Raw genomic sequence first — 71,624 nt, forward strand, 5'->3', positions numbered from 1 at the left:
GCTTATCAGTTAATTTTGGAAGCAAATTTTGCCTAGAAAATTCATTGCCACTTAATTAATTTAGATGTTTAATTTTTGGTTATCAAATGGTTTGAATATATTAAGATCTAATTCTATTAAGTTTAAGTGTTGAATTACGTTATTAAACAGGACTTAAGTAATGATGATAACCAAATGACACACCTCTTCTATGCTTTTGAAATATCCAAGATTGAGAGATGAATTGTACTAAAATTTCTAGTTCATGATAAATTGCACAAAAGAACATTTAGCGTATGAAATTAGCAGTGCGTTTGATAAAATTGAAATTTGAAAACTGAATTCTGAAATCTATAATATGAAATCGTAATTCATTAAGTTACTGAATCTCTAAATACTAAATCTGATACATTTGAATGTATATCACATTAAGTAATAAGTGAATAGTTTATCATTTATTTTTTTTGGCAAGTTTTACCTAAGAAATTTAGTACCACTTAATTAATTCAAATGTTTTATTTTATTGTTATCAAATACGTTTAAATATATTACGATCTAAATCCATTAAATTTTAGTGTTGAATTGGGTTATTAAATAGAATCTAAGTGAATACGAGTCCAACTAATACAAATTTTGCACAATTAAAAGAACCTCACTAGCATTCTATGCACAAAATGCTGCCATACTTTTGATCCCTTGTTCACAAGCACACAGTTTCATAAGACTGGAATAAACATGTTTGAATTCTGGTGTTCCACACAAAACACATGCATACATACATAAATAAAGTAACGCAATAAAGCCTATGATCCTCTCGTAGTGGTTCTTTGACCTACTAATGCTGCCGAATGCCATAGGATGGTAATAATTACATTAGAAAAATTAAAGAGTGGTTTCTTAGGACAATTATATAAGTACAATTAATAGTTCAGATGAAACAAAGTTGACAAAACTCATATTTGGGCCATCAACTTTAGAAGTAAAATTTAAAAAAAAAAAAAATTAGATGACTCAAATCACCTGTGTTAACATGATGCAAAGCTGGGTCATGAATTGTAACTTTTGATTGCTTGACAATTACGAAGGCTTTTGATCTAGAAAGATGTGAGCGATTGGATTAATTATTAATAAGCAGCACGAATTAAGAACCAAACATTTCGTATTTTAAATTATGGACAAATCCAAGCCCTCAAACATGAATTTTGGACTACTTACATTTTATCTAAGCATTTTTTTGTTATCAATAGAGAATGTAAATTATTCATATTACTCAATCATTTTATATTGGTTATTTAATTTTTAGTTAAAATTCATTTGATTGAAATAGTTTTGGCCATCTTGGGGTCAAGATGGACCGGCCCATGCTCTACTAAATAACTAATCCAACTCTATTAAACACTAAGGCCTAAGGCCCTACTCGGCCAACTCTCTTGGAGGTCCACTTGTCTCTTCATGGGCTTGGATCATGGTGTAGATAACTTGATTGTCTCCTTCTAAGCCTTCAATATCTCTATGGACTCCATGTTGGTCTTGGACAATTCGGATAAGGCCTTGGAGGGATTCTTTGAAGAGCTTGACTTGTGCACGTGTGACTGGGCCCAATGGAACTCGAACTGGGTCATTGCGTGGGCCGAGATCCATGCACACATCATGTGGAATCTATGAATAGATCTGGGGGCATGGCTTTGATGTGGAAAGAGGAAGTTAAAATTAAGCAGGTAATTAAAGCTGCCTTTACTATAGAAGCTCATGTGGAAGATAGGGAGACAAAGACAACATTATGGTTCATTGGTATATACGCAAGCTGTGACAATCTAATCAGGAAGAGTCAATGGAAGGTTGTGAAAGATAGGAAAAAGTTGTGGGGAGAAAAATGGATAATAGCTGGGGATTTTAATGACATACTTTCAAATGAGGAGAAGTGGGAAGGCAGATGGAGAGAAGAGAATAGTTTCACAGACTTCAACAATTTCATCAATGATAACCAATTGGTTGATATTGGTTTTGAGGGGAACCCCTGGACTTGGAGTAACAATTGGGAGGATGTAGGGGAAGTCAAAGAAAGACTAAATAGAGGCCTGTGTTGCATAGACTGGTCACTTGTTTTTGATAAAGCCAACTGCAAACATATTGACACATTTGCATCTGACCACAGCATATTAATGATAGATACTAATCCAGAGACTAGGAAGAGGAAAAAAAGGTTCTATTTTGACAAGAGATGGCTAAAGAGAGAAGGGATCCAGGATGTGATCAGAAATGCATGGGAAAAGATTGTGAGGGATCAAGAATGTTTAGGGTCAAATGCAAAATCAGAAATTGCAGAATTGAATTATTAAAGTGAAAAAATAACTCCAATTACAATGCTAAAAAGAAGATCAATCAGCTCAAAAGTCAGTTGGAGAAGCTTCAGTCTAGCACTCAGACTGGCACCAGAAGAGAGATAATGGATCTGAAAGAGCAGTTGAAAAAGGCTTACAAGGAGGAGGAACTGTATTGGCACCAAAAAGCTAGACTTAACTGGATAAAGGAGGGGGATAAGAATACTAAATTCTTTCATGCTCATGTCAAGGGAAGGAGCAGGAGAAACAGAATGTTGAATCTACAAAGGGAAGATGGATCTTGGACCGAGAATGAGCAAGAGTTAGGGGAGGAAGTGGCAGATTACTACAGGCAGCTCTTCACTAGTAATTGGAATGGTAGAGCAGAGGAGATCCTTAGAGGTATTCCATCCACCATTACGGCTAGCATGAATGATCAACTGGCTAGAGGTTTTGATGAAGAAGAAATCAAAGCAACCATTTTCTCTATGTCTCCTGATACAACTCCTAGGATGGATGGTATGACCCCTATTTTTTTCCAGAAATTCTAGTTTATTATCAAACATGAGGTAGTCCAGGCTATCCAGAGCTTTTTTCATTCCAATTCCATGCCTAGAGCCCTGAATCATACCTTAATCTCCCTCATCCCAAAAATTAAAGATCCTGTCAATCTGAAGCATTATAGGCCTATTAGCTTGTGTAATGTGCTTTATAAAGTGATTTCCAAAATACTAGCTAATAGGCTTAAAGCTGTGTTAAATATCTGTATTAGCAAAACCCAATCTGCTTTTATTCCTGGTAGGCAGATCCTAGACAATGTTATCATAACCCATGAATACATGCATTTTCTGAAAAATAAAAGGCAAGGGAAGGAGGGGTACATGGCTGTTAAGCTTGATATGTCTAAAGCTTACGATAGAGTGGAATGGCATTTTTTGAGGGCCATGATGCAAAAAAAGGGTTTCGGTAGCAGGTGGATTAGCTAGATTATGAAATGTGTTGAATCAGTCTCTTATTCTTTCAACATAAATGGTGAGGCTAAGGAATATATAGTTCCAGAGAGAGGAATAAGACAGGGTGATCCTCTCTCACCCTATCTCTTCCTACTGTGCTCAGAAGGCTTATCAAATCTGTTGAAAAGAGCTGAAGAGGACAAGAAGATTACTGGACTCAAAATCAGCAGAAATGGTCCTAGACTAACACATTTATTTTTTGCAGATGACTCCTTAATATATTGTAAAGCAGACACCAAACAAGCTGAGGAGCTGAGGAGGATCCTGGTGGGCATATGAAAAGAGCTTTGGACAGCTAATCAATCTGGAAAAGTCTTCTGTCTTCTTCAGCAAAAATATGGACCATGGGAAAAAGCTAGAAGTTTGCTGCAGACTGGGGAATATCCAGATGGTCAACCAAGCCAAATACCTAGGGCTACCAATGGTGATAACAAGGACAAAGGAACAAATCTTTGGATTCATCAGAGACAACATTAAAAAGAATTTTGGAAGCTGGAAGCAGAGATTGCTAAGTCAAGCAGGGAAGGAGGTCTTGTTAAAAGCAGTGACTTTATCAATGCCAACTTATGCTATGTTATGCTTTAAACTACCTTTGAAACTGTGCAAGGAGATCAGTGCTCTAATGGCAAGCTACTGGTGGGGAGACACTAATGGAAAGGATAAGATGCATCTATGCTCCTGGAAGCGAATGACCCAAAAGAAGAATCAAGGAGGACTTGGGTTCAAAGACTTGGTCAATTTTAACAGAGCCTTGCTTGGTAAGCAAATTTGGAGATTACTTGTAAACCCAAACTTGCTTATCTCCAAGGTACTGAAAGCAAAATACTACCCTACTGGCTCCATCTTCAAATGCAAGAGTCCACAAAATGCTTCATGGATCTGGCAGAGTCTAATGGGAGCTAAACAGCTTGTTGAGGATGGCACCTGGAGGAAAATTGGAAATGGTCTTAGGACAGATATCTGGGAGGACAAGTGGATAGTAGGAAACAAAGGAGGAAGGCCCTCAACTCCCAAACCTCCACAATGCAAAGTGCAGAAAGTTCAAGACTTAATCATTCAGAAAAGGTGGAATAGAGTGGAAGTGCTAAGAAGGTTTAATAGTGTGGATGCAGAAAGGATCCTAAGCATTCCTATCAGCTTAGCAGGAAAGGAGGACAATAATTTCTGGATGCATTCTCCTACGGGGCAGTACACAGTGAGCACTGGATACAAGGCACTCATGAAAGAGAAGGAAACCCAAGAAAGGGATGGCTATAAGGAGGCTGGTACTAGTACACACAATTCAGTAAAACAGATGTGGTCTTGCCTATGGAAACTAAACATCAAACATAAACTAAAGACCTTCATGTGGAAATGCATCAATAATGCTCTCCTAGTCAATGAAGTAATCTTTGGTAGGACTAAGAAAGGAGATCCCATCTGTAAAGCATGTGGTGAAGGGGTAGAGACTGTGGAACATGTGCTACTGAACTGCAGACAGGCCAAGCAGGTATGGCATATAGCACCAGTGCAATGGGAAGGTGCTAAGGATAAACAAGGCTGTTTTAAGGCTTGGTGGGCTGAAATTACAGGAGCTAAATCTAGGCAGAATGGTAATGAACACCTTGGTCTAATAGTTAACATCTTATGGCAACTATGGAAAAGCATAAATGAGTTGGCATTCAACAACAAACAAAGGCATGCAATGACAACAATACTAAAAGCTCAAGAGGAATGGATGGAGTTCTGCGAAGCCTACAAAGATAAGGAGCAAGGGAGTACAACAGAAACTGCTGCTAACCAAATGCAAAGGATAGAAGAAGAGAATGCAGAGGTGATCGAAGATAAGATTGCTGCACTAAACAAACCGAGCAGTAAAGTGGTTGGTATAGGAGTGACTGTCATGACTGAAGGAAATGTTATTGTGGCAGCCTGGGCAATACATGAAAGAAGCTACAATTGTCCACAATTGGACGAGGCTGAGGCTATTAAGATAGCTTTGAGTAAATTAGTCGTCAAAGGCTAGAGAAAAGTCATCATTCAAAGCTGCAACAAACTCCTACATCAACAAATTTGTGCCGGAAGTGCACCAAATATCAAACTGCATACTTTAGTTGATGATATTCTTAGCTTGAAAGCCTTGTTTCAAATGTGCTCTTTTGGTGTTATATCTAAAAATGATAACCATGTTAGTATTAGAGTTGGTGAGTATGCCTTAGGCATCATACAGATGAGGAATTGATCAATCCTCTGTGCTATTGAGCACTTTTTGAATAGAAATGAGGGGCCTTTGCTCCAACTGTAAAGTTCAGTTGATGATCAATATATTACTAATATTGTTTCGAAAAAAAAATTGATTCTTACCAAATAATCGAGCAATTTTAGAATTCTAGTCCAAAAGAAAAATATAAACTATGCAATCATCCTTAAAGGTCAAGCTAATTAAAACACGAATTTTTTTTTTCGGTTTCTAAAACGGCAACAATTTCATATCACTTGGAATAACAATTACATGGTTTGGGCCACTGTCCTAACATCCATCACACTGGGATGCTTCTAGCAAACTACAATTAAAGGAGAAAACACTCTTTCCATCTAACAACATTACATAGTTTCATAGCAAACTTGGCTAGCAAATGACTCACATTGTTTCCTAATCTCTTAACATGAGTAAAAGAGATATATTGGAACCTGCTCTTCATAGCCATGATATCTTCGATGATTGGCCCCACTTGATAATCCATGATCTCATTTGAGTTAATCATATCAATTACCAGCTTGCACTCATCTTGAATCATTACCTTGTCCCATCTTTCTTCTATCCCATCTTTCTTCAACAGGAGCTAGACCTTTTCGCATTATTGCAAACATGATATTATTAAGTAAAACCAAACACAATTGTCAAATATAAGATAGAGAGCTTTTTTTTTTTTTTTGGGTTAATTCCACTTTGTCCCCTCAAACTATATCCGAAATCCCACTTAAGTTCCTAAACTTCAAAATGGGACACTTAAATCCTTAAACTACAAAATTCATTCCATCATAGTTCAATTTTTGACGGAATGCACAAAACCTAACAGAATGGTTCTCAATTCTGTTAGTTATTATTATAATTAAAGTTAACCAAATCTAGCAGGGATATAAATATAATTTCACGAGACGTAAGACAAAAAAAACCTTAGAAATTTGTAATTAAACAAAATTTTCTTTTCTTCGCCTTCTTCTTTCTATTTTTCCTGCGTCTTCTTCCTCCTTCGTTTTCCTTCTCCCCTGAAGCACATCATCAGAAATCAAAAGCCCATGTTCTTCCTTAGGAGCACAACAACAAATTTTTCAGATTTTTCTTCAAGGCCACCGTTCTAATGTGCGCGATTCTTTCTACCTTGGGTTTTCTCTTCATCCTTTATTCTTAAATTTTTTTTGGCCGGGTATTCCTCTGCTATTTCTGCTCCTAACGCCATACTAGTTTTTATGCTTTGCCAAATCCAACGCTCATTTGTTAGCTCATACAGACATATCTACTACACAAGCAGTTAAAAAGGTTTGGTGGCTGCGTACACTCGCCTAAGTGGGAGAGTAGAGACCTCAAAATGCCGCATCTCAGCTCTAACTTCTTAAACCCTCGGATGCCACAGAGCCACACACCCACCCCTACCCCTCCCCCGGGTCATCGTGTCATCAGATATTCTTCATGGCCATCGATGCTCTGCCCATCCACCACAACACCACCGCACCACCTCCTCCCCCACCGCCCCCCACCAACGTCCACCACCACCACCCATTCTCCTTATTCACCCATTTCTACTGGGGTAAAGATGCCGAAATACTCTTCTCCGGATGGCCCGCACACAACTCCGCCATGTATGCACTAGCCCTCCTGTTTGTATTTTTCTCAGCTATTCTCCAACATCAACGTTTTCAGACCCAGATCCAAACGCGTAGTCGCAATTCTTTTCCAGATGGGGATTTGCGCAATTCGGGCAAGGTTCGCGTATCTGGTGATGTTGTCCATGATTCTTATAATGGAGGAATTTTCATCGCTGTTGTGGTAAGCCATGCGATTGGATACGTGGTTTTCGGGAGTCTCGTATCCATCTTCAGAAAAGGTTCCGCTAATCCTGAAAATTAAGTTAAACACGATGGATCCTTTGTGAAGTGAAGTGAAGTGAACAGAAACTATGCCCTAATCTGTGTCAACAGATGTGGAGAAAGCTAAAGCTAAAGCTCAAATTGAGGTTGATGTTCACAACACTCGTAATGCTGCTTTTATGGGTTAAGGATTCCAAAGAGACCAGTCCGAATTACCTCTTCCTAGTTATGGGGATGTTGTGAAAGAGTACACTATATACTACTACCTATGTCAAATTTCTTCCTGGCACTGTTATTTTTCCTATATCTAAGAATTTGGGTCAGATCTATTTATTATAAATTTTGATATATAGATGGTCAATTGACATTACGATTTATGGCTTTGAAGATTTATTTTGCATTTGGGTTCTGGTTAGTTTCAGGATTTCTCATTAAAAATTAAAGATTAAAACAATAGGGAAGAAACAGAGGAAAGGAGAATGAGAAGAACAGAGGAAAAAAAGCGAATGAAGAAGAAGGAGAAAAGGGGGTAAAATTATCTTTATGTCCCTATCTTTTTGGTTTTTTTGTTTTGGGTCTTATTAAAATTACATTTATGTCCCTATTAGATTTGGTTAACTTTAATTATAATAATAACTAGCAGAATTGACAACCATTCTGTTAGGTTTTGTGCATTCCGTTAAAAATTGGACTATGGTGGGACGAATTTTGTAGTTTAAGGATTTAAGTGTCCCATTTTGAAGTTTAGGGACTTAAGTGGGATTTCGGATATAGTTTGAGGGGACAAAGTGGAATTAACCCTTTTTTTTTTAATAAATTGCCAATCGTATCTAATGAATGGGCTTAGCTATCCACAAGACAGAGTGAAATATTTGTCTAGCACATGTTAGACTGAAAGTTCTATACTAGGGGTGGCAATTCGGGTCCAAATCAGGTTGGCGGGTCGGGTCCGGGTCAACCCGGCAGAAAATCTGTTGACCCGAACCCGACCCGCCAACCCGTGACGGGTCAGGTATGCTGACCCGAACCCGAAAATTTCAGGTTTGCGGGTTGGCAGGTCGACCCGAAATGACCCGAAACTTAATTTTAATTTATTAATTTATCACTGTAATTTCTAATAAAATCAATTTCTCACAAAACTAATTACATAATCAAGTAATAAAAATTTAAATAAATAATTCCAAACCAAATCTAAAATAAATTAAACACCGTAAAAGTGTTTTATCCCAAACAAAATATAAAATAAATTAAAACAATATAAAAGTAAAAAATAATATAATATATTATTTGTCCAAATATAATAATTTCAACTTCACACAAATTAAATAAATTCATTTAGGATTAAGTAATTAATGCCTTTGAAAAAAAGAATAACTTAGTTTAGTTAGATAAAATTATTTTTATATTTATTAAATTATTTTTAATTCGTAAACGGGTCATATCGGGTCACCACGGGTTGACCCGAAATCGACCTGTTTTCTTTTCGGGTTCATCGGGTCCAACCCGATTCTGACCCGAATTCCCGAAACCTCAACCCAAACCCATTAATTTCGTGTTAGGTTCGTGTCGTGTTTTCAGGTCGTGTCGAAAATTGCCACCCCTATTCTATACCAATAGTCAAGTTATACGTACAACTAACTAATTTTTTTTCATCCTAGTGTCCATTTCAATGGTGTATTTTTTTTAATATTTGTGTATTTTTTGGGATATTTATATAAAACTTTATTCTAATTTACTGTAAAATTCGTAGAAAAATTTTTGTTGAGAAAGTGAACTTTTTTTATTTTTTATTTTCTTTTATTTTCCTTTTCTTTTTCCTTCTTCTCCCCCAATGAAAGGAAAGGAAAGATGTTTTGGGATGTATATTTTAAAAATTTTGGGATATTTCTGAGGTTACCGCGGACAAAGTTTACAAAAAGCTTGTGTAATATATTCCCAAAAAATACACTCCCCAGCAGACCCCTAATTTTGAAACAGATACTAATTAATCCATCCATTCCTCTAGCTCTTTATTTTTTGGCTCTCCATTTTACAACAATGTGATCAATCCTGCGGGCATTAAACAAAATTCTTCTAAACGATCAATATTCCCTGTAAAAAAAATAAATAAAAGGGTCTCCATACTACAGACTAATTGACACGTGATGTAGGGGAGTTTTACTTGACGATTGCATTGTGAGTTTTGCCCACTGTAAAATATAATTATCCCTCGGGATAATTTTGCATGCCACTCTTGAGGTTCATGATAATTGCAGGAAGCTCCTCAATTTTGACACATTATAACAAAGCATTAAATCCGCGGTTCTCTTTCCTTGACAATTTTGGCACTGAGTGCCAGAGAGAGCACTTTAAAATACTTTGGGGTTCTACCCTTTACATCCAGGTGCATCCTTTCCTTGAATTTACATGCAAACAAGAAGAAAACAGCTCAGAGCAGTGAAAAAAATCTGGTGAAGTTCATTCTAATACTGCAATGCTGAAGTATTCAAAATAGTGAAGCAAGAGGAAAGACAAGCATTCGACAACGGGAACTTCAAGAAGCAGATAGGAATTCTAGCTCCAAGTATGTAATATTCACCACTCCAACAACTCAGATGTTCAAAATTCTGACATCAATTGGGAGGATTAACACTCACATACCGAAACTTAAAGAATTAGCTTACACAAAACAAGAAAAAGTTTGTGCATGTTTCCTTTGCCTGCCAGCACCCAAGATTAAGTTAAATCATTGTGAAGCATCCTTGTCTTAGTGTAAGAATACATTAAAAGTCCTCCAATTACATGTCAGGACACCTTTTAGTCTAAAGAAATGCAAGTCCAAAGAAATCTCACAGGCTTTCTGTTAGAAAATCCAGTAGAACAGGTTTTATGATGATAATATGAAATACAGAACAAACAATGAAGAAAACCAGTAGATGAAAGGAATTTGGTATATTATGCTATTCTAAGTAGAGAGATGAAGCAGAGTTGGTAAGGAGACCATTAACCTATACCCATCGAGGTCAAGCTTGGGGTCTTGAGTGTAGCATATTGGTGTCACCAAGTTCAAGTTCATACGAGTACCTAGACAGCTATAAACATTATCATGAAGTGACTGAAGTTAATAGCAGAAGCTAGTAAGTTAAAAATGTCAACTATAATTTATAAATGTTGAATATAATTGCTGAGAAATAACTCACCATTCCTGCTCCATGGTCTAGTCTAGGAAGATATGTACCCCACTAACACCACAAATCATACTTACTATAGATTATGCAGTATATCCAAAAAGGAAGAACTGGAGAGTAGCATAGTGGGATCACCAACTTCAAGTTCATATGAGTACCTAGATGGCTATCAACATTATCATGACGTGTCCAAGGTTCATAGCAGAAACTAGTATGTTATAAATGTTGAATATAATTGCTGAGAAATAACTCACCATTCCCGCTCCATGGTCTAGTATAGGAAGAGATGTACCCAACCAATGCGACAAATCATACTTCCTACTTACCACAGATTGTGCAGTATACACAAAAAGGAAGAACTCGAATAGAAATCCACTTAATCAGTTAGATTGAAAGAAGTTCCTATTGGAAGGAGAAGGCTTAGCCAATACCAAGCTGCATTTACCTTTCCTGCACCAAAACTTCAAAAGTAATACAATTCATTGAGAATATGGAGGATGGAATACTCTTCCAAAACTGCAAAACATGCTTCTTCTTATCCTTCATATGGAATATGGCAGCACTTTATTACAGAACAGATCAGAATAGGAAAACAGAAAAAAAACCAATTTGCATCTAGAATTATGTGTTTCATCAAATTTTACTGCTCAGATTTTGAACAATTGAAAGTAGATTATTTAACCATATATCAAGTGAGAAATCAAAGCAGTTAATCGTGAACTCAATCATACATTCCCATCCATGATGAACCAGATTATAATAGAAAAGGAGATCAACACATTAGAGGCAGCAAAAAACTGATCACATAGATGTAGGAATAATTAGACATCTTGTTCCAGGGTTGAGTTTAATTTATTTATTTATTTTGGGTTTTTTGGGGTTCAAACAAGAACAAATGCCATTTTACCTGAATCTACAATATCCTTTTGCACAGCAACCAATTTAACATCAAAGTGGACCAATAAGCTCAGTTACAAATTTTAGTATCCATAAATTCCCAAAGAAGCCAGCAGTATCATTGATACCAAATTTTTTATTCCAATACTAACTTTAGTTCTCAGAGATAAAGCTAATTTAATTCAGTTTTATGATTGATCTATTCCCACAAGAAATCAGTGTACACAACAGAACAAATATTCTAAGCGTACAAAAAGAGAAAACCGTACAGCTAGATTGTATAGATTAGGAACACTTTAAAGGGATCAGGTGCTAAATATACCTGAAAAGAGAGGCCAGCCAACTGGAACAACACATTCACAACAACTAACAGCAGCAACAACTGCTGCTTTTGGGGAATTTGGTCACCGGTGGAAAAGAATAAAACCTGGGCCATCATTTTGTCTTGAGTCTAAGAACTTCAAGATTTCTTCCCATACCCATACAAAAATGTATTCACAAGAACAGAATAATTCTAAATTTGAAAATGCAAAACATTCAGCACATGCTTAATGTGCTTTCCCTCAGCTTAGAGGTAAAGAAATGCAGGCTGTCTTTCTATACATAAGTGCACCTATAGTGAAAATTTAACTAATCTGTGGCGGTCTCAAGAATTGCCAATAACCGATTAAGGGTATAAACAACACAAACAATTAGCTTTATAACTGGAAAGTGGACACAAATTGTATGCATGGAATAATATACCTATCCTTTGGGCAATAACAGTATCCCCAAGTTGCTCAAACAAAGGAAAGATATAGGCATATGCATAATAAAGTAAATTTTTGTTAAAGGATTTGCTTCATATATTGAACAAAAAGTTCACTTTCAATTATGTTTCTTCTAAACAACTTATTTTATTGCTGTTGCTGTTTCCTTAAACTTTTGCCTTATTTCTATATAGCAATTTGAAGCAACATTACTGATGACATTGTGTAAGTTGTCTCCCAAACCCACGGACATAAATAATAGACATCATAAACTGTTAGTACTAAATAAGCTACAAATTCTACAAGCAGCACCTACAACACCAGGCACCATGTACAACTACAGGACTCCATGCAAAACCAGGTTATCAAAATTTTTCTTAAGCATGCGGGTAATGCCACTAGAAGAATTCTGGAAACTGTTGAGCAAATATAAGTTTTCATATAACTGTGTCAAGGAAGTTGCATACTTGTGGAAACAAACACCCAAAATTTATGTAACATTCTGAAAATATTGGTGACTAACAACCAATAGTGTACATATGTAACATATCAATCCCTGAACTCTTACCCTTGGCAGTTGGATGCACAGAATGTTTGAGTAGGTAAGATAAGCCTGTCACTTCGCTCTCAGATTCGTTTTCAGACTGTTGAAAAGGGCACTAGTGAGTTATACAAGGATATCAATAGATTCATGAGTATACATTCGAAATCTGTATATGTATTATAGACAGTCAACTTCCTTAAACTAATTACCTTCCATTTGATTGGGCACTTTTATCAAAGAATCATCTCACTTCTATACATCTAGCAATACTAACCTTCACTTGGTATGTGAACAGCTACGACAACTCACATAATTAACAGTCCAGTCCACACACTTCATAACATGTAACAAATTACTACATGATAATAAACATCAATTTCAACCTATATGTAGAATCAAGTTACTTTTAGGCACATCAAATCAATCCATCGACAACCTGTTTGGTAGGTACTCCACCTCCCTTTCAAGGGCCCAACCCTGTACCAAATCAACTGAATAACTAGATTGTAATATTTCAACAGAAAATCTGATCTCCAATGTCCATCTATCCACCTTTGTAACAGCCATTTAAAACTGGACACAAGTTCATTCAAGCATAACTCATACTATAGGAAGCAGTGAAGTCCAACTTTAGAAGTATCAACCTGAAGTTGTGGAAAGCACTATCTGCTTTGCTCAATAGTCCTTTTACAATAAGCAGCATGACAGGTGCCGAACCTGTGCAATAATAATAAATAAAACCTAACTACCACATAAAGCAGTCAATAATCAATTCGAGTACTGGAGCAGGGACTCTAGGTGTGCAATAGGTTACTTGATTCACCCTGTTCCCGAAGAGTTTGCTTAATCCGATATACTTGAATTAATTATTTAACTGAATTTACTAACTTAGTAGACAGTGGTAAGCAGGGTCGTCTCCTCAGGGACTGGAGAGATATTTGTTTCTTTTCAAATCAGGATTAATGGGGGGGTTTTGGTATCAAAAGCCAACTGAACAAATTAAATGCAGAAAATAATTAATTAAAAGAAATAATTAAAAGAAACTCTAGCCAAGGGTATACTTCAGAAATGGTTCATGCACTGATCATTGATGCAAAAATAATTCCAACATCTATTAATAGATTGGTTCTAGTTGTCTCGCACGCGCTAAACAACCAACCCTTCCTTAATTTATCGATAGCTAAGGTACGACCGTTAACTATTTCTCTAACCCAAAAACAACCCTAGGTACGACCGTAGGATTTAATTTCCGGATTGCATTAATAATTAGAAAGGCCCAATCCTGACTAACAAACACGCTACGAGGGTTCATTCAAGCCAGATCAAATATTCCCCTGACACAAATCCAATTGTGCCAGTTGCTACTGGGATAGAGGTAACGAACGATTACGGATTCAATTACCCCTATATAGCAAAATAGCCTATATAAACAATTAATTATTGCGCACTAATCAATCATGCATAAGGCTATAACAATTAGAAACAGGAAATATGTAAATACCAATAAATGAGAAAAATAATAAAGAATGATCTAGATCTCACAGTAATCGATGAACCAATTCGTCAGTTGCCCCCTTGACTAGAATTAGAGAATTAGCCCTCCATTAATGGAGGACCAAGCGCGCGTGGAGAATTGGGATACGTCGCTGTATCGGACCCCTTCTTTTGGTCAAGAGCAGAAGACCAGAGCAAGAGATTTTGATTTCTTGCACTTGTCTCCGAAAACCCAAGCGTATGAAAGGCAGAGTGTTCAATGTAGTTGTCGTCAGCAAAAGTGAAAAACCAAAGCTTAGAAAAGTCAACAACGGCGGCTATTCTTTTTCTTCTCCCAATTGCTACCAAAACATCCGAGAGAAAAGTTTCTCACTTTTTTCCTTTTCAATTTGTCAAGTCAAAACATCAAGAGTTGGTTTCTCACAAGTCAACAATAATGGCTTCTGTCCGTTGCCTTTCTACCCCTCAGGCTGCGGCGCACCGTCTCCTCTTCAAAACAGAGAAAAACGAAGACTTCCCTCTAACCTAAGCCGCGCCAGAGATAAATTACAAATTGTTACTTCTCAAAATTGCAGCAAGACTCCCTAGAAATATATATTAAAATAAAATCTATTACAATTAGGTTTTTTTCCGCTTCTCAAACGGGCCCCACTCCGATGAATCTTCTAAAAGTTGAATTTAAGCGCTTTGCAGCAACCATTCCTGCAATTAGCACCAAAACAAAATATCAGTAGAATCCACCCAATTAACGAAAATATTTAGTCAATTAATTATGCAATAATGCCCAAAATACCCACTAAAATGCAACCTATCAATCTCCCCCACACCTGAACTATGCTTGCCCTCAAGCATAATTACTCAGAAATACAATCGAGATACGAAGCTAATCACAGCAGTTCATACCAAAAACGGCATCCCAATCTCCCCACTAACCTCATCGAAATCAGAATATACCAAATCAACAATGCTCACAGTTCCAAATGCACTCGTTCACTCCAAAGTGTATATGAAATGTATATAAGATGGCTCTCAAATCAACACAATAGAATGACACTACCATAAGCTTGCTCATATATCATATCTCCACCACCTACTCATGAATTTAAATGCAGCAATCAAGGGACTTTGCAAGGTTGTAGTGGGGCTAGGGTGAGAAGGTAGGATAAAAAGGAGTCAAAAGGGTGCAAAAGTATAAAGAAAGTGCCCAGAAATTCATTACATAGATTCTTGCACATTTGAAATTTAAAGGCACCTCAACCATCACACAAGTGAAGCGAACTAGCACTTGCCACAGCCTTCGCCTTTTCTCCTTTTTTTTTTTTTTTTTTTTTTTGTTTCCAATACTCCCAACCAGCACCCTAAAAGTCAACTTTACTTGCTGGTTTCCTGCACTTTGTCTTCTTTTCACATAAAAGTCAACTTTCTCTTTCTCTCTTTCTTTTTTTTCTCTTTTTTTTTTTGATACATAAATGGGTGTAATGCCCTTCGAATAACACTCCAAAAGTCTGTATAATGAAATCAAAGCACTTCTTCACACGAGGTTCAAAAAGAAAGTCTAAAAAGAGGTTTCACGGCTAAGAGCTGGGGTCTCAAGCAACGAATAGGGGTTAAGGCTCAACTTGGCTCCCTAATGATAATAAATAATCCAAGGGTTGGTTTTAAGAAAGTCCCAAAAATGGCTCATTCCTAGGTGCCCTATCATTTCAATGCATTAAATTCATTTAAATGTGATCTTGACATGCATAACCGAGCAAGTTCTAGAATGACAAACCATGTGCACTAACCACTCAACAAAACGAAAAATTAGGCCCAAAAAAATCGCACAAGTGATCAAATGGATGTCAAGTTCAGCATATTAATCAATCAATTCAGTATCAAGGAAAGTGGAACACCCCATGGCATGAACTTACTATGTACGCTTATATCCCAATTCGCATTCATCATCGTTCAAAGAAAAGACAACTACTAAGGCAAGGAAAAACTCAATCAGACAACGAAAAGCACAACCAAAGCATAGTTAACCCTCCCCCACACCTAAACCTTTCATTGTCCCCAATGGAAGCGGATAAAGAGGAAAATAAAGCGATAAAGGCACGACACTTCCCTTAATATGGCGGGGCAGAGGTGAACTAAGGTCGTGGAGGGCACGGTGGCCGGAAACCCACGTGGTGGAGGTACTGCGCTAAATTCTGGGCCATGCCGGCCATTTGGCCCTCCATTCGATCCATACGATTGTCCATGTGTTGCATCTGGAACCGAAGAGCTGCAAGCTGGCTATCGACGGAGGAAGATGGTGGGGGTGCCGAAGAGGAAGGTCCAGGTGTATCCGTAGAAGGACCACCAGCCGCCGGGGCAGTGGATTTGGAAGCGCTGCGCTTCGGAGGAACAGAGATTGGCCCCGGGGGAGCAAACTGGAAAACGCCATTAACCTGTCGCACAAGACCCATTCTCTCCAAACAAACCAAATCGAGAGGTTCCATAGTACAAGCACGATGCAAATTATGGTTATTTAAGTCCAAAACCCCAAGATTCACTGCCAACTGAGTGATAAATGAGCCTAAGATTAATGGCTTATTTTTCTTAGTTAGCACAGTTCGGAGCTGGAGGGCAAACCAGCCACCCACATTGACCTTAGTCCGAGTGACCATGCACCAAACGAAAAAGAACTCGGGCTTAGTCAGAGTACCCGAGCTATCCTTCCTACCTGAGAAACTATAGGCCATGAATCGATGTAAATAGCGGTAGGCGGCGCTCTTAAGATAAGAGGCCTTAGACTGACTGGGGTCATAGCACTGTCGGTCAACTGACAAACCACTCCAATAATCAAGGTAATGAGAGAAAAATGGCTCCGAGTACTCGCACACACTGTGCATGTACTCCTCACTCTGGGAGTAGGGAATATCAATAAACCCAAAAGCCAAATTAAACTCAGTTATAGATTGGATGAACTCTCTACCCATTAATCGAAACCTCACTACCCCAGGAGTGGTAACGGAAAATTCATCAGGAATATTAAGTTCAAAGGTAGCATAGAATTCCCACGTCAGTTCAGTGAAAGCAGGTAAAATGATAGAAGCATAGCGGGTCCAACCTACGTTAGTCAAGTGCTGCGTGACTTCATCCCTAAGGTTCAACGTATCAAGTGTAGGGCCATGGATGTATTTACAAGGAATTATCTTCCTTGTACAAGCCGAGGCATACCGCTCCTTGTCGGCAGCCCGGGTGAATGTCAAGTGACCGCCAAAATGGGCCGGAGTAGAGATATGAACCTCCCTATTCCGCCCAAGGCGAGTACGGGGCCCTCCAGGCCCAGTCGATGGGGCAGGTCCCCCTAAGGGGACCGTAGGCTGAGGGGTGGAAGTGGAGGGCTTGTTTTTGCCTTTGTTTTTGGGTTTGGTCATTTGAGATCAAAGGGCAGGGCAAAAGTTAAGGTGAAGTTGGGTAAACTGGAGCGGTAACTAGTCAACAAAGCAAGGGATTCCCAAACACAGCTCCAAACACCAACAATTGCACAAATAGAAACTAAACAACCCAAAAATCAATTAAGTTGCTAATTAATAAGATCTTCACCCAAAAATCAGTTAAACATGGAAACCACGAAGATTTCCCCAAATGCTACCAAATAACCCCAAAAATTACTTAATTAATTAAACTCAGCAAAATTCCCCCTAAAACTAATTAACCAAGCACCAGAGTAAAAACTTCTCCAACATTCAGCTACAACATATCACAGCACCCAAACGGCAAGAAATTAACAATCTGGCCTCAGCTAATCAAATTAAAAGAAACCTGGCCTCAGCTAACAAGTGACAGAAAAATAAAGAAAGAAATCACCTGGGCTGGACTAACTAGCTGGGCTGGTGCGCGATGGGCGTGGCGGCGGACTGCTGGGCTGAGTCGCGCGCTGGGGCGTACTGGAGTGGCGCGCGGGTTGTTGGGCGGTGCGCGCGTCTGGACAGAGCTCGCGTGCGTCTGGGCTGCCTGCGAGAGGAGCTCGCGCGAGGAGGCTGCTGCCCGCTGTTGCTGTGCGCGCGATGGCAGAGGGAACGGCGGAGCTCGCGTGCGGAGTGGCGTGGCGCTGCAAGTGGCGGCGCGCAGACGCTGTGCGCTGACTGCTTGGTTGCTGGGCTGCGCTGGAGTGGCGCGCTCTGTACGCGCGGAGGAGGCTGAAGGCTTCTGGTCTGCGCGCGCGGTCTGTGGTCCAGACTGCGGCTGTTGCTGGTTGGATCTGGACCAGCGCAGGAAGACGTGCGCGGTCTGATTCTGGCTGCGCGCTGACGCGCGGCAGGCGAGGCAGGCGGCGGCGCGATGGGCTGCGTCGCGCGGCGTGGGCTGGCGACAGGCGGTGCGGCGGCGGACCAAGCAAGAGAAGGAAAAGAAGAAAAGAAAGAAAAGGAAGAAGAAAGAAGAAAGAAAGAAAAAAAAAAAGAAGAAAAGGAGAAGTAGGGCTACGGAATTTTTTTTTTTTTTTTTTTTTTTTTTTAACGTCACCACCTAGCGTGGGCACGCCTAACTGCCATGTAGCCCGCAGATTCTGAACGAAAATTTCCTCCGTCAGGCGTGACCATCTGGCGTGGGCACGTCTAACTACCATGTAGCCCGCAGATTCTGAACGAAAATTTCCTCCGTCAGGCGTGACCATCTGGCGTGGGCACGTCTAACTACTATGGAGTTCGCAGAACCTGAGCGAAAATTCCTTTTCCTCAGGCGTGACCACCCGGCGTGGGCACGCCTAACCACTAATCTCCTGCCACAAAACATCAAACCATCAATCGACACTAATACATAACTAAAACTTCAAAAATGCATGAAAACTGCCACAAATAGTCTTGGGTTGCCTCCCAAGTAACGCCTTTCTTTAATGTCTTTGGCTAGACATGGCCAAAACCCTCAAGCATGAGAAAGTGGATCGTGGAGGTGTTCAACCTCTACTTCTTCAACATAGAAACCCTCATAATAAGGTTTGAGACGATGGCCATTCACCACGAACTTTTTCTCCGTGTTTAAACTCTGGATCTCCACTGCACCATAATGGAACACATTAGAAACGACAAATGGACCAATCCAACGAGAACGCAACTTACCGGGAAAAAGTTTAAGCCTTGAGTGATACAAGAGGACTTTTTGCCCCACTACAAAAGTTTTCCTAGAAACCTGTTGATCATGAAAGATTTTACTCTTTTCCTTATAGATCGTGGCATTCTCATAAGCTTCATTTCTTATCTCCTCTAACTCCTGTAGTTGCAATTTCCTTTGGACCCCTGCTTCGTCAAATCCCATGTTACACTGCTTCACTGCCCAAAACGCCTTGTGTTCGAACTCCACGGGGAGATGGCAAGCCTTACCGAAAACAAGTCTATAGGGAGACATCCCAATTGGCGTCTTATACGCGGTTCTGTACGCCCATAGTGCGTCCTCTAACTTTAAACTCCAATCCTTCCTGTCCGGGCGCACCATCTTCTCCAAGATCGACTTGACTTCCCTGTTCGACACTTCGGCCTGACCGTTCGCCTGCGGGTGATACGGTGTGGATACCTTGTGCAGTACACCGTATTTTCGAAACAAGGCCGTGATAGTCTTGTTGCAGAAATGTGTCCCTCTATCACTAACCACAGCTCTTGGCATCCCAAAACGGACAAAGATATTAGACTTTAAGAACTCTGCAACCACTCTAGCATCATTAGTACGGGTGGCTTTGGCTTCCACCCATTTAGAGACATAATCCACAGCAAGTAAAATGTATAGGAAACCAAAAGATGAGGGAAAAGGACCCATAAAATCTATCCCCCAAACATCAAAAATTTCAACAAACAACATGGGGGTTTGAAGCATTTGGTCCCTGCGAAAAATATTCCCCACCCTTTGACACCTATCACAGGATTTACAGAATAAATAAGCATCTTTGAACAGGGTGGGCCAGTAAAAACCACTCTCCAACACCTTTCGAGCTGTTCGTTTGGGCCCAAAGTGCCCTCCACATGCAAACGAATGACAGAAGATTAAAATGGAGTGAAATTCACCTGCACTTACACACCTCCTGAGCACTTGATCCGAACATTGTCTCCAAAGGTACGGGTCGTCCCAAATGTAATATTTGGCATCACTTTTCAACTTGTCTCTCTTAGCCTTGGGCCACCCTGCAGGCAATTGATTAGTCACCAAGAAATTTACTATATCAGCATACCAGGGTGTAGACGAGTTAATGGCAAGTAGTTGCTCCTCTGGAAATGCCTCCCTCAATGGTAGCTCTTCCTTATGAGCAAGCAAGCGGCTCAAATGATCAGCGACTAGGTTTTCTGCCCCACTCTTATCTTTAATCTCCAGATTGAACTCTTGGAGGAGCAGGATCCATCTGATAAGCCTTGGTTTAGCATCTTTCTTCGTCATCAGATATCTCAAGGCTGCATGGTCAGAAAAAACTATTACTTTTGCACCTAGCAAGTATGGTCTAAATTTTTCTAGTGCAAAAATCACAGCAAGTAATTCTTTCTCTGTTGTAGAATAATTGAGTTGAGCTCCATTCAACGCCTTTGATGCATAATAGATTGCATGAGCCGCCCTACCAATCCGTTGCCCCAACACTGCTCCCACTGCATAATCACTCGCGTCACACATTATCTCAAATGGGAGGCTCCAGTCTGGAGGTTGGATAACAGGTGGTGATGTCAATGACTCCCTCAATCTGTCAAATGCCACCTTGCACTCCTCGGTGAAGTCATATGCTACATCTTTTTGCAACAGCTTGAACAGGGGCGCTCCAATTTTCGAGAAGTCTTTTATGAATCTCCTGTAGAACCCTGCATGACCCAAAAAAGAGCGCACCTCCCGCACACTTGCGGGGTAAGGTAAAGCGGAAATAATATCGACTTTTGCCTTGTCTACCTCTATACCTCTGGACGACACTACATGCCCTAAAACAATACCATGGTCCACCATGAAATGACATTTTTCCCAATTTAGAACCAAATTTGTCTCAATGCATCTTTTCAAAATTAAAGCTAAATTATCAAGGCATTCATCAAAACTATCTCCATACACACTAAAATCATCCATAAACACCTCAATAATTTTTTCTACATATTCAGAAAATATACTTACCATACACCGCTGAAAAGTTGCTGGGGCGTTGCAGAGGCCGAAAGGCATCCTCCGGTAGGCAAATGTACCAAAGGGGCAGGTGAAGGTAGTCTTCTCCTGATCCTCTGGTGCTATTACGATCTGAAAATAACCAGAGAAACCATCAAGAAAACAGTAATAGACACGGCCAGCTAACCTTTCTATCATCTGATCAATAAAAGGTAGAGGGAAGTGGTCCTTCTTTGTCACAGCATTCAGACGCCGATAGTCAATGCACTGACGCCATCCTGTGGGTTTCCTCACCGGGACCATCTCACCCTCTTGGTTCTCCTCAACTGTTACTCCCGCCTTTTTCGGGACTACTTGCACGGGACTCACCCAGGGACTATCTGAGATGGCGAAAATTATTCCAACTTCTAGGAGTTTAAGTATCTCCTTCTTGACCACTTCCATCATTAGTGGGTTCAATCTCCGTTGCCCTTGTCTAACTGGCTTTGCATCATCCTCAAGCCGGATTCGATGCATGCATAAGGAGGGGCTAATTCCTTTGATATCTGCTACACTCCACCCAATCGCCTCCTTATGATCTCGGAGAAGACGAATTAGTCTATCTTCTTGCCTTGGTGACAGGTGTGCCGATATGATGACTGGCAGTGTCTCATTGTCCCCGAGAAAAGCATACTTCAAATGCTTTGGGAGAGGTTTGAGCTCCAACTCAGGCGCCTGCACAATAGAAGGCAACAATTTTGCCTGAGTTTCTGGTACAAAAACAGAAGTAAGCTCATACCTTGGGGAAATTGGTGGGAGCGAATGCAGTGCTCCAACAGCGTGGTATAGCTCATCATTTATTTCTACATCAAGAGTTGCTCCCAACTCAAGATGTTTGGTCAATGCCACTGCCAGTGCATCAACCCCATCCAATTCAAATATTTCCTGTACAAGGGGCTCAACAACACTTAAAGCATAAACAGAGTTAGTCTCATCTGGGTACTTCATCGCCTCAAAAATATTAAAATTTACAATTTTCCCATCAAACTCCATCGACAAGGTACCCTCATTTACATCTATTTTAGTCCTAGCAGTGCTTAAAAATGGCCTACCTAACAGAATAGGAGACGGATTTAGTGCCCTTTCATCCCCCATGTCTAGGACATAGAAATCTGCAGGAAAAACTAACTCATTGACCTGTACCAAAACATCTTCAACTAACCCTTCCGGGTAAGCATTGGTACGGTCTGCAAGTTGGATTATAATGCCTGTGCCTTTTAACGGGCCAAGATTTAGAGATGCATAGATTGTCTTGGGCATAACATTAATTGACGCCCCCAAATCCAACATTGCTTTCCTAATTGGAGTACCTCCTATCTTGCAGGGAATGGTGAACATACCTGGGTCTCCACATTTTGGTGGGAGCTTCCTCTGGAGTATAGCTGACACGTTTTCTCCCACCGCCACTCGTTCATCTCCCCTTAGCTTCCTCTTGTGGGTGCACAGGTCCTTCAGAAATTTGGCATATTTCGGTATTTGCTTGATTGCATCCAGTAGGGGGATGTTAATCTCTACTTTTCTGAATACATCCAAAAGTTCCTTTTCCCTCTCTACTTTCCTTGTCTTTTCCAACCTGCAAGGAAAAGGGGGTAAGTTAGAGCTGATAGTGAGTGGAGAGGTGGAGGATACCTTAGGATCTTCACGAACACGTCCTTCCTCCTCAATTTCCTTTTCTATCTCCTCCTCGCTTTTGCTTTTTGAATTTTTCACTTTTGGTTCTTCCAGCTCCTTGCCACTCCTCAGCGTCATGGCACTTACATTCCTGGGATTTACCTCGGGTTGCGATGGCAGTTTCCCATAAACGTGAGATTCCAAGCGGTTGATGGCAGTTGCCAGTTGACTTATTCGAACATCTTGGTCTTTCTTGTCAGCTTTGGTGTCCTGCTGGAGCTGCTCGATTTTCGCGGCCAAGGATCTGATCTCCTGTTGAAGCTGTGTAGTAGTCGTGGCCAGGTTGGTAGTAGTCGTGGCCAGGTTCTTGACTAGGTCCTCCAAAGAGCTTCCTGTATTGGAGGATGAGGGTTGAGATTTTGGTTGCCAAGGCTGGTGGAATCCTGGTGGACGATTCGGGAATGAACCTTGTTGCCTGTTCCCGTAACTGAGATTGGGGTGGTCTCTCCAACCGGGGTTGTATGTGTTGGAATACGGGTCATATTGCCTGCGGGGCGCGGGCACGCCTCCGGCCATGTTTACCTGTTCCGCCCCGTCCTCTTGCAGAATGGGGCACGAATCCGTGCAGTGGTCCATGCTAGTACAGATTCCACACACCTTTGCTCGCGGTGTGTCTCTCATGGCCAACTGCCTGACTGCAGACGTCAACTCTGACAGTTGCTGCTGGATGGATGACGTCTCTGCCTCATTTACCCTACGGGTAGGATTGCTCTCACGGAAGCCGAACTGCTGAGAGTTTTCTGCCATGGCTTCAATAAGGTCCCATGCTTCCCTCGGTGTTTTGTTCGCCAGGGCTCCTCCACTCGCAGCGTCAATAATACCCCTGTCAGTTGACTGGAGCCCTTCATAGAAGTACTGGATCAACAGTTGTTCGCTAATCTGATGCTGTGGGCATCCCTTGCACAACTTGTTGAACCTTTCCCAATAATCGTACAATGATTCCCCGGAGTACTGCTTGATACTGCATATTTCCTTTCTCAAACTCGCAACCCGGGATGCGGGAAAAAATTTTTCCAGAAATTTCTTTTTCAACTGTGCCCACGTGGTGATACTACCTGCAGGTAGGTAGTATAGCCAATCCTTCGCTGCATCCTTGAGAGAGAAAGGGAAAGCCCTGAGTCGTATTTGCTCTTCGGTGACCGCAGGGGGTTTCATGCTAGAGCAAACCACTTCGAATTCCTTGATATGTTTGTGGGGTTCCTCACCAGAAAGGCCATGGAACGAAGGTAGGAGTTGAATCAACCCCGATTTCAACTCGAATGAGGTATTCTCAGCCAGAGTTGGGAACGTGATGCACAAGGGCTGATGAGTCAGTTCTGGGGTAGCCAGCTCCCGTAATGTCTGGGTGTTGGCCATGCTCAATTCGTCTTCTATTGACTCGTTTTCAGAAAATGAGTACCCTTCTTTTTGTCTCTTGGTCTCTTGCCTTCGCCTACGTGCTGCCTTCTCAACCTCAGGATCGTATACCAAGTCACCTGTGCGAGAAGAACGGGGCATAAACTAGCAAAAGTACCAAGAAAAAGAAAAATAAAATAAAACAAAATAAAAACTGAATTCAAAAAGAAACAAATAATTCAGACGCCAGTCCCCGGCAACGGCGCCAAAAATTGACAGGTGCCGAACCTGTGCAATAATAAATAATAAATCCTAACTACCACCTGAAACAGCTAGTAATTAATTCGAGTACTGGAGCAGGGACTCTAGGTGTGCAATGGGTTACTTGATTCACCCTGTTCCCGAAGAGTGTGCTTAATCCGATATACCTGAATTAATTATTTAACTGAACTCCCTAACTAGTAGACAGTGGTAAGTAGGGTCGTCTCCTCAGGGACTGGAGAGATATTTGTTTCTTTTCAAATCAGGATTAATGGGGGGGTTTTGGTATCAAAAGCCAACTGAACAAATTAAATGCAGAAAATAATTAATTAAAAGAAATAATTAAAAGAAACTCTAGCCAAGGGTATACTTCAGAAATGGTTCATGCACTGATCATTGATGCAAAAATAATTCCAACATCTATTAATAGATTGGTTCTAGTTGTCTCGCACGCGCTAAACAACCAACCCTTCCTTAATTTATCGATAGCTAAGGTACGACCGTTAACTATTTCTCTAACCCAAAAACAACCCTAGGTACGACCGTAGGATTTAATTTCCGGATTGCATTAATAATTAGAAAGGCCCAATCCTGACTAACAAACACGCTACGAGGGTTCATTCAAGCCAGATCAAATATTCCCCTGACACAAATCCAATTGTGCCAGTTGCTACTGGGATAGAGGTAACGAACGATTACGGATTCAATTACCCCTATATAGCAAAATAGCCTATATAAACAATTAATTATTGCGCACTAATCAATCATGCATAAGGCTATAACAATTAGAAACAGGAAATATGTAAATACCAATAAATGAGAAAAATAATAAAGAATGATCTAGATCTCACAGTAATCGATGAACCAATTCGTCAGTTGCCCCCTTGACTAGAATTAGAGAATTAGCCCTCCATTAATGGAGGACCAAGCGCGCGTGGAGAATTGGGATACGTCGCTGTATCGGACCCCTTCTTTTGGTCAAGAGCAGAAGACCAGAGCAAGAGATTTTGATTTCTTGCACTTGTCTCCGAAAACCCAAGCGTATGAAAGGCAGAGTGTTCAATGTAGTTGTCGTCAGCAAAAGTGAAAAACCAAAGCTTAGAAAAGTCAACAACGGCGGCTATTCTTTTTCTTCTCCCAATTGCTACCAAAACATCCGAGAGAAAAGTTTCTCACTTTTTTCCTTTTCAATTTGTCAAGTCAAAACATCAAGAGTTGGTTTCTCACAAGTCAACAATAATGGCTTCTGTCCGTTGCCTTTCTACCCCTCAGGCTGCGGCGCACCGTCTCCTCTTCAAAACAGAGAAAAACGAAGACTTCCCTCTAACCTAAGCCGCGCCAGAGATAAGTTACAAATTGTTACTTCTCAAAATTGCAGCAAGACTCCCTAGAAATATATATTAAAATAAAATCTATTACAATTAGATTTTTTTCCGCTTCTCAAACGGGCCCCACTCCGATGAATCTTCTAAAAGTTGAATTTAAGCGCTTTGCAGCAACCATTCCTGCAATTAGCACCAAAACAAAATATCAATAGAATCCACCCAATTAACGAAAATATTTAGTCAATTAATTATGCAATAATGCCCAAAATACCCACTAAAATGCAACCTATCACAGCATCACTAAAATTCTATTTTCAGCGATCAAATTGCTTTCTTATTCACCTTCTAACTGTTGGAGAAGCATCATGCACCTCTGTCGCACCATTAAGGCAGTAGTTTTGGATACCAAGTGTCTTGCAACTCCACACAATCTCAGACATGTCATCTTGGGGTGATGATAGAACTTGTTGCTTGAGTGATTTTTGCAGTTCATAAAAGAACTTCGGATCTTGTAAGTTGATATATTCATGCAACACTTTCTCATGGTCTGGGATCCAATTCCTAGGGAATGGACTGTAATCACATGAAGGAATCAAAGACATGCGAGAAAATTGTACACCATCAATAGCATCAACAAGCCCCATCCTCAAAAGATCTGAATACTCAGGTGCAGAGTTATTACTACTCTCCCTCAAAGGACGACTAAGATCACGTGTAGCAATCTTGTAGACTTTGGCACGAGATTTCAATCTATACCTGGCAGCATAAAGTTTAGCAAGAGAACTTCGAATGACATAAGCACAAAACCCAACAATTTTCTTTCTGTTATCTGCATATCTATACCAGTCTGCCATGGTCTCAAGGAACTTGTTCATTTGAGAATTAGTATGAGCTTGTCCCGAATAAAGCATTGGGGTGCAAGGGAGTGGCTCTGGGTCCCTATCACCTTTCACAAACTCGAGCCTTCTAAATTGACGAATGCACTGCTGCAAACTAGCTGTGACTGAAAGCAGAGTTCCTACACCTTTCTCACTGACTATCTTTCCACCTGTCCCAGTGTAACGAAGAGTAGGATATATGATCCTACGACACAGTGTGTGATCCAAAAAATCAATTCCCCTAGTAATATGCTCAATCTCAAATTTGGAATTGTCTAGCCTTATGCCAAAATTGTTTTCACAAAACTCAATTATATCCTTCCTAATTCCCACTGCTTCCTCTCTAGTTCCCCGAATCCCAATTAGAAAATGACCCCCAAATCTAACGTAATCCATCTTCCTCGTCTTCTCCTTCCCACCAGATGGAACGAACTCCGGCCAAGAAGGGTTATGAGAGCCATCTTCTATCGAGTACTTCCATATGGAATCTTGTTCACAGGGCTTAAAGAACTCAATTATCTTCTCTTCCATCATTTGATCAAGCTCATTCAGACACACATTAGCCAGCAAAGGACTAAGTATCCCGCAATATCCATAGTTCGGCACCTTTGCAGCCTCCTCAGGTGCAAAATTGAAAAACGTTCTCAACCAATACGGGTCTGGCTTTGGCTCATTCTCACTCAAGATTCTCTTCTTTGTCCGCCCTTTTTTCCTCTTGCTCTTCTTCATTTTCCCTTCACATTCAACATCAGTTAAACAGTTATTTACAGCGCCTTTTAACCCAGATTTTATCAAGTTCAGAACTTTCTTATCTTTGACAGCATTTTCAATGCATCGCATTACCACATTCACATCAACCTCATCAAGAATTGGACTTAAATCGCCCCTCAAAAACCACAAGTATCCTGCAAAGTTACTCCTAAGAGTCCTAATAACCGTATGCACATTCCTCCCAGGCCTAAAAGCATGTGATTTGGATGAAAACCGTGGATCAAAAACGGGTTCCAGAATCATGAAGAGTACCTCCTGCACAACACGATCTTGAAACGGTGGATTCTTGGACGTCAAAATTGGGTTCAGTTGGCGTCTCGAGAGTAAGTTGGTGAGGGGTTTTTCATTGGGGCCACGAATAAACTGATGCGTCTTGCAGTGCCATGAAAACTTGTTACGAACCACGGCGTTTCTCAGTGACAACACGTCGCACAGAACATCCGAGTGAAGAGCATTACGAGGTGGGAATGTGCCGCTTACGTGGGCGCAAGTTCTCTGGTAAGCGAGGACCCAGAGATCGAATTTTGAGAGGAAACCAGTGAGGTTGGTGAAGGGCTTTGGTTGTTGCCGTTGGGAGAACGTTTTGACCCAGAGGTCCGCGAGGATTTGAATCGGTTCTTCTTTTAGGAGGGAGTATGGATCTTGTTGTCGCCGTAGAGAAGAAGGCTGCTGCTGCTGGGACACCTGAGGCTGAGGATTGAGGTAAGAGAGCGAGCGGATAAGGGGGATTATGTGTTTGTAGGTGAGGTGTTTGAGTTTTGTTCTCAGTAACATTTCTTGAATCGCAGAGAAAAGGGACCGTGGACAGAAAGAGAAAGCTTTAGCAGAGAGGATATGGTGAATACGCATGAAAATACTAAGGCTGCGTTTGTTCTATAAAATTAGAATTGAATTGGAATAGGAATTCTGTAGAACTGGAATTTCAAATAATTGATATTTTTTTTGTTTGGGAAAGGCATAGAATTGATACGTAATTCATTTGAAATCCCAAATTCTTTGTTTGAATAATTAAGAAATTACCTAAAATTTGAATTCACATAGAATTAAAATTGTACACCGTAACACAAATACTCTATAAAAATGTTTGGGAAAATGATCGGTTTCATCCTTCACATTTCACAAAAATATTCTTTTCGTCCCTCACTTTTAAAACGAAGCAATTTCGTCATTGACATTTAAAAACTGAAGTTCTTACATCCCTGAACCCAAATTTCAATCTGAATCAAACCACCAATCAACCTGATTAGAAATTTTAGGGGTGTAATTGGTAGATCACTTGGTTAATTCAACATGATATTCATGTTGAATTTAATGAACCCAAAAATAAAAAATAAAAAATTATAACATAAAAAAGAAAGATTAATCTTTCCTACATTATCATTGTATACACTGACGGTTTTATATATCGCCATATCATTTCAATTTAAATTTAAACACCAAATTTTATATTTATGATACACATCTGGATTCGCAAGCGGATATACTAACGGTGTATGAAAAGATTTACCCAAAAAAAACTCTACTATTCCAATACAAAGAATGACCTTTTATGTTATAATTTATAGTTTTTTGGATTAATAAATGTCATGTGAATATGATGAAATTGACCGAGTGATCTATCAATTCTATTTTCGAAATTTATTACTGGGTTATTGAATGGTTTGATTCAGATTGAAAATTAGGTTCAGGGATATAATAGCTTTAATTTTTAAATGTCAGGGACGAATTTGCTTCATTTTAAAAGTGAGGGACGAAAAGAATATTTTTGCGAAATGTGAAGGATGAAACATGTCATTTTCCCTTTTTGGTGTTTTTAAAATTAGCTAGATATCTCTGAAGTGTTAGTATCTTATTCATAAATAGTAATCATCCTTTAAATACTAATAGCCTTGATGTTATTTACAAAGCAAGAATTTTGAGTTTTCCAAAGCTACAAGTCTAACATTTAATGTAGGGAAATTAAAGAAATAAAGAAATAAATAAGTAATAGAAGTGTCGTTTGTAATTTTGTTCTAGGGTTAATTACATTTATTTTGCTTGAGATTTAGCCAAATAACCAAACAAACTCTCAATTTTAGCAAAACTACAAAAAGACCTTTCGCTTGAGAAATTTATTACACATGCACCCCTACTGCTAATCCAACAACGTTGATTGTTTGAGTTTCGGTAAAGTCAATAGAAAATTCTATTGCAATTCCTAAAGTACTCATTAATTATTACACCTAAATACCATCTTCTTCTTCCCCATCTCCATGATATAACTGACAACCAAGGAAAAGGTTTCACGATCAATTTTTGACTGCAATTTTGACAATTTAACATCAAACTTGACTTTTCACGACAATATATTTCCATCCTAAAAGTATTAAACAAGGAAAATAGAAAAATTGAGGGACACCCCAAATGCAGGATGATATTTTTGTTTAAGAACATGATGCAAGGTAATATTTTTGTTTATGAAAATGTTAGAAAGACCTATAATACAATTCAAAAAGTCACTAAAGTCATTGTTTCAGGACTTTGGCACAAATTGAGAACCTAAGGCATGGAATCAATGAGCTTAAGAAGAGCTGGAAAGAATTCAAAGAGAAATTAGGTACATTGATTTCAGTGTTTACTTTGTCTACATCGTTGTTACTAAATTGTCTAGTTACGTTGAAAACGAATGAGGTGCTCAACAACAAAAACAAAAAGGCTTATCCATTTACATCCTAATTAATTCTGTTTTCCATTTCTATTTTGTTGTTAGGGATTTAGGAATTCTATTGTTTTTCTTTTACTCACTTTCCCTATTTTACCTATTTTCTACTTTCTAGTATTGGGGTTTATGGGACTAACACAAAGATAGCAGATGTTAAATTGCTAAGTTTTGAGCTTGAAAAAAAGTTGCTGCTAAATAGAGTTGTGGGCTAAAGAAGCATTGTTGTAGCTTTGTAAATGAGTCAGAAAGTCGAAGTCACGGGCTACGCCTACGGCACTAGCGATCAGTCAAGATTTAAACTAAAGTAGTGAGCGAAGAAAGAAAGTATTGGAAGCAAAGAAAAGCTTTGTATTACACTTATGAATACTTCAATGTTCCCAAAGTTGGGTTACAAATGAAGGAGTTTTGCCTATTTATAAGCAAGCAAAGAAAACTATACAATTCTTTAGAGAATTCTACACAATGTGTGTCTACACTTAATCTCTAGAAGTATGTACACAAAACCACTCTTATCTACAAGGCTCTAGGCCATTTCCACAAATCTCTTGAACAACCTAGAACATTCCAGAAGTTTCTAGCACTTGCTACATTTTCTAGCAACATTTGGTGTAGCCTCTATGCCTTTGGTAAGCCTCCGTAGCTTGGTACTTAGTTAAGGGAATGAGGTGTGAGTCTCCTAATGGTCCTGATTTTTATGCCAGGACACTGTGTATGGTGGTGCCTGATATATTTAATGCTAATATTTTTGAGTGCATATTTAATGCGTTTGATAAAATTGAAGTCTGAAAACTGAATTTTGAAGTCTGAATCTATTAAATTATTGAATTGTTAAGTATTAATTCTAATACATTTGGGCGCATATCACATTTAATGATAAGTAAATAGCTTATCAGTTAATTTTGGAAGCAAATTTTGCCTAGAAAATTCATTGCCACTTAATTAATTTAGATGTTTAATTTTTGGTTATCAAATGGTCTGAATATATTAAGATCTAATTCTATTAAGTTTAAGTGTTGAATTACGTTATCAAACAGGACTTAAGTAATGATGATAACCAAATGACACACCTCTTATATGCTTTTGAAATATCCAAGATTGAGAGATGAATTGTACTAAAATTTCTAGTTCATGATAAATTGCACAAAAGAACATTTAGCGTATGAAATTAGCAGTGCGTTTGATAAAATTGAAATTTGAAAACTGAATTCTGAAATCTATAATATGAAATTGTAATTCATTAAGTTACTGAATCTCTAAATACTAAATCTGATACATTTGAATGTATATCACATTAAGTAATAAGTGAATAGTTTATCATTTATTTTTTTTGGCAAGTTTTACCTAAGAAATTTAGTACCACTTAATTAATTCAAATGTTTTATTTTATTGTTATCAAATACGTTTAAATATATTACGATCTAAATCCATTAAATTTTAGTGTTGAATTGGGTTATTAAATAGAATCTAAGTGAATACGAGTCCAACTAATACAAATTTTGCACAATTAAAAGAACCTCACTAGCATTCTATGCACAAAATGCTGCCATACTTTTGATCCCTTGTTCACAAGCACACAATTTCATAAGACTGGAATAAACATGTTTGAATTCTGGTGTTCCACACAAAACACATGCATACATACATAAATAAAGTAACGCAATAAAGCCTATGATCCTCTCGTAGTGGTTCTTTGACCTACTAATGCTGCCGAATGCCATAGGATGGTAATAATTACATTAGAAAAATTAAAGAGTGGTTTCTTAGGACAATTATATAAGTACAATTAATAGTTCAGATGAAACAAAGTTGACAAAACTCATATTTGGGCCATCAACTTTAGAAGTAAAATTTTAAAAAAAAAAAATTAGATGACTCAAATCACCTGTGTTAACATGATGCAAAGCTGGGTCATGAATTGTAACTTTTGATTGCTTGACAATTACAAAGGCTTTTGATCTAGAAAGATGTGAGCGATTGGATTAATTATTAATAAGCAGCACAAATTAAGAACCAAACATTTCGTATTTTAAATTATGGACAAATCCAAGCCCTCAAACATGAATTTTGGACTACTTACATTTTATCTAAGCATTTTTTTGTTATCAATAGAGAATGTAAATTATTCATATTACTCAATCATTTTATATTGGTTATTTAATTTTTAGTTAAAATTCATTTGATTGAAATAGTTTTGTTTTATATTTTGTTTTTTTCATTTTTTCATATTGGTAAAAAGTGCATAATTGTTAAATTTGCTCATGATATTTGTATGAAAATATACAAATGAATAAGGGCTCTTTTCTTCTTTCATGTTTCTCTTTTTTCCAAAAAGTATCTATTTTTTTATATTGATTTTTTTTTACAATCTCAAATAATGATTAATGAGAAACTTTTCATGCTTCGATTACAAAATTTTGATACTTATAATATTTGGAGATGGAGACCAACGTTAGGTAAGTAGTTTTTAATGAGCAATTTTTAATTATAATTACCAATACTATTGAAATGTAATCAATTGGAGTATTTTATTTCTTTTAATTAGTGGCACATTGAAATGTAATAATTCTAATTAAAAGACACGAGGGTAAATTAGGGATAGCAAAAACTAAGATAAAAAAAGTACTTTACTAAGATTCATGTTTTTTATATAGTAATGATGATTAGGTCAAAGCCTAAACTGGTGTTAGGAAACCTTGTACCTGGATTGGAGATAATTTGGAATAATTATTATAACACTTTTTATGATATAATGTATAGAAAATAAAAATATAATTGAGAAGATAAAAAATTAATTGAAAAATATATTTTCGATGCAAACCAAGTGACGTTTGAAAAAAAAAAATTGCTACGCTTATTTTTGTGGTTAATGGCCATTTCAGGCCTAACATATTCGAGTAATCACTCCCACCATTATGCAATGAAGGATTTTGTGGTCCAAAATACAATTTGCACATTCAACTTATGGCTTGAAAATGCAAGCTTTTATGCCCCGTGTTTTTAACAGCTAAATACAGCCTGACATCCAAATCTCCACAAGTCAAGTTATAATAAAACTGCAAGTCTGCAAATGGGTAACTTTTCCTCCCGCTCACCTTCACCTTTGCTTCCCACCAACCGATGGAGTGATCCAGACATGTATACCTCATCATCTCATCACACCGTATAATGTTCATTAACAATGCTCATGAATGGATATCTTTTGTTACTTAAGCGATAAAATGAACTCAAGAACTAACACTACACAATGCCTCCATTCATTAGCTTGTACGTAAGATATTATACTAATACAACTCAAACTGGTGCGCTGAAACTTGCATGTATACATTGGAAAGTTTTTGGACAAAATTTTGCTTTTGTTTTATTTATTTCATCTGTTCCATCTCATGACTGTTGGACAAATTCTACTTTTAAGGTTTTCAACTCAATTCTCATGACTGTTGCTTAGGCTTCCTTGCAATGGACTTGATATTTTGTCCGCGGCTAAATGGAAAAGAAGCTTCCTCACAAAAATGGAACTATATGCCATTAAAAATTAATGGAACTATAAAGTTTCTGAACAATAAGAAATTTTTTTTTCATATAATACGTTATCACCACTTAATCGACCATGTTTTCCAACCATGAACAGAAAAGATAAGCGTAACATTGATTTTTTTTTATAATTATTTAGATGAGAGGGTTGAGATTCAAGAAATAGAAAGAGGAAAGAAGAATTAGAAGTCAGGATCTCTAATTTCTATGCGCCTCAATCTTAACCAATAAAGAACATAATTAATACTACACTTATTTCTATTACCATTGAGTGATGGTACCTATTCATGTTGATCAATAAATATTATGCATAATTCTTATGATTCTTGAGTAAATTTCAATACGTTGGTTTGCTAACTACTTCGAAGATTAAGTTTTCAAGTTTGGTTAGGAGAAAATTAAAACCTAAAAATGTTTGAACCAATCTAACTCTATATTCTATTTCTCTTCATTTCCACTTTTCACCACTTTGAACAAATCCAAGCAAAAGTTAATAGAGTTTGATAGATTCAAATCAAAGTTCCATATATGTTCTGAGTAACATATTTTCCAACATTAAACTAAAGTCACAAGGATATAAACCAAAATTATATTCTAGTTGCGTTATGCATTTACAATTCTATGTTACTTCAAATTTGTTAATTCTTCGTTTTCATGACTTGAAAAGGATTAGAGCGGTTTCCTTAAATGAAAAACATCAAAGAAAATATATAGAACGCTTCCATAAGGTTGGACATGCACGAAACTTTGTCCACCTTCCAAAAGCAAAAATTGGAAGTTCTTGAAACCCAATTTTCAATCAAAAGGTCATTATAAATAGGAGGCCATGTTTGTCTTTGTCCACCCTAGAAATTCTAAAATCTCAAACAAGTTGCAGTTACTTCACATCTTGGGATCAAGCCATTTAGCGAGGTAATTATTTTGCATACATCTTAATTCTTCTTGTTTCTTGTATTGTTTTCTACTTGCCATGCATGTGTGCATGCATGCATGATCTCGTTCAAGGTGCTAAACTGTGTAGACATATGTTGTGATGTACATTTTTTATATAATTAACGCACGAAATTAATTTGGATTCTGATGCATTATTGAGTTATTTTGTTATTTTTGCATGGTTTGATGATTGATTATCAGAGTTAGCAATTCTTGATTGTAATCAATAGGGAATGTCAAGGGAATCTTGACAGTTATTTTGTTGATGTTGATGTCGATGTTAGTTATTTGCGTTATTGCTGGTGGCTAGTTAGTCAGTTTTTTGCCCTAAAGCAAATAAAAATGAGGAAAAAAACAAGAGAGATCAGCTAGCTTCTTCCTCTCTCTCTAATTTCAGTGATTCTTGTTCTTCCAAGAACATTCTTCAGTGTCTTGTTCTCTTGGAATTGGATTTGGGATTTCTACTGCCTTTAGCATCACACATATTCTCTTTTCAGCGGGCGTTTGTCCTGACTTTTCAGTGGTTAAGTTGTAGTTATAAATGGAAGACCATCAAGGTACCACTCTGCAAGAAGAGCAGCAAGGTCAATGTCAAGAACAGCAACAAGGTGGCAATGTGGGAGCAGAAAGCCAAAAATTCAAACGTACGTAGTTACCGCCTACTGAAGAGCACCCCGAGCATGAGGTGACATTGACTGAGAGCAAAAAGGAGTATTATAGAAAAAGGTTGGAAGCCATCAACGCAAAGTATGATGGATACGGTGATCAGAATACCAAAGATTTGGCTGTAGATTTTGCCAACTCAGTCCTTAAAGTACTTGGGTAGAAGACTCGCCTAGGTTAGAATAATTTGGATATTGATCTATTTCTCTTTTTTTTTTCTTTTTTGGGGACTTTGTAACTAGTATTTACATACTCTATTTTACTATTCAATTGTTGATTATAGGAATTTAGTGATAAAAGAAATCACCTTTCGACCTTGTAGGCAAGGCAAGTAAGTAACATGATCAATCTACAAATCGACTCACTTTCCATGTAGAGAACCTCATTACTTTAGCACTCAGATTTATTTTCATGGTTTCTACAGGTGTTATCCAGATCCAACAATCTTGACTTCATTGCGAGGTAGGACAAGGAGTTCTAGACGATGTAGGTAAGATTTGTGATAAATATATAACTCAATTCAAACAAAAAACACAATTCATTAAGTTCGGGGTGTTGATGAAATGTTATACTGCATTTTTCCAAACTATATTTGCATTTCTTTAAATTTGGTCAATTTTATTGTACAGGGTACCAGTATCTAGGAAAGAGAGCAATGAAAATGACAAAGAGAATAGTGCTCATGAGGGGGAGAATAATGCTACAGTTGGAAGTCCAACATGGTAAGATAATTAATTAGTTGTTGACATCAACTCAGCACTATATATATTTATGTTAAGCTCTCTCTTCAAACTATTCTACCACATTGTTTTGTAGGGCAAATGAGACTATGAGGACAGCATGGATGAGGGATTCGAGCATACTATTAGCAGCACAATTCCTGAGAGCTCTCATAATATGGAGATGATGGAGCCACAACAGTCACAATTTGAGGGTTTTGAGCCTACAGGAGGCTTCACGAGTCAAGAGAGCACTCATCAACATGAACAAGTTGAAGGTTTTGAGCCTGCAGGAGGCACAATAGGTCTGGGGAGCTCTTATCGACAGGCATAGGTTGAGGGTTTGAAACCTACAGGAGGCACCATGGGTTCAGAAAGCTCTCATGATAGGGAGGTAGAGTCATCAATTGAGGGATTCCAACCTATAGGAGGTAGTAGCTCTGGTGATGTGGAGGGGCAAACATAATACATCTGCATGGTCTAGAGTCCTCTGCATTGTGGATCGATAGCCAAATTCGAGAACACTTGCAGTTTCCTATAGTCCTTTTTTCTTCGATTTTTAGTTGCCTAAGTACTAGGACTAGTCCTCCCTCTGTCCCTCTATTTATATTACCTAACTGAAAATTGATAGTAGAAAACAAGGGCTATTTTCTCTTTACAGGGCAACTAAACTCATTTGTTCTTTTGTTAATTTGAGATCCTTTAGTGTTGGTGCACAAAAAAGTACTTAGGATTTTGAGTTTCTCAATATAAGAATATATGGATATGTTTCGAAAGCATACCAAGCCACCAAATATAAATGATAAGTCTTGCTATGCAAGTCGTAGTTTTTTTTCCTTAGGTAATAAGCTTTCTTTTCTTTAGGTAATAAGTTCTCTTATAATAGTCATAATTATATGTCATGTGGCAATATTGGTGGCCAAAAATTGTTCCTAAAGTTCCTAAAATGGAATATTTACTAAAGATTGATTGGTGGTGAAGTTACTAAAATAAGATAATTACTAAAAATCAAATGCTCTAACAAATGTACGTGTGCAAATTTTTAAGAATTGTCAAAAACTAAACCCTAGCTAGGTGGCAACCAATTAAAGCTATAATATGCTTTCTTATGTCTATTGTATGAAATATTGTAAAGTGATATAATTACTAAATAATAATTCTAGATAAGTATATATAAAGTATAACTTTCAAACATTAACTGATTATGTGTATGGCTTGCAATAAACATGATACCATTTCTTGTGTCTACTATATAAAATATTGTGAAGTGTTATAATTACTAAAATAGTAATTAAGATAAGAACATATTATATATATAGTATAAGTTTCAAACACTACTTTAACAATGAAAACTTTATATGAAATTCATTCATCATAATATTATGCATTTCAAATTGAGTATGCATTTAGCACTGGTTGCTACAATGATAAAGCCATTGTGCCTAATTTTGGCATAAACATTTGTCTGTCACTTTTTGTACCACTAAATTTAGCCCACAATGGATCATCCGTCTTACTCTCTGTCTCACTTTCTATCTCATTCTCTTTCAAACTAACAAGTGTCCATACTAACCTAACTCATCCTAATCCTTCTAAACCTTTCAAACCTCAGTTAGTTCACTGATGAAAGCAAACTAACTATAGTCAGTTAGTTTAATGATAAGAGCAATTATTTTAACAATAAAAGCAAACTATAGTTAACGACGATGTTCATATTAAGAGATAAATAAAAAAAATTCTCACTGACACTTGTTACCTTTTGTTACCTTGTTTCCTTATTATTTGATTTGATTAATGTAGTGGTTAGAGAGTTCTTAAATTATTAGTAGCGTTTCAAAGTTCAAATAGTCAAACAAAACCCTGGTCTCCCTTTTGGTCTTTAGCCTCTCATAGTTGTCACCAAACTCACCGTATGTCTTCTGCTTAATTGAAGACTCCCATTATATGCAGAGCATAGGTCATCTCCATCTCCCATTATATATAGCATATGTCAGTTCTTGTTGGAGACTCCCATTAAGGATTAGAACCTATTTCCTAATTCTCGAGGTCGCCAAAAGAATGTATAAATAAGAATTGTATCATCACTAAACTCATCTTACTAATCAAATCAAATGTACTAAATGTACCATATCTGATTGGCAAGGCAAGGGTGTATGGCAAGCTATCAGATCAAAACTCAATAATATAATACATAATGATAATATAATACATAATGAGATGAATTATCAAAAATTTAACGATTGATTTTGTTGGCTTATTATATGGAATAAGGAGGTCTAAACAATTGACCATTGATTCCACTGGCTTATTATCTGGAATCTGGAGGTCCAAACAAATATTAACACATTTTAACATGAGCTCGACAATCATTAAAAAATGAAAAAAAAGAGAGGGGAAATATGCAAATTTGTCTATGCCAATTTGCCTTCTTCATTCTATCTTTGGAAGAAAAATTAATCACAATATTTGGACATTAATATACAACTAGAAAAATCCAAAATAGTGTGTTTTTAAAAATAAAACCATTTGAAAACATTTTTTAGGATAATCAAATAGTGTTTTATGTGATATGATGTGCATAAAGGTGGTTGAATTCAAAATAAGAAGAAGACCAAAACACGTTGATGATGCAACAAAACAAAAAATCTACACGAAATGGAGAATTCAAACAATTATTGAAAAAAAAGAAGGAGACGGAGAAGAAATTTTGCCTCCTAAATCCTAATAGACTAGCCTTAGGTGGACTTAGGACCCTATCTCTCCATTGCATGGGAGAGGGGAAATTTGGTGGAGAAGTGAAGAAGAAGTTGGTATGATTGGAGTAAATTAGGGCTAAGTATTGCACCGGGGAAATTTGAGAGCAATAAGAGTGAAATAGGACCCTATCCTGCATTTGGTGGAGAAGCGAAGAAGAGGTCGGGTGGTTAGAGTAACTTAGGGTTAAAGAATTATGCTGGCGAAGTTTGAGAAAATTAGAAATGGCAGGTAAATAACTTTTCTGTAAGTTTTGAACCTTTGGTTGTCTAGAAATTAATGAGATTCATCACATACTTTTCTTCTAGAAATCGAGCAAGATGAGTCACGGGTAAATTTTGAATTTTTTTTACAATTTTTTATTTTTAAAATATTTTCTCTAACCTAAACTTCTATATAAATTTAAACATCTTAAACTTATAATTGAAATTAAAAAATGCTTGTAGTTAAAAATTTTATTTGTATTTTATCCAATTAATAAATTATTAATACGTTAGATTTATATTCCATTAGTATTTTTTTTATTACACTTTATGCTCTTTTTCTGCCTGTACATTTGTAAAATGGCTTATGCACACAAATTACACCCACACATTACATATGTCTACATATATAATAAATATATTTATGTCTTTATATATAAATTTATTATTAAAAATGTGATTAAATTTGAGGTAAACAACTCTTCCAATATGCAAAACTTTACATTTGTTACATGTCTTTGTATATTTTAAATTAAAAAAAAGGAAGTTCAATACACAATATTACTATAACAAGCATACTAACCAATCTTTCCATAACTTTTCGACCATCATTTCCTTTTTGTCAAAATTCAATGTTATAAAAATTTATTCTTATCTTACAATTACTAAAGCCGGCAAAGCCTCTTTACCAGGTGGTCAATTATAAATGACATCTTAATTGGTGCAATCAGTCCACAATCATACCATAAATCCGAAGTTTGTGTCGATCACCTATATTGGCCATATTTAGAGAGAGAGATACAGATATGACTTGATTTTGATTTTTTTTAATGGGTGTATTTTGAAAAAAATGGGGGAAGCCAAATGAAGGAAGCTACTTCAATTTTAATTAAAAAAAAATGGATGATTTGGCTTTATCCTATAACTTTATGTTGGAGGGAAAATTTTTGGCTTTGGCGCTATTTCTTGACAAAAGGAGGAGAGAAAGTTAACAATGGGTGAAATGGTCTTTTACCAAGCCACATTAACCTGAAATTCGTTTTAATTTGCTGGAGATTTGCAAATTAGACTACATTGCTTGTAAACTAAAAGTTCGAGGCAGTTGAGCGTTGAAATTGATAGTTGAGGGTGCATGGTAGGATCCAATGTTAGTTCAGGGGTGCAAAGTGAAATTAACGCTAATTCAAATTCAAAAAAATGTTTGTAGTTTATAAATTTTATTTTTATTTTATCCACTTAATAAATTAGTAATTTGTTAGATTTATATTATATTAGCATTTTTTCTATTACATTTTATGCTCTTTTTTTGTGTCTATGCATTCATATACACAAATGATACCCACACATCACATGTCTACACATATAATATATATATATATATATATATTTATGTCTTTATATATAAACTTATTGTTAAAAATGTGATTAAATTTAAGGTAAACAATTGTTCCAATATGCAAAACTTTATATTTATTACATTTTTTGTATATTTTAAATACCAAAAAAAAGAGGAATTTCAATACATAATATTTCTATCAACGAGCATACTAACCAATTTTTCGATAACTTTCCAATTAAACAAAGATAAGAATTTGTATTTTCTTGCACCATTTTCTTATTAACCAAACACATGTGGGAAACTTAGTTTCCTTTTTATTTACCCCACTTTATTTCACTCTTCCCACAATGCACTTCCTTATATGACTTAGATATGATATATATATATATATATATTAAGGAAACTTTTTTATCAATTAAATAAAATCTTATCAATCCGTAAATAAATTAAGTAATGAATTAATCTTATATACAATGTCAGTATATACACTATCACCATTAGATATATGATACATATGTAAAATTTAAATTTAAAATTCAAAATTGGGAAAATGATCGGTTTCATCTTTCATATTTTACAATTCGTCCCTTACTTTTAAAACGAATCATTTTCGTTCTTGACATTTAAAAACTGGAGTTCTTACATCCTTGAACCCAAATTTCAATCTAAATCAAACCACCAATCAACCTGATTACAAATTTTGGGGGTGTAATTGGTAGATTACTTGATTAACTCAACTTGATATTCATGTAAAATTTAATGAAGCCAAAAAGAAAAAATAAAAAATTATAACATAAAAAAGAAAGATTAATCTTTCCTACATTATCATTGTATACACTGACGGTTTTATGTACCGCCATATCATTTCAATTTAAATTTAAACACCAAAATTTATATTTATGATACACATCTAGATTCGCAATCGGATATACTAATGGTGCATGAAAAGATTTACCAAAAAAAAAACTCTACTATTCCAAGACAAAGAATGACCTTTTATGTTATAATTTTTATTTTTTTGGTTTAATAAATGTCACGTGAATATGATGAAATTGACCGAGTGATCTATCAATTCTATTTCTGAAATTTATTACTGGGTTATTGAATGGTTTGATTCAGATTGAAAATTAGGTTCAGGAATGTAATAGCTTTAATTTTTAAATGCCAGGGACGAATTTGCTTCATTATAAAAGTAAGGGATGTAAAGAATATTTTTGCGTCATTGTATACACTGACGGTTTTATGTACCGCCATATCATTTCAATTTAAATTTAAACACCAAAATTTATATTTATGATACACATCTAGATTCGCAATCGGATATACTAATGGTGCATGAAAAGATTTACCAAAAAAAAAACTCTACTATTCCAAGACAAAGAATGACCTTTTATGTTATAATTTTTATTTTTTTGGTTTAATAAATGTCACGTGAATATGATGAAATTGACCGAGTGATCTATCAATTCTATTTCTGAAATTTATTACTGGGTTATTGAATGGTTTGATTCAGATTGAAAATTAGGTTCAGGAATGTAATAGCTTTAATTTTTAAATGCCAGGGACGAATTTGCTTCATTATAAAAGTAAGGGATGAAAAGAATATTTTTGCGAGATGTGAATGATGAAACAGGTCATTTTTCCTTCAAAATTTATTCATGTGTCATCCATCTACTCGTGATAGTGTATACACTGATCATGTTTATAAAATTTACTCTTAAGCTATTGGGTGCTTATTGATAAGCATCCAATTGTTGCAATATTTAAAGTTGGTCATTGCTTAAGTGCTACTTTTACTCAGTTAGTTCTCTTTAAAATAAGTCTGATAAGAGTTGTTTTCCATTCCATTAGTCATTATACCGTTAACTTCTCTTTAAAATAAGTTTGACAAGAGTTGTTTCCATTCCATTAGTCATTAGATTGTTATTTTATGAAAATTTTTGACAAGAGTTGTTTACCGACCATGTATATGATTGGGTGTTTGGTAGATTATTTTGCTTGATTTTAGATTCCGTTTAGTTAAATATTTGATTTTTCATTGATTGCATCAGTAATCCATCAAAATGACCCTACTCACGGCTTAATCTTAAAAAAAAAAAAAAAAAAAAAAAAAAAAAGCTCTTTTCTCCTCTGCTTCATATCATAATAGTAAGGTAAGCATCCCACTGTTCATCTAGAGCTATTGATCCAACAATCAAGCGAGAAATTTACACTAAAGACGTACGGCCCTAGTGCTATGGGCAAATAAAGATGATTAAATAGCTATGAAATTATCATGGCTTAGTTAGTTTCTCTTAGATGCCTAATGTAATCAAGTCCCTAAATCCAAATGGACAGGGGAGAGTAGCTAATATTCTAGTTCAATTGCTGTAGCTAATATTCTAATTCAATTGCTAATAAGTTTTATGTGATAATCAAGTCTACTATGAAAGATTGCATTTTTGTGAGGTGGTGGTTGTGGGATTTGACAATTTAAGACTTGTTTGGACAGTGTTACGTTTTCCTGTGAACATATTTTTCAATCACCTTTTTACTTCACATATATCAAATCATTATAATAATTTTTCTATAAAAAATTCAAAAAAATGCAATTCAAACAAGGCTGTCTTTTTTTAATGTTGAATGATCGAAAGAACCACTTTAATTTAAATAATGAATATTAATTAAATTTTGAGACGAAAGAATTCATTTTCTCTCAAATATCAAAATATTCAATATTTTTAGTTTGATCTAGATCTATCCTAATTCTGCCCTCTATTTGAGTTGGGAAATTTTCCCGAGACCTATCTTTTTTGAATCCAAGATTTTATGCCAGTCATGCCCGTCTTCATTTTTTTTCTTTGCTTTTGTTTCCCTTCCTTTATTTTGTGCTTTTGTTTGCAGAAAAGTTAAAAAAATCTTTGAACACCCAACAGAAAGGAAAAATGTTCTCGAAAATGAAAAGTCTGGTGTTTTCTCTCAATCTCCTCCATTTTGTGCTGCAGCATTCCATAGAGGAAATTTATTTTATAGTTACCACAATATCTTATGAAACTACCGACAACAGCATATTTTCTCTCAATTGTTGCCTTCTTGTAATTTCTTGCTTTCTTTACTTCAGTTTTTATCACGCGGCCGCTTTCCTCTAGTCAAGTAGGGCACGAGGTGCTGGGGCCAAAAAAGAAAAAAAAAATTGAAGGTAAAGTTTTGGTGAGGTTTAAATACGACGGAGAAAAATTCCATTCAAGTATCTAAACTTTGACACATCAGTGATTTTAGTCTCCAAACTTTGGACAAAATAATTTGATACCCAAATTTTCAATTTTTTTTTGAACACATTTAGTACCTTTGACAGTTTTTTCCAAATTGCTATAAAAAAAAGTCACGTAATAGTCATGTGTCTTGCAACTATTGTATGAAAAATTTTCAAAAAAATATAAAATATCCTTCTGACACTAAAAAATCAAGAAAGATATTTTTAAAGCTTTAACCACTTGCCTAACTTTGTTCATCTTATTCCTTTTTTCCTTCTTTTGCTGTATTTCATCTTCACCTTAGTGTTAGAAGGATAGTTTACAGTTTTTTTGGCATTTTTTTTATATAATAGTTACCGAATACGTGATTGTCACCTGACTTTTTTAGGTAATAATTTGAATAAAAATCGCCAAGGATATAAATGTATTCAAAAGTTGAAAGTTTGGGTATTAGATTTATTTTTGTCTAAAATTTAGAGACTAAAATCGTTCATGTGTTTAAATTTGAGTACTAAAACTGTATTTTTAATGATGCCTTCAAACTTTAAGGGAGGTTATTATAATTTAACTAATATAACAGGGGAAAAAATAAAAAAGAGAAAAGTGGAAAAAAGGGTAAAGAAAAAAGAGAATATACTTGTACGCTTGCACCACAAGACGGTTTCCAGAGACCCTGAAAAGCCTTTTCTCTCTCTTCGATTTCCACAAATATCCAATTTTTTTGTTTTCCAAATTCCAAAAGAAAAATCATCAAAATCAAAACAGGAGATAGCCATCCTTCCCTAAAGAAAGGTACCCTTTGCACTCAATTTCAATTCACACCCTTTAGCGGTTTCTCATCTCCTCTTTTATTCTTTGAATTTCTGTGCTTTTTTTTTCATTTTTAATTTTTGAAGACAATTTCATCGACCCTTTGATTTTCTTGTCAAGAAAATCGGGTACAATCTGAAAAGATATATAACTCGAGTTTGAGAGTAGTTCCAGTAATCATTAGTCTTTGTAAAACTAGAGTTTGACTTTCTAAATTAGGATACTTTTTTCTGATCTTCTACGGGGTGTGATTGAATTGGGTGTTTTTTTACAAGGTTTTCTTGTAATTTGGTGACTTGGGTTTTCTCTTTAGGTTGAATCTCTACTTTAGTTTGTACCTTGAGGTTGTGATTGAATTGGGTTTTTGTAGTTTTGCTGATTTTAGGGAATTTGTTTGTATATATTGTTAGGTTTAAGGTTCCTTTTTGGAGGTTAGATCTTTAGGAGCAAAAACATTTTTATGGCATTTGAATGCCAAAAGGATACTGGGATTTGTTTGAAAAAGGATTTAGCGGATTTTTCAGATAATTTTGCTGATCAAGAAGTTGATACTGATCAAATAATTACATCTAACAATCAAAAGAAAGTCATATTTGAGTTTGGAAAAGTAAAACCCAAATCAAGTTTTCATGCAAAAGGTGGGAACTCGAGCTCAACTAGCGAAAGTTTGGTGCCTGCTGCTGAGGTTTTGCCAAATTCGTGTCGGTCGATTACTGATCTTCCTCAAGCCTTGATATCTGAAATCCTCAACTGCTTAGACCCTAAGGAGCTTGGGATTGTTTCTTGTGTTAGTAAATTCTTGTATTGGCTTGCATCTGAGCATGATGTGTGGAAGGAGTTCTATTGTGAGAGGTGGGGGCATCCGATAACTCCAGCCTTAGAGCTGGAGGATACAGATGAGAGGTCGTGGAAGGAGCTCTTCGTGGAGAGGGAGTTTCGTAGTAAAACATTTCTGGGGCGTTATAGTATTGATGCGCTGTATGGGCACACGGAAGCTGTGAGAACTGTGTTTGTTCTGGCATCGAAGAAACTTATTTTTACGTCAGGGTATGATCAGATAGTGCGGATGTGGAACATGGAAGAAGGGTTGTCTATTGCATCGTCCCGCCCTCTTGGCTGCACAATTCGTGCTGTTGCTGCTGATGCAAGACTCTTGGTAGCTGGTGGAACAGATGGATTTATACATGGGTGGAGGACAGAGGATGGAAATCCTCATCTGTTTGACCTGAAGGCTCAAAACCAAAACTTGGAATTCCGTCTTTGGGAGCATGAAGGGCCAATTACATGTGTTGCGTTGGATTTTACTAGGATTTATAGTGGTTCTTGGGATATGACAGTACGTATTTGGGATCGATCTACTTTGAAATGTCTGAATGTTCTGGTGCATAGTGACTGGGTTTGGAGCCTTGTTCCTCATGAAAGTACTGTGGCAACTGCTGCAGGTTCAGATGTTTATATCTGGGACATTAATACAGGGATGCAACTTGCTGTTATCAACAATGCTCATGTTGGGAATTCTTATTCTTTGGCACGAAGTCACACTGGAAAGCTGTTATTTACAGGAGGTGAAGATGGAGCCATTCATATGTTTGAGGTTACTACTAATTTGGGTTGTAAGGTTCAGAAGATCGCAAAATGGATTCCTCACACTGGTCCTGTTTTTTCTCTTGCATTTGAGTTCCCTTGGCTTGTTTCAGCATCTAGTGATGGGAAGCTCTCACTGATTGATGTCAGAAAGCTTTTGAAGATGAGCAGGGATTCGTTGACTGAAAAATCTTCCAAGGTTGTTCACCTGGATGAGAAAAATGTAGAGCCTCCACAGAGGATGCTTCATGGATTCGGGAGTAATTTGTTCTCAGTGGATGTTGGTCCTGATCGTATCGTTTGCGGAGGTGAAGAAGGTGTTGTCAGGATCTGGAACTTCTCTCAAGCATTGGAGATTGAGAAGAGGGTACGTGCGTTGCGAGGCTTAAGATTGGAAAACAGAATGAGGAGGCGTAAGCTCCAGACTGAAATGAGTTCAAAAACTGGCCGGAGTGACCAATGTTCAGTTGCAGCTAAGAAAAATCAAATTGGCGGTGACAGGAATAGCTGGCACAACAGGCGTAGGGTGAGTGGGAAATTGAAGGCTTGAAGAGAACTTCTGATTGTCTTTAAGATCTGCCTGCTATTGAAGTTTCTCTGTTTTCTAATCATTTATCTTATGGTCTAGTTTCCAGGTGTCTCCTAATTCTTAATATCGCTTTTGACATATTAATCATATGGTTGCTGTCTCTTAGCAATAGTGAACTGTATTTTGGGTTCAACCGTCGTTTCTCTTAACCCTTTTACTTATAAAATAGTGCTTTCTTCTGAGCTGAGAGGTTCAAACCCGATCAACTATGTGATATCAATTAGGCATACCTCCGCTTATCTGCAGAATTGACTTATAAGTCTACAACCGTTTCAGTTCCGTGCTGGTAGGTTTTATTTTCCTTGCTTTTCCTGTTTTGACAGTGATCTGAATTTGGCACCGGTATTAAAATGTGAAATATGGAAGTTTTATCATACCAGTTTGACTTATGTTGGCATAACATGTTACAAATTAATGAATGGAAGGCACATAAAGGTTAAGATCTTGAGTCTATTTTGTTGCTTGAAGCAAAATATGGTATACAATCACGAGCATTGGTAGTGAACATTGTATGTTTTAAGAAGTATGTTTCTAGACCACTCTACTGGTTGGTGGGAAGAAAAGGTGGAAGAGGGGAGAGGAACATGTCCATTTGCAATTTTATGATCCTATTTGCATTGATAGAGGGCTTAACAGTCAAGATTTGCTGATGCCCTACGATAGATCTGGACGGACTTTGACTTGTGGAGTTTTGGATGTTAGACTGCATTAACATTGCTAAGTGTGACAAGCTGTTTAACAAAGTGCCTGATTTTAATTTTCTACTTGATGTTTGGAAAACTCTTAGGGCATAAAGCATGTAATTCCAGCTATAGGTTGAATGTGCACGCTGTAATTTGGTCCACAGAATCCTTAAAAGTAATCAATAATGGGAGTGATTGCTTTAATTCGTTGCGCCTGAGATTGCTACTAATCGCAAAAATGAGTCGGAGAATCCCTTTGCTGGAAGGTACATTCTTACCGGAAGGCCGGCCGGAACCTGCAGCCTCTCCTTCCTGACAGCCTTTCAGGCTTCCAACCTAATTTGGTTAAAGAGTGTGATGATTCATTTTCAAAGTTCTTATTTGGTACAAGCACTAAACATTATAAGTTGATAAAAGCATCATAACGGTAGGACTAACACTTGCTGATATATGTAAGCAATGAACCTGTTCTGGTACTTTATCTTTTTAAGCAAGAGACTATCGTTTCCAGACCCAAATATTTGGCAACAATGCATAAGGTTTTTGGGGGAGAGATTGCCAGAGTTGACTTGATTCAAATAAGTCTATAGACATTTCTTTAATTCTCTTTGTTTTGCTTTTGATCGGTAATCGAAAATTGTACATCTGCAGAAATGTAATTGTTCAAATAGCACGGAACCTTTTATTCTAGACTTTGGATGCGTAATTACAGATGGAAGTTCCAAGAACAAAACTGTGGATTCTTCAGTTGCTGTCTGCTCCCTCCTCTACTTTAGCTTCAGCTTCTGGTTCATTGCTAGGTTCCTCTACCTCAAGCTTTGAGACCCTGAATACTGCTAAATGCACGTCCCCTGCACAGTAGAAAAGATCCTTTGAGCATGAAGAAAAACATTCAATAGAGCAAATAGCAAGAGATATACAAATGGAAGAGGATTCTGTCATTTTAGATACTGCACGTCTATGCAATTTCTGGACTCTCGTAAAAGTCTCCATTTACAGAATTCTAATGGGACGAGAAAGGGAATTTGAGTTGAAGAATGAATGATCTAACACCTTTTCTCATGGACTATGTGAAAACCACACACTACTTTTCTATTCTGTAGCAATTCTTTTGTCTAGAATGTTTACTGGTATAGGATACAAATCTGCAGCAGTTTTGATATATTGAACGAAAAAGCAGCAGTGGTTCTGTCAAACAGTACGAGACATCTGAAAGAAGGCTTACTCCTTTAATACAAAATAAGGCAGCCTGCAAAGTGCAATGTTCTTGATAGTTTGATTCCATGAGCGTGATTGTAATGGAATCAGAAGTCTGAGTATAACAAATTCAACTAGAGCAGCTACTAATCATGTCCTGGCCACCCATTCTATCAATTCGGATAGTGCAGTACAAATTCCTGTATTGCTTCAGCAATACCAATCTGATTCATGAAAACCAGTACATTCAATTTTAACCTTGCACTGCTGCAAGGAAGGTCTCGTTTTGGAGTACATTCACAAGCATCTTTTTTTTTCCTCATCTTTCTTATTTGTAGTTATTATCAATAGAAACCAGTGCACCTCCTTTTCAAGCAATCTTGCTAAAGCACCATGCATGGTAAGTAGACAAGTCTTAATCATGCCTTCAGAATATTCAACTGATAAAAAATATTTGACCATTGTAACTTAAATAGAGAGCTTCATATATGATATCAGATATGCCTAGAGCTTAACTGCCGATACAAAGCTTCTGAATGTGAATGGAGATCATAAAATGATCAGCTCATGATTCTAGGACAGTGCACAACTTTTTCCTGTGGCATCATTGAAATTATTGTCATGGTAATACTACCATCTATTCATTGCTGAATCCGAGTACCAACTCAGGCTGCTCTGATCCAACAATAAACTACTGAATTCACAATTATGCAGAAGCAACTTCATGTTCATATAAATCAGGTTTAAGCAGTAATAGTCCTGTTCCGCCAGGACTTTAAACTTGACTCCCATACTTCATAGATGCTATTTATTCGGGAAGACCTTAAGCTTTTCTGTAACACCTTTTATATCAAAAGCAGAATGACAAAAATAAACCGGAAGCCAATAAGAATAGGCTTCAAGATATTAATTTACCCTCAGGTGAATCAGTGGCAGCAACGCCAGGTTTAAGCTGCTTACAATTAATGAAATACCGCTTATCTTTGGATAAGTGAAACAAAAAATGAACAAGCCAAGGCGCTCAGGAAATACTTAGCAAAGTTCTGCTACTACATCTTTTGGAATGATCTGCACCATTTGATTTTACTGTTATGCGAGAATATTAGGACTTATGGCAACCTACGAGGGAAGGATTCATCTTGTTACATGTTATAGGTTGGAAGGCAAAATGAGGAAAAAGGCAAGGCGTGTGACTCTCTGCAACTTTGCCTACAGTTTAGCCAAATATAATCAAATCAATTCTCATTCCACTAGATATATAAGTTTAGGAAGTACAGTTTTATCAAGGTTTCAACAGGATTTGCAAGAAGACTTCGGGGGATTTCTAACTAAATATCCTAATTATTTTATAAGAATCAAACTTGTCAACAACACGACTCATTTCAGAATCAGAAAAAGCAAATAAAATCGGGACAGAAAAGAATATACCAAAGGTAATTCTGCTCCCAGGTACTGCAAAAGCAGCAACACCAGGTTTGAGGCGCCTTTGATCAATAAATGTACCATTTGTGCTGTCCAAATCTGTGATCACAAGACTCTTTTCTGCCTTCTCAATCCTGGCATGCACAGCAGATACTGTTTTTTCCCGTGTGAACACACAGGTTGATACATGCAATAGCAAATATTAGTTCAGAAATCACGTAACTCTTTAGGTATATAGTCTTCAAACAATTGAATCCTGAGAAAATTTATAGCAGTCTATTTCTCAAGATCTGAAACTACTGTGGCTAGTGAGGACTAAGAAAGTGATATAGGCCTAATGCATAGATGCACGCAATAATAATCTTTGAAGTGCACCAGGATTTAAGATCTCCAAAACTAAAATTTCAAAGTCTGAGTAATCACATAGACAAAACTTCGCGATGAATCAGATCTCGTGAAGAAACTAAAACCATGTAAATTACCATATTATTGTTTTCATCTTATAGTTTAAAAAGGAAAGGTGCTATTATGTTTCATTACTAGTCATGCTCTGGAAAAATCAAATGAACATCATAAGATGTAAGTATCAACTGCAAAGATTAGGTAAGGAATTCGTAAAAGAGCTTAAGCCCTGGTGAATATGAATACCTGTTGGGACGGGAATGGCCACATCTACCTTGTCAGCAGTGCGTCCTATGGTAATCACACTCTGAATCATAGCAAAAAATTTCCATCAATATCTTATCATGATAAACACTCAAAAGCTGACAATTCATATACTTACAGAAGCTATCTCAAATGCATTTGGCATTGCAATCTTTTCACCTAGGTGCTTTGTATCACCGTCACCTAATACATCACAAAGTAGTCATCTGAAATTATCAAATTGCTGTCTAATGAACAAATATAATTACTCGAGGGTAGCTAAAAGCTCTTTCTTATACCTACAAACACTAAAAACTAATCCATAATGTTCAAAACTCACGAAATATACTGGCATCGATATTTTTCAAAACCTTCACACCAGGTAATTAAACAAATTCAGCAAGAAAGAAAGCTGATAGCGACAGAAACAGTTCAACGCACAAGCTATAAGACTACAATTAATCCCAGCAAGGAAAGCAAATGAAAGCAATTAAGCATTTGGCTATAAGACAGGTTCTATTGATAATTTTTAGCATTTGTTGAGAAGACAGTTTTCACACCAGGTAATTAAACAACGGAAAAAGTTCTAGGCAGAAGCTACAAGACTTCGATTGATCCTAACAAAGTAAGCATATGAAACAATTAAACAACACCATGAGACAGTTTCATTAATTACTCTTCAGCATAAGATTTCATCATCTAGAACAATAATTTCAATGATTGCCTGTGCTAAATTGCCTTGATCACTGAACAAAAAACCAAAAGGGAAGATAGATTATTAACCTATAGGTTCAAGAATCCATTTCTCAACAACATTTGTTGAACTGCTATCAGCTCCAGAAGCATAAATGGCTCCCAAGTTTCTCAACTGCTTAGCACCACATTGCAGCTTTCTAGGCAAACAATTAAAATTATGGGACAAAACATTAGCTCTGGATGGGAATACTAAAGCTGGAGATAAAGGTTTAGGAAGAAGCTTAACATAGGAAAGAGACTCAGTATTTACTATAATTTCCATATGGTCTGATTTTTTTTTTCTTGAAATTTTTTTGTTCAATTTTTGGACAGTTAGAAAAGAAAGCAAATTGGCCAAATTGTTTGTGTCAGAACTTTCTTATATGTGTGTGGAGTTTTGAATAAAGTGGTGCCATTGCTGATCTTAGCATATGCGGTAATACACGTGGCTTACATTACATGCAGGGATGGAGATTTCGGATAACACGAAATTTGAGGGCACCTTTGGAAACGTCATTCTTATTTTCTGTTCTTGGTTTTTGGCTTTTTGCTTGTTGAATTTCTACAGAAGTTCACCATAAAAGATTTCTTTTTTTTCACCTTTTCTGAGATTAATTAATACTTGTTTTCTTATTTGGCCTTTTGAATCTTTTAACTAGTGATGGTTTTTTACAGTGGAATTATATTTTTTTTTAAAAAAAATTAATAGGGAGGGGGTAAGATTTAAGAAACGAATAGGGGATAAAACAAATTTATTAAGTAGGGTAAACCAGTTTTATATCTGTTTTCAGGCCTTTGATGAATTAAAATTCCACATTAGATATTTCAACATCATTATCAAATAACGATTTTTGTATTCTAGGAATGGAATTTTAGGTCAAAATTTTGCCGAAGATGGTACTTCATATTTTTCAATGATGTAATAAATGATGCAAAAAACTGGAAGGGAATTTGCCGAATAAAATATAAGGACCAGAAAGGGGCAATATGCGATTGATCGTTAATGTAATTAAGTTTTTGATGAACCCTTTTTTGTTAATGATTTCAAGTGTTGTAAATACTAGCTAGTAATTTCTTGTTTAATATTTTCGGCGAATTTTAAAAAAAAATTGTATACAAAATTATTATTATTTAGATGAACGAGATCAATTTTTATATACCAAATTATGATTAGTTAGAAGAACAGGATCAACTTTAATTTAACAGATTCGATATAATTGTTATTGCAAGATGCCTTCCTAAATCACTAGTGATTTTTTTTTTCCCTTTCTAATTATTACCTACTTCAAAAATGCAAGAGAAAAAAATTACTAGATGCTTATATAATCCGTAATTGTTCTTCTTTGGAAAAAAAAAAAAGGAAAAAGGCAGAATGCATCAAGAAGTCTTTAAAAATATATAGAAGGTAAAAAAAAAAAATGCAATGGTTGCATGATTGCATCATCCAAGTTTCAGCATAACAAGTAACCAATGGAAAGAATGTGGGCTTGACTATGACATAAATTATGCAATTTCCAAGAAATATCCCTCAAGTTGCATAGTTTGACGTAGTGCAGTAGTTTAATGATTTCTTTTTCTTTTCACATAAGATACTCCAATTGTTCAATGAAATTTATTTTTCTTTGACATGAGATATTCTAATGGGTTAATAATTTCAAGAGCAAATTACCCGATTATCCACTAAACTTTTGAAATGGCGTATTTTTTGTCACTCAACTTTTAGGAGTATAAAATTAGAATAACTTTTTTTATACACTGTCAATGTATAATATTTTTTACATCAGTTGATTTAGATCATGCCACATAATATGAATTCAAATTTAAAATTCAAATCATGCATAAATAGTATATATTCAAAACTATTAGTGCTAGTGTTAAAAAAAAAATACCACACTATTAGTATATAAAAAGTTAATTCATAAAATTACCTACTCAGTTTATATTTTGGACTGCTTGATCCATTTTTACATCAAGTCCACCATATTTAATGACTCGCACGAACCACGAGACATAATTCAAAGGCAGATTTGACAGTGAAAATAGACAAATATGAACCAAAATATGTACACGTAGAGGTTGAGTTTATAACATCATACTTTTAGAAATTGAATGATCTAAACTATACCATTTCAATTTGGTTATTTGCTCTAATTTCAATTTGGCTATTCAATCTATTTTCACCGTCAAATCTGCCTTATCTAAGGACTCACACGAATCAAAATATACCATTTTAAAAATAGATTTGACAGTGAAATTAAACGGAGTAACTCAAAATATGCACATAACTGGAAGTTGAATTTATAACATCATACTTTTAAAAATTGAATGATCAAAACTATACCATTTCAAAAGCTTAGTGGATAACCAAGCAATTTGCTCTAATTTCAACAATCATCTCAACAAGGGTATAGAGATCAATGAATCACAATGGGCATGGATGCACATTATTTCAAGGAGTCGTTCACGGAGTTTAAAGCGTGCAAATATAGCAAACCATATTCATGCAACAACAGTTTTCCTTAATGTTCGAAGGGTTAATGGAAAGGCAAAATTGGTGTCCTCACTCCTCATGCAACAACAATTTTCCTAAATTCTCGAAAGGTTAATGGAAGGGCAAAATTGATGGGTGGGCGACAGTGGTTCTCTCCAAATACTGCAATAGTACCTTCAATGGTTAATATGAATTTAATCGCTATACTATCAGTGTACAAAAAGTTGATTAATTTTTTTATATGGCATGACTTAAATCTATTTGTGTAAAAAATAAATCTTTACTTTGACAATGTATAAAAAAGTTATCCTAATTTAATTATGTTCGAGGCAAATTTAAATGGACTTGTATCAAGTCAAAATCGAGTCAAACAAGAGATAATTTGAATCGTTTACATATAAATTAAGGATTAACTTTTTGTGTACTTACAATATAGTGATTTTCTTATACTAGCAATAGCGAATGTATGATATATGTGCAGGATTTGAATTTCAAATTTGAATTCATGTTATGTGGCATAATCTAAATCTGTTAGTGTAAAAAAAATTATATATTGACAGTGTATAAAAAACACACTCACAAATTAAACCTCAAAAAAAAAAAAAAGATAAATATTATCTACACTCCCATTTTTGTTATTCATACTTTCGCTGTCAATTTAATCATATAATTTTTATTTTATTAGACTACATGATTAAACAAATGATAGGAGTGTAAGTAACATTTCCCAAAAAAAAATTGATAAGATAAATCTATCACTATGTCCCCTCCACAAATCAGCCCAGGAGGTCATTATTGGGCCATTAAACCAAATCAATGGTTGCATTTTTCTATTAGATGAAACTTTTGTACTTTTATTGTGTACACACGTAAATACATAATGTACACAAACTTGGTCTTTTTTTTTTTTTGGTGCACTTTTATCACATGTAAAATTTCAATGGCAAATCTGCTTTCTTAAGAAAATGTGCATCATTTATCTATTGTTCAAGGTTATAAAATAAAATTTGTAGAATCTTTAAAGATGCAGTTTAGATACTAATCTAACCATGCTACATATATAAGATAAAACTAAAAAAAAAAAAAAGAAGAAAAATCTAGCTCGATATTTAAGGGATTTCATGTTCATTGAAGATTAGACTTAATGCAGATAGATCTCACCTTCAAATTAATGCATCCCAAAGGCTGACAATCAATTTTATCTGAGCCAAATAAATTAAAGTTCAAATTTAGATATGGAGTGAGGTTTTGTGGCTAATGATTGGATTGATTAATTTCTTCTAGACTTAGAGACAGATCATAAGCACCTCTTCAATAAATGCATGACCATATTTGATACTTTTCCCATCACTAACCAAAGAAATTTTTACAAATTAATTAAGGAACAATTAAATCACTATAAAACTATATGTAGAAGAATTCTTCAATTCTCATCCTTGATTTTATAACACAAACTTGTACTAATTAATCCCATCATAGCTTACATTCCATAATAATTTTTTTTTAAAATTTTAGTGAGGATTATGGGTTTTTTTTTTTTTTTTTTTTTTGCTTAAATCTTGAGATAAGCAAGAAATCAAAAACAAGAAGTTCAATTTGTAATTGAAGATATATTAGGAGGAATGGGATGCTGCAACACTCTATCCTAGCTGTATATCAACACCTGTTACAACAAAATATATATATATATATATATACACACACACCAAGTAGACTTCCACACTTAACCAGCTCCTCCTGTAAGTTGCAGAAGTCCATGGACTTGCCTCACTTTGTCTGTCAAAGATTTCCAATGGCCTCAAACTTCAAACACAATTTGACCAATTCACCAAAATATCTTGTTCACATCTAACCACAAACCCCAAATCCAAGAAACCCCACCATACTAGTCCCCACCACCAAATGAAAAAGATTTTACAAGCACAGTCAAAGTAACCTGAAAAAAATTGAGGGTACACATCAATTTGCAAGTTGCAAATGTCCTTACCACATAATGGAAAAGAAAAATAGAATGTGCAATTTGGCTTAAATGATACAAGCTTGATGTTACTTGAAATGTTTTTGTCTTTTTTCCTAGGCAAAATGGAGTAAGTACAAAAATAAGTGACATATCATTAAAAGAGTAAGTACAAAAATAAAAAGCCAAGCCAACACAACAATACCATCATATGAAGAAGTGTTGAACACATTTTCCATGTAAAAACCTCTGAATTGCACTTTCCATACCTGTACTTTGTTCCATGTTTGCCAGTCCAAGCACTCCAAAGACCTTTTTTTTTTTTTTTTTTTTGGTATGAAGGAAGCACCCCAAAGACTTTACTGACCACCTCAAATCATTTTTAATTTGATAATTTCCCACCACAACCCAAATACTACTCCAGCTTAAACATAAACTAATCACCATTAATTATACCCTCAAACCAAAGTCAAATCTCCAATCTTGTTCCCTCATAAATAACAATCAATATTCAACTAGCACTAATTATCCCTTCTCTCTCTCTCTCCCTCCCTCCCAATCTCTCACTGTGTGTACTGTGTGTGAGAGAAACAATTTTATACTCTTTCTGGAAACATGATGAATTAAAAAAAAAATTAGAAAAAATCTTATTTAGGCATGAGCCAAATTGAGCAACAAGATCATCATGCAAGTCGGTCCCCTTTTTTTTTAAAATTTCGGGTAAAGTTTTAATTATTCCTCAAATTTGTCACTATTAGAATACTTGCTAATTAATTAAACTTGGAAGAATTAAATTAGCTAATGAGTGAATTAATTAGTGAGTGAGGTGTTTCTTAGCGCAGATCTTTCTCAGCTAACTTCCCTCTTCATTAGCCATCTATTTAATCTTTACTATTACTTCTCTCTCTCTCTCTCTCTCTCTCTCTCTCTTTTTCCTCTTTCTTTCTTTCTTTTCCATTTCGGCTTTCTTTTCCAAAATTCCATAATCAGCTGACACCGCTATTCCTCTCTCTTTCTTTCGCTCTCCGCTTTCTCTTTCTTGCTTTCTCTCTCTATCTCTCTGCATTTCTTTTAGGTGGATCTTGTAATTTTCTGCCTCCTTGTTCACTGATCACAAAAGGGTTGCTATATTTTTCATTTTCCTTTCCATTTTTGAAGAGCCCATATCGTATCAGGCGGTATTTTTTTTTTTGTTTTTGGTTGGTGGGTTCGCATTTTTGTAGCTTTTGTCAGCTGGGTTTTGAGTTTTATTGGTGAATGATTCGTGGGATTTTGATTAAATCCCTGGTTACGTGAATCAGGGTGTGGGCTTGGTTTTCATGGCAAGGAGGAATATTCTGTAGTCGTTTTCGTTGCTCAATTTCTGGGGAGGTTTAAGGATTTGTTGTTAGTTTTTCTAGGCTTGCTATTGTTGAAATCTGATGGTTTTAGTGTCATTTTTTTTTTGACATTTTTGTTGCCTGAGGGACTGATCAGTGATCACTTGCTCCAAAGGGTGCATTGCAGCTTCAGCAGTCTTCTTCGTTGAGGTAAAATGATTAATCAAATCAATTGAATTAACGGGTTATTTTAATGTTAGTAAAATTGTAATTGCATATAATCTTGCATGTGTATCGTTTTTATGGTAGAATTGGAATAAAATGGTATTATTGTTACTGGAACTTGTTGGGATTTAATTATTTATTTTTTAATTTTTGAGAGCTATTGATTGCTCCTGCTGCATGCAGTGGATTATTCATATTTGATCTGTTAAATTTTTATTTTTTATTTAATTTATCTGGATGATTTGATGGTTCATATTGATGGATCTAGGAATTATTAAAGCTACTGCCAAACCAATTGAGCTAAGAAAAAGTTCTTCGTAGTTACCAAAGTTTTAGGTGGATTCTATTCAGATATTTGCTGTTGTATTTCATCATGTTCTGTACAGAATTTTAAGTTGTATCCTTCCTGATTATTTTCGTGGAAAAAAATATGTGCATCTGTAACTTGGTGATTGAGGATAGTATATACTCCTTAGTATCTAGGAATACGAACAGGTAATTGAGCTTAGTGAGTGCTTCAGAGATGCTAGATGTATCTCTCTCCTCCTTGATAGTCTGCATTCTTTTGTTTGATACCAGTAAAGTATGCTGCTGATTAAGTTTGTTCGATTAACGATGTGTTTATTCTATACTCTTTTATCTCTTCTTATGAAATTTTTGCTGGTGATGTAAATTACTCGCATGAGTTCATTCGTTGGCCGCAAATGTTGCGCCATTGGTTGTGTCTGTTTATTGTCTGCTCCTATATGTGGTCTTCATTGTCCAATCTGATAATTTAATATTATTCCCATATATTAGTTCGCCAAATAAAAATAGTAATTTAGCTCTATGATCGATAAAGGTATCTGAAGGATACTTTGTATTGTGACCTCAAAGTGATTTTTATTGGTGTTTTCAAGAAATGATAATTGGTTTAAAGGTAAAGGAAATGACGTATTCTGTTTCTTCGTCAGCCATTTATTGTGCTTATTGTATCAGCATTAATTATATAATATCCATTCCTCTGTATTTTTCAGTGGTTTTGACCTCTGCAATTGGATATGATCGCATTTATCGAATCATGCTACCAAATGGATGGGATTTAGGATATTTGAAGGTGATAGGCTAGTTTTTGAAGATAAAAATGTTAAGTTTGAAGCGTTTGAATTACTGTGGTTGTTGTCATCTACTGCTTTGAATCAAACCTTTGTTCATAATGCTGTCTATTTTTAATTTTGTTAGTTATTTTTTATTATTTATATATCAACCTCTAGTCTCCGTTATATGAGCTCACCTTTCTGAGCTGTGTCCTTCATTTTTTTTTTTTTTGTCGTTTTCTTTTCTATGTATGTGCTTACGTATTCCAACCGAAATGCATTATTTATCATGCGCCGCACACATTTTGATTTTTATTGACAGAACATGAGTATGACGAGTGAAAGTGAAGACCGGATGGTGCCTAAAGGTGCCATAGGTTCACCATCCGTTGAAGAAACTAGTGGTGGAGGAAACTTCGGAGTGAATGGTCCTCTGAAGAAAGGTCCCTGGACTTCTGCAGAAGATGCAATTTTGGTTGAGTATGTGACTAAGCATGGAGAGGGGAACTGGAATGCAGTCCAGAAGCATTCAGGACTTGCCCGCTGTGGAAAGAGTTGTCGTTTAAGATGGGCAAATCACCTGAGGCCAGATCTGAAAAAAGGTGCGTTCACTCCTGAGGAGGAGCGGCGTATCATTGAACTCCATGCTAAAATGGGAAACAAATGGGCAAGAATGGCTGCTGAGGTATGCCTCAATCTGTCTCCTTATTTTCTTTCTGTAATTAAGCCATGCCATTTTAAAAGACAGACTCTGTTGCATTTAATTCTCTACCTCTTTCTGTTTTATGTCACGGCAAGTTGGCAACTCAAGTGCCAACAGATTTTTTTTTTTGGGGTACAGAAAAGTTTGGGTTCGAGCAAATTACAAGTACTTTCTGTGAGCATGATCTAAGAAGTGATGTTTCCAAAACTTTTCTGCGTTGGACTATGGCTGAAGAATGGTTATAAAGTTCAATCTTACTTGTGGATTTTGAGAGCTTTTCTGCTGCTTCAATTTTCAAAGGCCCCTACCCCCCCCCCCCTCTTTATGTATGGTTTCATACAGAGGTGATAAGGAAATGCATATAATTTTTGTCAGGTAGAACTGTAGCATAAAATACTGAGCAAATCCAAGCTTCTATATTGCCAAGCCTCTATTGTGGCAGAATTTAGTCTGAAGTCCCTGTAAATGCCTTTAGTAATGGTTAGCATTGTAATGTTGCATTAGTAATTTCAGAACTTATCATGGAACAAGGAGTCTACTTCTCTACTGTCTGTTCAATTCGCTTTCCCTCTAGAAGTCAGAATGCAGATGTTTCCATTGACTTTTCTCTTCCATGTAAAAATGTTGAATCCTGGAGTTCTTTTTTAACGTTTTATGAATGCATCCCATACTAGCAAAGGGTGTGGTTTTCTTCACATTTACGGAATGGATAGTATATTTGGATCTTGCCATTGTGTTAATCTCTGTGCTTATTCATATGCCTGCTCTTTCTGTTTTAATGTTGTATTTTCTTTCAGTTACCTGGCCGTACAGATAATGAGATAAAAAACTATTGGAATACTAGAATCAAGAGACGACAGCGTGCTGGCTTGCCAATCTATCCTCCTGATATCTGTTTGCAAGCTTTGAGCGAGAGCAAACAAAGTGAGAATCTGTCTAGTTTCTCGTCGGTGGAGACACAACATCCTGATCTCTTACCAATTAACAGCTTTGAGATTCCAGCTGTAGAATTCAAAAATTTGGAACTCAATCACCAGTTGTATCCATCACCACTTCTCGATGTTCCAGGTCGTGGTTTGCTTGATATTCCTGCTAGTAGCCTGCTGGCCCAAGGTCTTCATTCTTCCTATGGCGGCAAAATTTTGCTATCAGCAGTCCATCCAACAAAACGTCTTCGACAATCTGAGTCCTTGTTCCCTGGCTTGGCTACCAGTTTTACTGGTGCCTTCACAAACTGCAGTAAATATCACAATGATGGTTCTGCACAGAATCTTCAATCATTTGGGATCACCTCTGCATATGATCAGAATCTAACTTCAGACAACCAATCAACATCCTGTGTACTTCCTGGCAGCCATGCCCTTCTAAATGGCAACCCCTCCTCCTCGGAGCCCTCATGGGCAATGAAGCTGGAGCTCCCTTCACTCCAAACCCAGATTGGTAGTTGGGGCTCACCTTCTTCCCCACTGCCTTCCCTTGAGTCTGTGGATACTTTAATCCAGTCTCCCCCAACTGAGCACACCCAATCAGGTAGTCTCTCGCCTCGAAATAGTGGCCTGTTAGACGCTGTACTTTATGAATCGCAGTCTCTGAAAAACTTCAAGAGCAGTTCGTGCCAGCATATGTCTAGTGTGTCCATGGCTCAGGGAGAAGTAATGGATAACTCACTGCAGGATCTTCATGAGGCAGAATGGGAAGCATATGGTGACCCCATATCTCCTCGAGGCCACTCTGCTGCATCAGTGTTGAGTGAATACACCCCCATCAGCAGAAGCTCAATGGATGAACTTCAGTCACTTGAGAATACACCAGGTATGAATTTTGTTAATTTGTTCTTATGATAATTGAGTTGATCTCCAGATTAACACTTCCGGCTGCCTTGGCTTGACCGTGACTCGTGTAATTATGAAGGAGGCAAAGTTAAACAAGAAGCAGAAGAAATGGTCCCAACACAGTTCTGTGGAAATGATGATGCCTTCAACTCAAACAACATGATCTTCTCAAGGCCAGATTTTTTACTAGCATCGAACTGCTTTGGTCCCAAGGGAGAGTACGGGAAAGAACAACTCCATGCTGAAAGATGCAGCTGGGGCACTTCTTGGTGACAATTTTGGCTTGGACTACAGACAAATTTGCACTATATTGTCCTCTCAGATCAAGACTGGGTGTGGTTCTCTTTGCTGGATAATCTTCTATCTGGGCTTCTTTCTAAAGTCTAGGAAGTCTCTTGCATTTTTAATGCATTTGACTGCTTCATTGTTACTGTTATTGTCGTTGTGAAGTAAAGACGAAATATTTACATTCATTAGAACCAGTTTAGACATTGTAATGGCCTTCTTCCTTGCCACTCCAGGGATTGTCAGCCATATTCACTTTTTGTTTGGTAAAGATGGTACTGAAAACTTTTCTGCTCATGTTTGGAAAACTGTCTGCTCAAAACAAGTTCTTGGTTCGCCGCAATAAGCATCTGCGACGCTACAAGATAGCGCTCCTACTATTTTTTGGGCTGCAGATAAACTTGTGTATGAGCCTTAAAATTAGATAATTTGTCTGTTTCATTGCTTTAATTTTTGCTCCTTCAAGCTCAAAAAATGAAGCCAACTACTACCCTTCTCAATCAAATGCTAGTGCAACCACACCATTAACGGCCAAGATCAGTCGGGGAGAGATCAGGTTGTTCTCTTCAACTGATCTCTGCCGTTGAATGCTCTCTGCGGTTGTGCAAGTGCAGGCACAGAGAATTTGGGTCCATTGCCAAATCCAGATTGGATCAAGCTAATGTGGTCAAGATTTGGGTCTCTGCAATTGCTGTAGTCAGCAATCATGTCTTATGAAAACAATTAGCTTTTGATGTCAAAATAACCACCAGTTTGGCATGAGAAAGGGTATCAAAAAAATTCTGACCGTCTAGCAAAGATTTGGCCTCAAACCCACTTGTGCAGAGAAACCGGATCCAAGGCCACGTCTGGTTCATTTTGCCAGCCTAAAGGATCCGGCACAGAGTCAAAACTCCACTTTGCTTTTGCGTCTGCCTGCTGAATAAAATTTGTAGTGCTTAAAAATGATCTAAATAAGGATTGTTGTTTTTCTATTTTGGTGAGAGAGCCCAGAAAATTCTAGGCCCAGTAAATGCTACATGTTAATGTGGTATTGTAAAATCATTTTATTCTAAGTTAAGTTGATTCCTGTATTAAGTACTCCCTTGTACTGGTCAGTAAGAAGATGTTGGGGTAGTTTCAAAATTTGTTTAACAGCTTTAGATGGTTCAAAACTTTATAGAGTAAGTGACCATTACCTAAATGTGTCAGTCATAAGGTTAGAATTGCTCTTTGAAAGTAGACTGTGAAATAAAGACAAATCATGGTACAAAATACCTCTTTCTCTAGATTACCTGTAAGTAGTCAAACTACATATGAGCATCTAATGCTTGGCATTTAATTTCCCCTTATACCATAATTGGAAAATGAATGGAAAGTAAATCCTTGGTACTTAACTACCTTCCTGTATTATATGAGTCATACTATACTATTTATGGCAATGTGAAAAATCATTCATGATAGTTTTTTTTTTGAAATACCCATTTTGCATTTTTAAATAATTATTTGTTATCTTTTGTATTACTTGACAGTGCCAAAAAATACCATTGACAATTACAAATTTTCATGTATTATATTAACAAGACAGTGCTGTCTTTTTATGCTCTTTTTCAACCCAAAGAAGCAAAGTAAATAAAGAAAGAAAGAAGGGACCCTCATTAAATCTTTTGACAACCATGACCAGGAATCTAGGGGGCTAGAGAGGCCATTTTCTTCATGAATATATTTATTTACCCATCTTCCAATAAAAAAAAAATTGTGATCTTTTTCCTTTTACCTTTTCTAATTGAGGAAGATAATAGAAGAAAAGGAAACTATTGGTGAGACTAAGGGCATGGGCAAAATCTTTTGTTTGGTCCTCTAAACTTTTTATTAAAACAATTATAGTCCCTAAACTTATATGTTTCAGTTAAATTAGTCCATAAATTTTTAATTTCTAGCTGATAGCGTCCTTTTAATCAAGGCTGCGGCTAAATACAGTTTCTTCAAATGTGTTGGCATAATTGTATCAAGCTTCTTTAATAGTCGATGTTTCTTTTTTTTATTTAGAAGTTTTTCAAGTGTAGTCAAATTTTAGTTGTTTACTTGTTTAAGATTTAATCATTTTATCCTATTTTATCAACTAATAAAGAGATAAATACATTTAAAATTTCAAATTACACATTATCCAATACAATAAGTACTTGTTGAATTATACTTCCAAACAATATACTTGAAAGCACTTAAACGCATAATAAGCACTTTTATTAAAAACTCTATCGGAAAAATATTTTTCAATAAATTACCGCAATCCCCAGTGAACCATTAATAATTTTTTAATTATCAAGTCATATTGACCGTACGTGGGGTGTTTTAGTATCGTTTTGTTGTATAATCAACTCAGCTTAGATAATTTATGTCGATCTCGATACGAGAGTCAGATGTGCTTCACGTGTTTATGACTATTAAACTCCTCTTCTCACACGTATCTTTATGCGTGCAAATATGCCTCCGCGGCATGGTTTAATCCTTCACGTGCTATCAAAATGTCCATTGAGAGGGGGCAATGATGAAAATTAGTCTCGTCTTTCAATTTAAAATAATCTTCCTCACCATTTTCTTCAATAATTGCGTCGTTCACAGCTTGGACCAATTGTATGACACATCAATGGCCGAGGGAGGAAAAGTCACTAAATAAACAATTAGTCATCTTTTTTTTTTGGTTTAAACACGTGCGTATCTAGTCTAGATAAGTATGTGTATACATATCTATTGTCCATATACACTGGATTAGTTGCACGATACGTACGTTAACTCGCTATTTGATACCAGGCTTGCTTATTTCTTGACTGAAAAGGGTCTGCAAAAGCATAAGCCAACATGTTGAATACTATAGGAGATTATTACCATCAAGTTAGCTGTTGCAGGCTGGCACCTTACAAGGCATGCTAATAGGAGGGAACTTGAAACTCTATGAGCATCAAACTCGGGTCAACCACACCTAAACCATCTTCCATAGTCGATCCGATCCAAGGTTATGATGATTGGAAAACGACCGATCCTCGCAAAATTAGCAAGCTAAGATGTCAGCCCACATCAGCCTATATTTAAGCTCATAGTGAAGACTTTCGAAAGACATTAGTTTACATTTTTTTTTTTTGCTTTTCCAATTTACGCTCACCACAGAAGTACTATTCACGAAGACATGATATAACCTTGAAAAAAAAATTATTTCTACAGTATCATAAGGTACAACAATTAACAGTTTTCTACATCTAAAACTATGTCCTTTGCCTTACTCTCCTACCATTGGTATCACCACCGTCGGATAGCTGGGCCCAGACACTTCGAGACTTCCCACCGCCACTGCTACAATCCTCCTCGCAACCAGCTACAGTCTTCAAGATCTCAGATTGCAGAGAAGGGCAGTTCTCTCTGAGGTATTCAAAGCCATCTGACCGCATTACAGCTGCGTGAGAAGAAATTGGGTAAATGGGGAAGAATATTAATCACAAGAAACAGAAACAGAAACATTTGTGTGCTCAGTCATTGATATTACACAATTGTCTGAAAAATCAGACTGCAATATCCTCTTATTGAACTCAACAGCCTCAGCAGTTAAAACCTCATGCATAGTTGATCCTGAAATCTCAACAAAAAATGCTTAAATCTGTCTGACCCCTCTATGCTTCTGCCACCAAATATAATCCTCAGATGCAACGCTTAAGACTTCGCAAGTTTCTTGGTTATATATAGAAACAGCAAAAATGTCCAAGCTACTCTACAAACACAGATCCCATCTTCAGTGCATTAGCCAAATACTATGACACCCAGAAACAGGAATCTATTCAAAAGAATGCCTTTTCCTTGTAAAGCTCCCTTATCTCTCCCAAAAACAATAACAAAAGGAAACAAAACAAATGGATAATTAGCTGTTAATTGGTACTGCAACTGGGACATAACATTCTTAAGCAGGAAGCAAGGGCTTTTGGGTTTTAGAATTGAGGATTCCAATTTCCCAACACCTAAACATCTCTGTTTATCAGCAGTAAATGCCTTCCATACGCAAGATATGCAACCTCCGTAACAAGTAATTTCTGCCAATGACTTCTGTTTTGAGTTTTACATTTTTGTTGTGCCACTTGATAAGAAAAATGTAGAATATCTTACACATGCACCGCTAGAATCAGGCTGATTGTTAAGCACATTATCACAAAATGGAAATATAAATATTCTTCTCCATGGCTTGTGTCTGAAAAGAGGTTCAGAGGCCTGCAGTAAGTTTTATTTTCACGTTCTTAATATTACTTTTCATTCCACTTTCAGTCATCAAGAGTAAATGAACTTGGATTAACAGCCTGTCAGCACAAGTTTTCCTCAAAACACAATCTCTCACATGCAGCACCAGAATCTACTTATTGTGCTCAAATGGAGATAAAAGACGTTACTTTCCAGTGGACCTGAGAAACCACATGACAAGCCACACATTATGAATGTGTGCCCTTTAAGCAAGTTGAAGCTGCATCCCGATGACTCAAATATTTTCTTCATACAGCCACTTAGCGAACATAAAAAAATTACAACTAGTGCTTTCTAAAAAAATAATAATAAAATAAGAGACTTGAATGGAAGAAAAGAACTAAACAAGGATGCAGTAGGTGTAGGTACAACTTCATCCCTCGAGCTATCAAACAAGTATTAACCTTTAAAAAGGAAGAAACAACAGCAAGGAAAGTTTTGTATCAACCAGCCTCAAAGTTTACCAAGAAACAAAGATGACAGGTAGCTAAATCTCAAGTCTAAAAACAAGTCGCTAGGATTATTAGTCTGACTTCCTGAATAGGAGACTCTTTTTTAGTGAAGCAGAAAGCACAGTTTACAGCTTCATCCTCTTAGGACTGCTTGATAGGCAGGAAGTGAAACTGCACTGGAATGTGATCTGGGATTTTAATTCCACAGAACATGAAATATTGAATAGTCTGAATGCCAATGCTCATATTTCCAGTTTGCTGTTGCAGTATTTGATTCAAAATAATGGGCACCAAGATTAGAATGTGTATAAACACTAAGTTGCTAAAATCATATGCTAAGATACGTATGCAATAAGTTACAAAACATTTCCATATTCCAATGTCAAGTTCAAATTTAAAGCTAGATGCTAAAAGATATGATCCCTTCTGGCATTGGTCAACTTTTGGGGAAATAATGTGACGCAATAGAACTTCCTGATAAGAATTTATGTTGAAGATTAAAAAAAAAAAAAAAAGAACAAAGTCTTTACTCAAATTACATGTAATTACATGACTAGTAAACCAATAGAAATTGAGCATCTTACCAGCAAGGTTTTCAGCAGCAAATCTGAGGCAAACAGCTTTTAATTCTGCAGCATGATAGCAGTCAGCCAGGGCAAGAGTTTTAGCAACAGAGTTCACACATATCTCCTTGCAGAGATAGGATTCACACATCCTTCTTAGCCTTCCCAAATCATATCGATCAGCTGCTGCCAGCAACTTCGCCGTCAATGAATCAGAAGGATTAGAAGAAGAGCTAGAAGCTACCAGCTCATCTTCTACAAGAGTATCTCTATATATGAAATGCAGCATAGCCTGTGCCACAATATATAATATTGGGGTGAAATTAATGAGAGAATCAGTAACCAAGTTAGCTACTCTTGCTAGGGAAGAGGAATAAATATTGATTTTCCAGCAGTTAACACACAGACAGGAAACCAGAATAAGAGAGACACACACACACACACATACAGAACATAAGTAGCAATTAAATTGTTTTGATAGTATAAGTTCAACTCATCACCTCAAAGACCTTGGGTTCCATATCGGTAACCATAATTTCCTGAAGATTGCCTTCTGAACCATCAAAAAAGTCGGAGCGAAATATAGGGGAACGAGCAGCCAATACCAATTTATGGGCATGAAATGTTTCACCAGACACGTTAAAAATAATGTCCGAACCTTCCATGTTTTCCAACAGCATGCCGAAATGTGCTCCAATATCAGAATCAGGGACCTGAATTGAATGTAGCCTTGAACAGTCTATTGCAGAGACCACGACTCCAACAGTACAATTGATTTTCAAGCAATCATCCTTGAGATAATCTGAACTTTCAAGCATTGCTCGTCTGAAAAACCGTTTATAACCCCTTCAAATAATTACAACTATACACAGTTAGTGGCATTTTTATAAAAAGGATTAGAAAAGACATAAGGAAATTTGAGGGGAGGGACAGGGAGAAGTTCAAAGACATGCCCCAAATGTGTGCAAGCAATAAGTAAGCACTATAGCTACATTATCAGTCAGAAAGGTCATCTTTAAACATTTAGTCCAAGTAGAAGTGCAAGGAAATAAAGTTAAAATGTATCTAAAGATCACTACTAAATCACGCCATCATCCAGAATGCTCAAACTGCAAAAGCGTAAGCATAGGACTCTTCTTCAAACATTCACAATGGGCCCGCATTTTTCAGCTCCAAGTAACTAATGAGTTGTGACCTGCAGCAATATAGAAACTAAAGATTGGAAAGGCAGAATATCCAATTTCCTCCCAATCTCTCGGTTTCTTCTTCCTGATTGAGGACACATAAAGATGAAAAAGAGACATGAGAAAAAATATATACTTCCCATTCATTTATATTTCTTTGGGCTAATTAAATATTCTAAGAAAGTTTTTTTTGTCCATATAATTCTACAACACGAGCAAAAAACCATATACAAAAACATAGACCACATCACACCCTTTTATAAGTCATAACAAGATGATATCTTATACAAAAAATAAGCAAGCATTAACAGCAAAACCAATGTCTCTATACAGCAGAAGAAACCAAGAAAAGAAGTCACTATTCTCAACCATGATCTAATTGTACAGTCAACACTGTTGATCCCCAAAATCTATGCGAATTGTATGACCAAAAAAATGAAAACTAGGCAAACAGCTTCTATGTTAAAGTGGTGACATAAAAATGAATGAAGTAAGAAGGCAACCCTTGGAAAATGACAAGGGATGTATCTTCACAGTGGGCATTGCCAAAGCATATGATAAACACGTGTACAACTACGCATGGTCATGAACATAGCAAACTCAAACAAGGCAAGTTCTTGAGCCTAATGTATTCTGCCACTAGCTTGCTTTTTTGATAAATACAACTACGCCAAATCACTTATACCTCGACCTTCTTGGCAAATGCAGGTCTAGATCCTTCTCTCGACCAGGTTCCCCAACTTCTACGATTAAAAAGTCACCTAATTTGCAAGATTCTGTCCAGGAAAATTTTCTCTTGAGAGGACAAAGGAGACTTATTGTTATCAATATATAACTGATTTAAAGGACACACTGCACTTTATCTGCTGAACTCAGAGGATGCCTTTCAGTTGGAGAGAAGGCAATAGGCAACCTCGTCACAGTCAACCACACCTTCCTCCATTCCTTATCCATCATTTATTCTACTTGTTTAGATTTTGAATACAAAATAATATCAATAGGAGAATATTCTGCTTCACTCCTCCAACTTGTCCAATTCAGGAGATAAAATATTGGGTCAGAAGTACTTTTTCCAGCACTAGAACTTGTTCTCGTCCTTATCTTACCAGTTAACCGCAAGTCATTTGACTTTCTGTCAATCACTTAACTTCTTAAAGAAAGTAACGACTGATTTCCTGAGGTAAAATTAACACGACATATTAAATGACCTCATTGCAAGTTGAACACGCTGGTGAAGAAGTGCTAAAATGTGGTTGATTTCACAAGTTGATGCAGTGAAATCAGCACTGTTTCAATATCACCAAAAGAACTCTTCCAAATAAATCAAAATATTTGTACAACAAAATCAACAGAGTCTACAGCATCTGTGCATGTGCATAGCAAACTCCAAAAAAATAGCGAATCTCTCTATCTACTAGCATCACCTGCTTCACTTAATCGCAACATTATCATATAGAATCATTGTGCATGACATCTTGCCACGAATTTGCATAAAACAAACATGTACTTGAAACTCACAGATAATTAACCCTCTCAATCTCTCATTTGCCTATACATGAGCTATAATGAAACAGAATCCTGTGACACATACCCGCAAAGATTTCAATTTTCAGCACATGATCGTCAATAATCAAACAACATAACAAAGCACAATTCAGCAATAAATCATACAGTTTGAATCGGAATGCCAATGAAAACTATCTACTAAATGCTGCCATTACATACAGCAAATGTATGTCTAGACATATAATAAATAAACTATCGACAAACCCAAAAAAAAAATATAAAATTTACATCAAAGTGTTCCTGAATTCGAACATCTCATTCAAGACAGCTAAGAAGCTGAAAAAGTGAGTAAAAATTTTACCACATGCTCCCACGGTATTTTAAGGTGTAAGGTCCACTCTCAAGCGAGCGATCGAAATGACTATGAACCTTATGTTTCCCTTTTCCACTCTGATCCATTAGCGTCAATTCAAACAAAGCCCTAACATCGGTGCCTTCACTCGCTAATGCGATGAAAACGGACACATAAGTCGAATTATCCTCGGGATTCTTGCCGTCGGGGTAGAAATAAATCGCCCATTGATACCCTCCGACTGTAAAATTATCGCTGGCGATGTGCTTACCGATTCCCATGCCTTTCGCCAAAGAATACCCCTGAATTACAAACTTATGGGACCCATTCACCGTCTCAGTGACGGAGCGGGAGCTTGTCGGAGATAAAAGAGCGTTTTTGTTGTCCGCAGACGGCGCAGCTGGCCTCTGGGGGTCTGTCATTTCGGTGACGGACTTTTTTGGGGGGAAATTTGGGAGAATGTGAGGTGAATTTTCACCAGGGAATGATCATTCGGGAAATGGAGGGGATTAATTGAGAAAAAAGGGGTAAATTTGTGGAAGACGAGAGGAACAATTCGTTGGATTAGGGTTTTGAGTTTGGGGGCAGGAAATGATGACTTGGGGGATTTTATTTTTGGTGGGAGGTTTTGCTTTTTAATTGAGCGGTATTGACTGACGGGTGAGTCAGAATTCAGGAGGGGAAAAAAAAATTATATATATAATTCTTTCTTTTTTTCTTTTTTCTTTTTTCTAATTCAACTTCCTCTTTTTGCCCTCTTTTTTTTCATTTCATTTTGTTTTGCAATTTGTAAAGAAAAAAAAAGAGGGGAAAATGATATAAGCAATATCACAATTTAAACATTTTTAGAAAGAAATTCTTTTTTTTTGTAAATATGGTGCTAGCTGTAGTTAATATATAACATGTAAAATTGGTATTTTGCACATTCATTTGCATTATTCATATACCTTAATTTAATGTTCGAATTACCTAATAAAATTTTTGTACTTGAGCGATTCAAATTATACTAACCCTTGTGATAAATTTGGATTATGATATGGATATAGTTTATGAATTCATGTGCAAAATAACACTTATTTACATTTTACATTATATTCATATAAATCATGTGATAGAAATGTGATAAAATTCAAGTATTGCAAAGTCTCTTGACATGTATAAAAACTTAAAAGTGATATTAGTGTAACATAATATCTAAATTTTATGGTATATGATCTTGTGCTTCATTCACACATGTGTAATTAGCCATAATCAAGATGTCATAATTTAGATCTTCAAAATGATAACATCCAAGAAACAGTGAAAAACCACCTAATTAAAATTTCTGAAAGCTACTGTAATGCAAAATGATTACCTCATTATCATCACCAGAATGCCACGGATACCAAGGTTTAGTGCTTGGAAGCTGAAGACTTTTTAAGGCATACCTAGTTGATGCAAACCCTGTTTGGAATCTAAGTTTTTTGTCAAGTTTGTCTGCTACAAGTTTTTTAAAAACTTTAGCTACAGTTATCTCAAAAAAAATTTCAAAATTTTTAAACTATACACTTCAAAATATTCAAAAATCTACACATTTCAAAAAAAAATTTTAAAAACTTCTACAGTAAGTTACAGTAAAGTTTTAGACAAACTCCCAAAAAACTTCAGTTTCTAAGCAGGGGTACGTCTTGAGAGAAATTATTTGGTGGCAGGAGGCATAGGTTGAGTGGCATAGAACTGATAAAAGAAGAAAGTGTAATGAAAGATTCAGTTTTGAGACCTTTTAGTTACACTTAAAAAAATTATTTGTTGCCACAGTCGCTGGCCTTTTTTTTTACTTCCAAAGAAATTGTACAATTTTATTTGTTTATATCATCAACACAATTTTCAACCGTCTTTTTATCTTTCATACAATACATTAAAAAAAAAAGTGCTACAGTGTTTATTTAAAAAAATTATCTCAAATAATTTACTATTCAAACACGCTAATAGAGGGAAGAAAGTGTAACCCGTGCATCCCAACTAGTAGATGGCCAGAGGGAAAGACAAAAATACCTCTTGTCTACCTTCCTTCCTTTTTTTTTTTTTTTAATAACCTCATGTC

The 71,624-nt window shown here is 36.5% G+C and overlaps 7 protein-coding genes and 1 non-coding gene across 9 annotated transcripts; 5 read left to right on the forward strand and 3 right to left on the reverse strand.

Annotated features, from left to right (window-relative positions):
* Positions 1-1,580: 1,580 nt before the first annotated feature.
* On the forward strand, positions 1,581-2,318 carry LOC113771340. Its single transcript, XM_027315933.1, has one exon. The coding sequence runs from the start codon at positions 1,581-1,583 to the stop codon at positions 2,316-2,318; it is 738 nt and encodes a 245-aa protein (XP_027171734.1).
* A 4,665-nt stretch (positions 2,319-6,983) lies between these two features.
* LOC113771354 (copper transporter 6-like) lies at positions 6,984-7,569 on the forward strand. The gene is made up of 2 exons (XM_027315946.1): positions 6,984-7,398; positions 7,493-7,569. The coding sequence occupies exons 1-2, from the start codon at positions 6,984-6,986 to the stop codon at positions 7,567-7,569; spliced, it is 492 nt and encodes a 163-aa protein (XP_027171747.1).
* A 16,336-nt stretch (positions 7,570-23,905) lies between these two features.
* Positions 23,906-24,012, forward strand: LOC113752914. The gene has a single exon (XR_003464927.1). It is a non-coding gene; the product is annotated as a small nucleolar RNA R71 (small nucleolar RNA).
* Positions 24,013-26,255: 2,243 nt separating this feature from the next.
* Positions 26,256-28,372, reverse strand: LOC113781953 (nuclear intron maturase 1, mitochondrial-like). Its single transcript, XM_027327840.1, has one exon. It carries the CDS (start codon positions 28,370-28,372, stop codon positions 26,288-26,290), a length of 2,085 nt encoding a protein of 694 aa, XP_027183641.1. The 3' UTR covers positions 26,256-26,287.
* A 15,990-nt stretch (positions 28,373-44,362) lies between these two features.
* Positions 44,363-46,863, forward strand: LOC113764202 (F-box/WD-40 repeat-containing protein At5g21040). The gene has a single exon (XM_027308298.1). It carries the CDS (start codon positions 44,945-44,947, stop codon positions 46,616-46,618), a length of 1,674 nt encoding a protein of 557 aa, XP_027164099.1. The 5' UTR covers positions 44,363-44,944; the 3' UTR covers positions 46,619-46,863.
* A 1,046-nt stretch (positions 46,864-47,909) lies between these two features.
* Positions 47,910-51,695, reverse strand: LOC113782037. Its single transcript, XM_027327952.1, has 5 exons — positions 51,388-51,695; positions 50,744-50,808; positions 50,608-50,668; positions 49,966-50,112; positions 47,910-48,191 (listed from the first exon to the last, which is right to left on the reverse strand). Exons 1-5 carry the CDS (start codon positions 51,620-51,622, stop codon positions 48,085-48,087), a joined length of 615 nt encoding a protein of 204 aa, XP_027183753.1. The 5' UTR covers positions 51,623-51,695; the 3' UTR covers positions 47,910-48,084.
* A 5,203-nt stretch (positions 51,696-56,898) lies between these two features.
* LOC113777975 (transcription factor GAMYB-like) lies at positions 56,899-61,524 on the forward strand. Its single transcript, XM_027323213.1, has 4 exons — positions 56,899-57,316; positions 58,730-59,092; positions 59,908-60,922; positions 61,022-61,524. The coding sequence occupies exons 2-4, from the start codon at positions 58,733-58,735 to the stop codon at positions 61,213-61,215; spliced, it is 1,569 nt and encodes a 522-aa protein (XP_027179014.1). The 5' UTR covers positions 56,899-57,316; positions 58,730-58,732; the 3' UTR covers positions 61,216-61,524.
* A 2,795-nt stretch (positions 61,525-64,319) lies between these two features.
* On the reverse strand, positions 64,320-70,186 carry LOC113765335 (BTB/POZ and MATH domain-containing protein 4). Of its 2 annotated transcripts, none has more exons than XM_027309478.1 (4): positions 69,551-70,182; positions 67,000-67,345; positions 66,521-66,791; positions 64,320-64,654 (listed from the first exon to the last, which is right to left on the reverse strand). In XM_027309478.1, the coding sequence occupies exons 1-4, from the start codon at positions 69,961-69,963 to the stop codon at positions 64,467-64,469; spliced, it is 1,218 nt and encodes a 405-aa protein (XP_027165279.1). In that variant the 5' UTR covers positions 69,964-70,182; the 3' UTR covers positions 64,320-64,466. The 2 variants fall into 2 exon arrangements, with proteins under 2 accessions (XP_027165279.1, XP_027165287.1); XM_027309486.1 differs by lacking the exon at positions 64,320-64,654 and adding an exon at positions 65,812-66,194 and having other exon boundaries at positions 69,551-70,186.
* Positions 70,187-71,624: the final 1,438 nt, after the last annotated feature.

The sequence above is a fragment of the Coffea eugenioides genome, chromosome 1 (genome assembly GCF_003713205.1).
Source record: "Coffea eugenioides isolate CCC68of chromosome 1, Ceug_1.0, whole genome shotgun sequence".
NCBI classification, from domain to species: domain Eukaryota; kingdom Viridiplantae; phylum Streptophyta; class Magnoliopsida; order Gentianales; family Rubiaceae; genus Coffea; species Coffea eugenioides.

Bases quoted from the DNA above. Each gene is read 5' to 3' on its own strand.
- LOC113765335 (XM_027309478.1), bottom strand. From the start codon at position 69,963: ATGACAGACCCCCAGAGGCCAGCTGCGCCGTCTGCGGACAACAAAAAC. The intron at 67,346-69,550 runs GTAAAATTTTTA...AATTATTTGAAG, and splicing joins AAATACCGTGGGAGCATGTG to GGGTTATAAACGGTTTTTCA. The intron at 66,792-66,999 runs GTGATGAGTTGA...ATTGTGGCACAG, and splicing joins TGGAACCCAAGGTCTTTGAG to GCTATGCTGCATTTCATATA.
- LOC113777975 (XM_027323213.1), top strand. From the start codon at position 58,733: ATGAGTATGACGAGTGAAAGTGAAGACCGGATGGTGCCTAAAGGTGCC. The intron at 59,093-59,907 runs GTATGCCTCAAT...ATTTTCTTTCAG, and splicing joins GGGCAAGAATGGCTGCTGAG to TTACCTGGCCGTACAGATAA. The intron at 60,923-61,021 runs GTATGAATTTTG...GTAATTATGAAG, and splicing joins GTCACTTGAGAATACACCAG to GAGGCAAAGTTAAACAAGAA.
- LOC113771354 (XM_027315946.1), top strand. From the start codon at position 6,984: ATGGCCATCGATGCTCTGCCCATCCACCACAACACCACCGCACCACCT. The intron at 7,399-7,492 runs GTTCCGCTAATC...CTGTGTCAACAG, and splicing joins CGTATCCATCTTCAGAAAAG to ATGTGGAGAAAGCTAAAGCT.
- LOC113764202 (XM_027308298.1), top strand. From the start codon at position 44,945: ATGGCATTTGAATGCCAAAAGGATACTGGGATTTGTTTGAAAAAGGAT.
- LOC113771340 (XM_027315933.1), top strand. From the start codon at position 1,581: ATGGAACTCGAACTGGGTCATTGCGTGGGCCGAGATCCATGCACACAT.
- LOC113782037 (XM_027327952.1), bottom strand. From the start codon at position 51,622: ATGGAAATTATAGTAAATACTGAGTCTCTTTCCTATGTTAAGCTTCTT. The intron at 50,669-50,743 runs GTAAGTATATGA...GCTATGATTCAG, and splicing joins ATGCATTTGAGATAGCTTCT to AGTGTGATTACCATAGGACG. The intron at 50,113-50,607 runs GTATTCATATTC...GGGAAAAAACAG, and splicing joins GGCCATTCCCGTCCCAACAG to TATCTGCTGTGCATGCCAGG.
- LOC113781953 (XM_027327840.1), bottom strand. From the start codon at position 28,372: ATGTTACTGAGAACAAAACTCAAACACCTCACCTACAAACACATAATC.